The sequence below is a fragment of the Salmo salar genome, chromosome ssa21 (assembly GCF_905237065.1).
Source record: "Salmo salar chromosome ssa21, Ssal_v3.1, whole genome shotgun sequence".
Taxonomy (NCBI): Eukaryota; Metazoa; Chordata; class Actinopteri; order Salmoniformes; family Salmonidae; genus Salmo; species Salmo salar.
In genome coordinates this window covers 39,774,970-39,847,058 of record NC_059462.1, presented here as the reverse complement: position 1 = coordinate 39,847,058, position 72,089 = coordinate 39,774,970, and the positions used below count along the sequence as shown (strand labels likewise).

The following is a 72,089-nucleotide window of genomic DNA, read 5'->3' as shown; positions in this document are numbered from 1 at the left end:
TGATCATGTTTTCTTTCTGTTATAGTAAGTTATACTGTGTCTGATTGACTTAGAGCTCCCATATCTTTTCCCCATGCCACATCACAACACCAGCCCAAACTCCAATGGATAAATGCCCCATGTTGCATTACCTTCACTCAGTTCAGGTGTGTGACCAATCTCTGCCAACTCACACAACTTCAGCATTTAGCTATGCTCTGGTCAGTCAGAGTTGCTTTTTGTCCGTCCCCCCCATTACTCAGAGAGAGAAGCCTGAGGGAGTGTCTATAAATCCTTATAGGTAAAGTGCAGATTCAACGTTGTTTGCCATATCCCATCTACACTGAACCCACGGGTAGGGGGAGGGGCTTCACCCATGATCACACCAGCATCGTCCACACACCACAGCTCACCAATAGGACCAGAAGAGAGGAGAGGGTGCGTGCGTGCGTGAGAGACTAGTCCAGTCCTCGTTACAATATATTGCATCAATCTTGATGACTTAATCCCATTCATCCCTAGGAACATAGGGATAAACATAGGCTGTAAAAATTACCACTAATTGTAAATAACCTTCAATGCCTAGTTCTCACCAGATTCCCAGCTCTTAGATATTTCCAGATCTGAAAGTTCTGTGGCCAGCAAAAACAAGTGTATATACCGATATACAAACAATATAATCTATAATTATCTTCTGTTCTAAGAATTAAAGATACATGACATGTTGGTTTGTGGTGACACGTCATGACACAGTGGTCTACTTATTATTTAACTTATTTGCTTTACTCTCATGCTAGCCATGGCTCCCTGGGCTCAGTGATCTCTCCTGTCATTTGAAGCTGCAGCCGCAAACCTCAGAAAGCACAGAGCTGGAGTGGTGTTGTTTGATTAATGACCGTCACGTTGATACATTCCCTCACATGTGGTTTGGCTATTGTGTCACGTGGTTAACCAACACAGAACAGATCTGGGGTCAATTGAAATACAGCTATATTTCTTGGCCTCTGTTTTTATTCTATTCATTACTTTGTCATCTGCCAATAAAAAATAATCATACAAAGGGCCTTCTTATTTCAACCTGTCATTATTCTTCTCTTTCCCAAGGTTTTAAAAATACATATTTTTCACATTATTCACACACATATTTTGGCATTAACTCATGTCACATATCAGTTTGCAAACAATGTGAAAACAATTTTAAAAAATGGTTTATAAAGCCGCACACAAACATAGTCTCTTTCTTTCAGCTCAATCCCCCTTGTGTGCTGCCTTAGATTTACATTAGAAGTGCCCATCCAAGAAGGCATAAGGTCATTGGCCACAGATAAAATGACGTCAAATCTAGCATAGCTTTGATTGACTAGCGAGCTAGAAAAGCGGTCATCATCATGAATCACGTTGACAGTCTACTGGCAAATCCTTTTCAATCCTTGTCATACTGTATGAAGATAAATTATAGATAAAAGGTATCGTGCTCATCGTCCATTGGACATAAACATTACAAGTCACAAACACAACAAGTCGGAAATCGCAAATTCAACAATGAGTGGTTTGGAAGGAATCAGTGGCTAACTGCAAGCGTTGCAAAGCAATCACTATTTTGCTTCCACTGCCTGCTATTCGGTGGAGAAGGTGTGTGGTCCAAGTCTGGGTTTGAGGATTTTAAACATCTGTCTGAAATGGTATTTTTTCCAAGCTTAAACGGATAAACATTCACTCGCACATGGCCAGAAAAGGTTGAATACATTGGCCATGCTGTCAGTCCAGAATGTCTTCTGCCATGTTCAAAACACCTGGAAACTCTGAACTGGGAAATCTCAGACTTCAGTGAGTTCAAGACAACTGTAAACTCTGAACTGGGAAATCCCAGACTTCAGTGAGTTCAAGACAACTGTAAACTCTGTAAAAAACGAGCTCCGACTAGGAAAATACGTTTTCAATGGTCATCCATCTTGGAATTCCAAGTCAGGAACTCGGGCCTCTTTCTAGAGCTCCGACCAGAAGATCACTGACGTCATGATTCAACCTTGTTTTTTTCAGTTCCCAGTTGTCTTGAAAGCACCTTTGATGACAAAATTTGCCCACAAGAAGGACAGCCGTGCCGCTGTGCCACCTTCCTGTTCAAGTGAGCACAGCACAACTGTGAGTCCAAAAATGTATTGTATGATGCTGCATAAATTAGCTCATGTGCTTTTCTTCACAAAGAGGGGATACTATATAATGTTGTTGGTTCTGTAACCATGTTTGCGAGTGACAGTCTCTTCCCATTCAAATATTTGTTTTCAACAAACAAATTTCCTTCCTTTTAAGACCACATACTGTAGGCCTAATAAAATACTTCAAATGGTAGGCTACCCACGTCTCTCTCTCTCTCTCTCTCGCTTTCTGTGTGTGGTGACTTAAAGAAGAGTAAAGTTAAGGCCAGATCATCTTGCTGAATTTATCTGAAGTAACATCTATCTGAATTTCTGTCGGTGTCCATTTTGAAAATGCTGAAGAAATAGGCCTACCTCGTCGCAGCTCGTTTGCTTGCACTAGCTTATACCTAGTGCTAAGTGTTAATGATATAAGAACAAACATTATGAATTTACTGAACGAAAATGTAATAATGTTTGTGTATGATTCAAAAGTCAAAACTCATGTTGACTTTGGTTATTACTGAAGGACAATGTGGTTCTTATCGACTTACACAAATCCACAAGGAGTCAGTAGTAACCACATTTGTTTAAGCAAGTCAGCCATATCAGCTATGTTTTAAAAAGGTAGCAAATGAGGCTGAATGAACTGTTTCGCTGCCAGACAAGGCTCCTCTGATAGCCAGGTGTAGCGATGGCAAGGATTCACTCCATGGTGCTGAAAGGAAAGCTCTGCTGTCGGGACAGCTTTATGTAGGCCCTAACAGTTTGTGGGCACTGTTTGTAACCGTTATACTGCAATTAATGTATAGTTTAGTGCTGTGTTGTGTAGTGGCTTTGCTGGCATGCATCAACAACAAAAAAATTGAGTTTGCCCCACCAAGATTTACATGCTAAAATCGCCACTGGTGGTCTCATTGAAATAGAGTAGGCTGCCTACATGGGCGGAGAATCACGTGGCAGTTAACTTGAATACAAAATTAACTTCAATATGATTAGACTGTAGTTTACTACAGTGTCTGTAAATAAAGGGTGCTCAACCAACGGGAGTCAAAGTACAATCAAAACATTTTATCATCATTGAAAAGGAAAAGGCACAACACGCACATAGGTTAGACTACTATGGTGAGCGAGCATTGCACCTTTTAATTTTCATAAGTATTGTTTACTCATTTATTTGTCTGTGCCTGCAAATCATCCTCCTAAAAGGTAGGCTATGATTAGGCTATAGTTTACTACATTGCCTAGAAATAGGCCTAAATATTGATTGCCTGTATTTCTCTGTCTCTCCAACTCTGCTCTCTTCAAACTGCATCTAACATATTGGCTGATATAGCCCAGTAATACAATGTAAGGGCCATGTAGGAATCTCTGGTAATTTAACCTATTTGTTAAGTTATTTTTGCGAATTTGATATTGCCTATAGTGTGCAAAACTGCTGGGACCATGGCTGGCAAGTAAGCTGCGTCACATACGGCTAAAATAACATTGTGGGACTGAGGTTGGGTTTGGGACCAGTTTTTGCCGTAGCAGGTGGGAGCTGGACAGAACTCCAGCTGGTGCGGGTGGGAGCGGGATGAAGAAATCGGTCCAGCGCAGACCTCTACTGTGCACTATGACAGTGAAGCCTGTAAAGTTAGAGCTGTTTATTACAGTGTCAGTGTGAAAGTAGGGAATTAGCTTGGGAAACTGACAGATCCATAACGCTACATTGCCATACTGACTAATAAAACTCACATTGCTGTCACGACTTCTGCCGAAGTCGATGCCCCTCCTTGTTCGGGTGGTGCTCGGCGATCGATGTCACCGGTCTTCTAGCCATCACTGATCCATTTTTCATTTTCCATTGGTTTTGTCTTGTTTTCCTACACACCTGTTTCCAATCCCATTCATTACATGTTGTGTATTTAACCCTCTGTTTTCCCTCATGTCCTTGTCCGAGATTGTTTTGTTTGTTATTGATTTTTGTGTATTTTTGTATTTGGTTAGCTACAGGTATTTTTACCCATGTTATTTTTTATGTACGTTGGTCTTGGAGTTCGTGTTTGTTTATTATTTATTAAATAACTCCAGTTATACCAAGTTGGTTTCTCCTACGCCTGACTTCCTTGCCACCTACACATACGACGATGAATCTCGGACCAAAATCTCGGACCAAAATATGAAGTCAGCAGGAGAGGGTACCCCGGACATGGAGGTGGAGGAGCGCATCCAGGAGAATGAGGAGAAGCTTCACCATCTATGCGCCTCCATGGATCGCGTTGTCCAGAATATGGACCACTGGGAGAGACAGGGAGTTTTTCCAGCGCCTCCACCAGCCCAACCGGGGTCTATCCTGAGCGCCCCTTCTCAACCTGAACTCGGTGGCATCCGTCTATCCATGCCTCAGGGGTACGACGGAAGTGCTGCCACCTGCCGGGGTTTCCTACTACAATTACCCTTTTCCTGGCCACGGTCCACCCACTTCCATCTGACCGTGAGAAGAGTTTCGCCCTCGCCTCGTGCCTCACCGGGAGAGCCCTGGAGTGGGCCAGCGCTGTGTGTGGAGGAGATGATGCGGCGTTGGACCATGAGGAGTTCACCCGCCGTTTTCGGGCCGTCTTTGACCATCCACCCGAGGGCAGAGCGGTGGGTGTGCGCCTCTACCATCTGAGGCAGGAGACGAGGAGCGTCCAGGATTTTGCCCTGGAGTTTAGGACCCTGGCAGCCGGTGCGGGATGGAATCACAGGGCCCTGATCGACCATTACCATTGTAGTCTGCGTGAGGACGTCCGTCAGGTGCTGGCCTGCAGAGACACCACCCTCACCTTCGACCAGCTGGTGGATCTGTCCATCCGGCTGGACAACCTGCTAGCTGTCGCGGACGTCCAGATTGGGGTCTGGTGGTTCCAACCTCCCGCACCCCCTCTCCTATACCCAGGGAACTGGGAGAGGGGGAGCACAGGGAGACCGGAGGGGGTTCCCGCTCGCGCAACATCTATGGCCGCAGAGGTCACACTGCTGGTCGGTGCCGGGTAAGTTCCTCTGGGAATCGAGGTAACAGGCAGGGCGCTCTGGTGCCACCCCAGGTGAGTAGGCACCATTCTCATCCAGAGCCCTCTGTTGCACTTATGTTTGTGTCTGTTACTTTTCCTGATTTTTCCCCGCGTTCCCAGCATAAGGAGCTAGTAGATACAGGCACAGCTGGGAATTTCATTGATCAAGCTTTTGCTCATAGGTTAGGGATCCCCATTGTACCCGTGGATGTGCTTTTCCCCGTTCACACCTTACATAGTCGACCATTAGGGTCAGGGTTAATCAGGGAGGCCACAGCTCCTTTGACTATGGTGATGCAGGGGGGTCACAAGGAAAAAAATTGTATTTTCCTTATGGACACTCCTGCGTATCCCGTGGTGCTGGGTCTACCTTGGTTAATTTGTCATAACCCCACTTTTTCTTGGCCACAGAGGGCTCAGGTAGGTGTGTAGGGGCTTCCGTTGGTGCTACTATGGTGGAAAGTCCAGACCAGGTCTCCACCATGCGCATTCCCCCCGAATATGCCGATTTGGCTCTCGCCTTCTGTAAAAAGAAGGCGACTCAATTACCACCCCATCGACAGGGGGATTGTGCAATAAATCTCATGGTAGACGCTGCACTTCCCAGGAGCCACGTGTATCCCCTATCGTAAGCGGAGACGGTGGCTATGGAGACATATGTCTCCGAATCCCTGCGTCAGGGGTACATTCGGCCCTCCATTTCACCCTTCTTTTTTGTGAAGAATAAGGATGGAGGTCTGAGCCCGTGCATTGATTATCGAGGTCTCAATAAAATTACGGTGGGGTACAGTTACCCGCTACCTCTGATCGCCACGGTGGTTGAGTTAATGCACGGGGCTCTCTCCTATTCAGTGCGTGTTGGGATATCAGCCGGTTCTGGCCCCTTGGCATCAGAGTCAGACCGAGGCTCCTGCGGTGGACCACTGGTTCCAGCGCGCGGAGGAGACCTGGGACGCCGCTCACGTCCACCTTCAGCGTGACGTACGACGCCAGAAAGTTGGCGCAGACCATCACCGCAGTGAGGCCCCGGTGTTCGTACCAGGGGACAGGGTCTGGCTCTTGACTAGAAACCTGCCCCTGCGCCTGCCCTGCCGGAAGCTGAGTCCACGGTTTGTGGGGCCGTTTAAAGTCCTGAGGAGAGTGAACGAGGTATGTTATAGGTTAAAGCTTCCCCCACAATACCGCATTAACCCCTCGTTCCATGTGTCTCTCCTCAGGCCGGAGGTGGCTGGCCCGCTCCAGGAGGCTGAGGTGCGGGAGGTTCCTCCACCCCCTCTGGACATTGAGGGGGCCCCGGCGTACTCCGTTCGATCCATCCTGGATTCGAGACGTCGGGCGAGGTGCCTTCAGTACCTTGTGGACTGGGAGGGGTACGGTCCGGAGGAGAGATGCTGGGTTCCGGTGGAGGATGTGTTAGATCCTTCCCTGCTTAGAGAGTTCCATCGTCTCCATCCGGATCGCTCTGCACCTTGTCCTCCGGGTCGTCCTTGAGGCCGGTGTCGACGCGCAGCTGGAGCCACGCGTCAGGGGTACTGTCATGACTTCTGCTGAAGTCGATGCCCCTCCTTGTTCGGGTGGTGCTCGGCGATCAACGTCACTGGTTTTGTAGCCATCACTGATCCATTTTTATTTTCCATTGGTTTTGTCTTGTTTTCCTACACACCTGTTTCCAATCCCATTCATTACATGTTGTGTATTTAACCCTCTGTTTTCCCTCATGTCCTTGTCCGAGATTGTTTTGTTTGTTATTGATTTTCGTGTATTTTTCTATTTGGTGAGCTACGGGTATTTTTACGAATGTTATTTTTATGTACGTTGGTTTTGGAGTTCGTGTTTGTTTATTATTTATTAAATAACTCCAGTTATACCAAGTTGGTTTCTCCTACGCCTGACTTCCTTGCCACCTACACATACGACGATGATAATTGCACTGAACACACTTCAGAATATGAATATTGAATTGTTTGGCCGATGGTTTAATCATTTGATTCAGGTCTAGTGTGATTGAGGCAAAAGGAATAGCTGACGTTAGCCAACCTTTGGCCAGCTCTCTCTCGGTACATCAACTGGCTAAAGCTAGCCAAGTTCATTTACTTCTGAAATGGTACAAAACAAAGGCTACAAAACATTTACATACAAAAAACTGTTGTTAGATATTAACAATAGCCACCTCATATCGCTATCTGACACATAACTAGAGGCAGAGCTGACCTGGCTGTGGTAGCTACTAGCTAGCATAGCTTATTCATTCACCTCAGTCAAGAGGGGATGAAACATTAGCTAACGTTACATGTCAGTTACAATACTCGTTCAGCACTGCGAATAAACACTAGTTTCATTTTTTACTGTTACTTAAACAGCAGCTACCTTGACAGCTACATCAGTCAACTAAATAGTAGCCACATACACATTGATCTACGGTTTCCCATGGGGGACCTGTATGAGAAAATGTATGAACTCACTAATGTAGGTCGCTCTGGATAAGAGTGTCTGCTAAATTACTAAAATGTAAAATGTAACTATGCTCTCCCATGCTGGTCCAGCCAGCCTTCCAGAAGCTTCACCTTCACACAGCCTGTCAGCCCACTATGTGGTGTTCGTTTGGTCATAAATCTAGCCGCCTGAACACTCCAAGCAGCATACCCGACCGCTTGGAGTCGTCCGCATGGTCCTAAAGCACACCGTTTAGCCCTTTTTGTATCACATTGTAATGATAAAACTGTGGGAGACAAAAATGCAATTTCAGAATGTGGGGGGGCGGGGGAGGACATGACCCCCCCAGTGAAAGTTGTGCCCCTGATTAGTACTGATTAAGGTCATGTGGGGTTAACAAGTTTGGGATCATGTAAAGCAGTGGATTATGAGTTACAGATGATTTCTCTGTCTCCGTAGAGAATGCCAGTGTCTTTATTGTCCCTGATAACTGAGGGCATATAACAAATGTTCCTATTTCAGTTTTTTACTTTCTTTCACTGGAAAATATATCAAATTAAATATGTGTGTGTTTATGTTTTGAATGTATGAGATAAGGCCTTGTTCATGCTTGTTTAGGGGTATGATAGTGTAACAGAGTATACATCCTTTGGGGGAAATGGGAGATATTTAGTTACTAATTCTGCCGAATTATGGGTTGAATTATGTTGAATCACTATGAAGAGATGAATCATGTTTTATATTCGTGCAGTGTACAGAATAATTACAGTGCCTTCAGAAAGTATTCAGACCGCTTGACTTTTTCCACATTTTGTTAGGTTACAGCCTTATTCTAAAATGGATTCAATATCATTTTTTTTCTCAGCCATCTACACACAAAACCCGATAATGACAAAGCGAAAACAGTTTTATGAAATTTTTGCAAATGTATTAAAAATCTAAAACAGAAATACCTTATTTACATAAGTATTCAGACCCTTGGCTATAAGACTCAAAATTGAGCTCAGGTGCATAATGTTTCCATTGATCATCCTTAAGTTGTTTCTACAACTTGATTGGAGTCCACCTGTGGTAAATAAAATTAATTGGACATGATTTGGAAAGGCACACACCTGTCTATATAAGGTCCCACAGTTGACAGTGCATGTCAGAGCAAAAACCAAGCCATGAGGTCAAAGGAATTGTCCGTAGAGTGCCGAGACAGGATTGTGTCGAGGAACATGTCTAGGGAAGGGTACCAAAACATTTCTGCAGCATTGAAGGTCCCCAAGAACACAGTGGCCTCCCATCATTCTTAAATGGAAGTCGTTTGTAACCACCAAGACTAAGCAATCGAGGGAGAAGGGCCTTGGTCAGGGAGGTGACCAAGAACCAGATGGTCACTCTGACAGAGCCCTAGAGTTCCTCTGTGGAGATGGGAGAACCTTCCAGAACGACAACCATCACTGCAACCCTCCACCATTCAGGATCAATCAGGATCAATCAATCACCAATCAGGATCGCGGCAAAGACGAACGGAGCAAAGTACAAAGAGAACCTTGATGAAACCCTGCTCCAGAGCACTCAGGACCTGAGACTGGTTCACCTTCTAACTGGACACTGACCCTAAGCACACAGCCATGACAACGCAGGAGTGGCTTCGGGAGAAGTCTCTGAATGTCCTTGAGTGGCCGAGCCAGAGCCCGGACTTGAACTCGATTGAACATCTCTGGAGAGACCTGAAAATAGCTGTGCAGCAACGCTCCCCATCCAACCTGACAGAGCTTGAGAGGATCTGCAGAGAAGAATGGGAGAAACTCCCCAAATACAGGTGTGCCAAGCTTGTAGCGTCATACCCAAAAAGACTCAATGCTGTAATCGCTGCCAAAGGTGCTTCAACAAAGTACTGAGTAAAGGGTCTGAATACTTATGTAAATTTATTATTTCTATGAAAGGTTCTACCAAGAACCATTTTATCTTTGGAGGTTTCTTCCTAGAACCATCTATGAACGGTTCCTCCAGGCTTATAAGCCTTTAAAATGTATTTCTTTATGACAATAATTACATATATCACAAGGCCTTTGATGGCCTAGTTATACCTAATGATGTTACGTTTGATAGCGGCGCACCGAGGCATGTGCCAAACTTGCTAAGCAGTTTATTTTGAAGCAGTGTGTCGATGCCTGTATCGCTTTATCAGAAGCTCGTGATCAATGACGTCTGAAGCTTCGTTTCGTCAAACAATGACTTGATTTGGTATTGGTTTTGGTAGAAGACAAAAAGGCTACTCTGCGCAAGCTCTTCAGCGTGTGGGACGTCTTCTATAATAATTTGGCTACTCTAAATTATTTTGACCAGCAGGTGCCTCTACTGTACACTGTTGATCAAAGTCTCGAAGTAATGAATCTAATAGACACAATTGGATTCCTTCAGGAAGCTTCGTTTCCCTATCACTAGTTATACCGTAACACAGGGGTATTAGGAAACTCCTGGTTTACAGGCCACATCAGGCCTGCAAGTCACATTATGCTGGCTTGTAAAGTGATGTGTAATTCCTAATGGAATCCAGACAGAGTTATGATAACCAACAAGTGGAATTTTGTATCACCTGCAACCTGCATTCAAAATGACTAACATGGTAAGGAAAATTGAATACTGAGACTACCACAATCATCTCAATTGTAACAATCATCCCAATAATGCTAACTGCTAGCAGATTGGATTAGTTTAGAAAATGTATGTTATTTATTATTATGTACCATTAAAACCATCAAGCCATCAACATACATGCAAAAATACAGATTAAAACAAACAATACTGAGAATTACCCTGCAATAGAGCATGCTGGGAAATAAATATGTGCCTCTATGTAGAATCCATCTTACCTTCCAAAGAATCATCAAAGAACCCTATCTTCGTAAAACGGTTCTCAGAATGTTAAAAGTTCTAGGTAGAACCCTTTGACTTACAAAGAACCCTCGTCTTCCAAAAAGGGTTCTTCAGATCAAAACGGTTCTTAGTAGAACCCTATCCCTCCACATAGAACCCTTTTTTCTAAGAGTGCATGGATTTCCTCAACCCATAGGTGTCTATATAAAAGAGGTTTTCTGTTGTACACATGTAACTGATCTCATCTGTTCACAATGAAGATGTCAGAGAATTAATATGGTTCACGCCTGTTATGTTTGGCTATTGTACACAGCACAGGAACAGACATGTAATGGAGGAGGGAGATTATGAATCTGAACAGTGGGAAGGGCGTTTTCCAAATAGATGCTTTGTCGTATAAAAGGTAATTGCTTTTATTCTCAGTCTTTCATTCGTGTGCCATTCAGCCACGTTTATGCCATTACTATCAATTGATGAACAGTTTCCACAGAAACATATATTTACAATACATGACCAAAAATATGTGGACACTTGCTCGTCGAACATCTCATTCCAAAATCATGGGCATTAATATGGAGATGGTCATACCCTTTGCTGCTATAACAGCCTCCACTATTTTGGGAAGGCCTTACACTGGAAGCCCGAGGTAGGGGCAGCGGGGGAATCTATCAAATAGCGCACCTCTAACATTGTACAGTACATAGGCAATTAGTAAAATCAGTCACACTACAAAATGCTACCAAATAAACCACAATTCATTCATAATACTGTGAATATATAGTTTCATAGACATATTGTTAAAAAAAAATCTGGTTTGTGCGAAATTGTTAAGAATAATATAAAACCAGTCTGCACACCACCAAGGTGAATTGGTTTAGTCTTGACTCTTGGTTGACAGTGTTGGGGGATGGGTAATGGATTGACGCTCGAGTGCCAAATCAACACAAATTTGTTTCTATTTGTCTTTGTTACTTATTTTTTATATATATTTCTATAATTATATAGTTTTAAATGTCATGATTATTTATTTGTGTTGTTCCAAATGTCTGAATAAAAATTAGAGTTAGTGCAGAATGGTGCTTTTTTTTGGAGGGGGGTGCTGAATGGGGGGTTCGCCCACGGAGCCATACAAGCTAGAACCATCACTGGCCGAGGGGTATATGTAATTTAGCCAAACTACACTTCCTAGGTGTGGTTATGAGCATTAGGAAGTCAGAAGTCAGAATAAGACAACTCAGGTTCTTTACTTGGGAGGGAGAGCAGTGTCACAATTATACAGAAGGCAAAGACTGGAATAGAATACCAATACAAATTATATTCATTTACCGTAATTTCCGGACTATTGAGCGCACCTGAATATAAGCCGCACCCACTGAATTAAAAAAAAATATATATTTTGAACATAAATAAGCTGCACATGTCTATAAGCCGCAGGTGCCTACCGGTACATTGAAACAAATGATCTTTACACAGGCTTTAACGAAACACGGCTTGTAACAAAAATAAATAGGCTTTAACGAAACACGGCTTGTAACAAAAATAAATAGGCTTTAACGAAACACGGCTTGTAACAAAAAGAAATAGGCTTTAACGAAACACGGCTTGTAACAAAAATAAATAGGCTTTAACGAAACACGGCTTGTAACAAAAAATAAAAAATTAGCAGTAAACGGTAGCCTACCAAGAAAGTCATTGGTCACTATCTTCCTCCTCCTGTGCACTGAAACCACTGAAGTCATCTCCTTTCAAAAAAAATTGAAAGCGGGAAAAATCCATATATTAGCCGCGTCATTGTTTAAGCCGCGAGGTTCAAAGCGTGGGAAAAAAGTTGCGGCTTATAGTCCGGAAATTACGGTAATACAAGAAATGCAAAAGAAAAGAGCCCAGTTAGCAAAAACACTGTTCTTTCACCGCTAGTGACCTCGTACCACACAGTTCAGTTCAGATTGACTTGAATTTGATTTCCACAGCCTGCATCCTATAGTCTACAGCCCAGAAGCATTGGCAATTGTACAATGGGAGCCTCGTTAGGGAGTTCAGAGTTCACGATGGGAGCGAGTATCAGGAAGAAATAAAAACGAATCATGCAAAACAACGTAATGGATTTAATCAATGTTTCAGGCAATTGTGTAAGATAATCAGTCTGCGACAATGTGAGTTTTTCCAAATCAAATCAAATTATATTTGTCACATGCGCCGAATACAACAGGTGTAGACCTTACCATGAAATGCTTACTTACAAGCCCTTAACCAACAGTGCAGTTTTAAGAAAAATAAGAGTTAATAAAAGATTTACTAAATTTACTAAAGTAAACAAAATCAAAATAATAATAATAATAACTAACTATAACGAGGCTATATGTACAGGGGTTACTGGTACCGAGTCAGTGTGCGGGGATACAGGTTAGTCGAGGTTATTGAGGTAATATGTACATGTAGGTATGACTATGCATAGATAAAAAACAGCAAAGTAGCAGCAGTGCAAAAAAAGGGGGGGCCAATGCAAATAGTCCGGGTAGCCATTTGATTAGCTCTTCAGCAGTCTTATGGCTTGGGGGTAGAAGCTGTAGTCTAGGCCTTTTGGACCTAGACTTGGCGCTCCAGTACCGCTTGCCCTGCAGTAGCCGAGAGAACAGTCTATGACTAGGGTTGCTGGGGTATTTGGCAATTTTAGGGCCTTCCTCTGACACCACTAGTTATAGAGGTCCTGTATGGCAGGAAGCTTGGCCCCAGTGATGTACTGGGCCGTGCGCACTACAATCTGTAGCGCCTTGCGGTCGGATGCTGAGCAGTTGCCATACCAGGCAGTGATGCAACCAGTCAGGATGCTCTTGATGGTGCTGCTATAGAACTGTTTGAGGATCTGAGGACCCATGCTATATCTTGAGGTGAATAGGTGTTGTCGTGCCGTTTTCACGACACTCTTGGTGTGTTTGGACCATGACAGTTTGTTGGTGATGTGGACACCAAGGAATTTGAAGCTCTCAACCTGCTCCACTATTGCCCTGTCGATGAGAATGGGGGCGTGCTCGGCCCTCCTTTTCCTGTAGTCCACGATCATCTCCTTTGTCCTGATCACGTTGAGGGAGAGGTTGTTGTCCTGGCACCACACTGCCAGGTCTCTGACCTCCTCACTATAGACTGTCTCATCGTGGTCTGTGATCAGGTCTACCACCACTGTGTCGTCGGCAAACTTAATGATGGTGTTGGAGTCGTGCTTGGCCAAGCAGTTGTGGGGGAGTACAGGAGGGGACTAAGCATGCACCCCTGAGGTGCCCCTGTGTTGAGGATCAGTGTGGCAGATGTGTTAATGCCTACCCTTACCATCTGGAGGCGGCCCGTCATTAAGTCCAGGATCCAGTTGCAGATTACGGTGTTTAGTCCCAGGGTCCTTAGCTTAGTGATGAGCCTTGAGGGCTGCAAATAAAGAGTTTAGTGTCCACAACAGTGTGACACGTGCATTACTGTAAACAACCTTTCCTGACTGAATCTTCCTCTCACCCATTCTCCATAGAAACAAACATGTATTTTGTAAATGCATTACAAGATGACTAAATGTCTTTTAACTTATGGGAATGTCAGCCTGTAGGCAAAACCTAGCCTGGTTTGGCTTTACAAAGACCATAGGTGTTTGCAAGTCAGCACAAACAAATCTGGGACCAGGCAAATGCTGCTGTCTGTCAGTCATATCCATCTTGGTTTTGCCTTTGCCGGGTCTCCCTCCCATAAAGCAATCTTTATTAGCCATAGGTCCTCCGTACTAGGAGCACAGTCAGTGACGTCTGGCATTGTTATAGCCTCTCTGCTGTCATACTGATGGTTGAGTAAATAGTGCATTTAACATACACCTATCCTGACATTTCTGGAGGGGGAGATGGGCTTTAGGGTGTGTGGTTTATGCTTACATGGGAAAAGGGATGGGCAAAATGTACAAAATACCATTACAAAATACACATCCAAAATACAATCTATCAAAATAAACTACAAAATACTTGTAACGTATTTAATTAAACAGCAACAGCATTCTCAGTAAGGGTTACAAAAAATGTCTAACTTGCCATGACTGTGATATGTTGTTGTTTAACTACATTAGTTGAGCAAGTCACTCTGGATAAGAATGTCTGCTAAATTACCAAAATGTAAATGTACTGTATATGTGAAACTTAACATACAGGAGCGGAACTCATTAGAATAATACTCAGCGTGCTTTGCAATTGTTACTGTCAGTCATTTATATTCAACAAAAATATAAACGCAACATGTAGCAATTTAAATGATTTTACTGAGTTACAATTCAAAGAAGGAAATCAGTTAATTGAAATTAATTCATTATGCCCTAATTTATGTATTTCACATGACTGGGCAGGGGTTCAGCCATGGGGGAACTGGGAGGGCATAGGCCCACCCACTGCAGAGCCGGGCCCAGCCAATTGGAATGAGTTTTTCTGCACAAAAGGGCTTTATTACAGACAGAAATACTCCTTACCATCCCATCTCTCCCTCCTTAGATGATCCCTCAGGCGAAGAAGCCGGATGTGGAGGTCCTGGGTTGACATGGTTACACGTGGTCTGCGGTTTTGAGGCCGGTTGGATCTACTGCCAAATTCTCTAAAATGGCGTTGGTGGCGGCATATGGTGGAGAAATTAACATTACATTCTCTGGCAATAGCTCTGGTGGACATTCCTGCAGGCAGAATGCCAAATGCACGCTCCCTCAAACCTTGAGACATCTGTGGCATTGTGTTATGTGACAAAACTGTACCTGAGTGGCCTTTTATTGTCCCCAGCACAAGGTGCAACTGTGTAATGATCATGCTGTTTAATCTTCTTCTTGATATGCCACACCTGTCAGGTGGATGGATTATCTTGGATCTTTTATTTCAGCTCATAAAACAGGGGACCAACACTTTACACGTTGCATTTATATTTGCGTTCAGTATAGTTAATTTAGCAGATGTTCTTATCACACTATAGTGCTATCAGCCTTCTGTTACCAATGCAGGGTGAAAGGGGGGGGGGTCACAAAATGTGAACTGGTATAAAAATGATTTTTATAGAAAAGTATTTTGAAAATACAAATTACAGTATTTTGAAAATACGATATAATATTTATATTGGAGTGCAGTTCAAGCCAGTGTATTTCAAATGACAAAATATTCAGAAGTAATTAAAATATGTATTTCAATATTGCCCAGCTCTGTTGGGGAACAAGTGAAAGTGAAATTGCCCTAGCTAGAACATGCTTGATGATATGATATGATAAGATGATGCGTGAGAAGAAACCACTTTACTTTCCCTGAAGAGCGTGTCAAGAGATCTAATTGTTCTGGCTCGGGGCTAAATGCTTTTGGACTGTAACCTAGTCATGTTATGACTTTTAAGAATAATGCTTTTAAACACTATCAAATGACACAAGGTGCTACTTCTTAGGTGGCCCAATTGCATTTCAGAAGAAAACACATTTGATGAATGATATGGCTGTGCTGCTTCAACAATAGAAATAGATTAACTAGAATGGAAAATCCCCTCAGTCCATGATCATTTATAAGTTTATTCAATGGGAAAATTCAGTATGGCTGTTGGTCCACCCAGCGTAAAATGTTGACTTGAATGGGAATGTCCATTGTAGTCATTCTATTTCTGTGGGTTCAAAAACCTTCTCCTCCTCCTAATAAGATCAACTAAAACTCAGTGAACTGGAGGCTGGTGGTGTTTGTCATTGACCTGTGTTGACATGGGCCAGTCCCAGGCTATTACCCTGTTTATTACTGTGTCACTCAGCTCTCAGTGGTCAAGGTTGTGTCAGCCAGCCAGGGGCTGTGTGTGTGTGTGTGTGTGTGTGTGTGTGTGTGTGTGTGTGTGTGTGTGTGTGTGTGTGTGTGTGTGTGTGTGTGTGTGTGTGTGTGTGTGTGTGTGTGTGTGTGTGTGTGCGTGCGTGCGTGTGCTTGTGTGTGTGTGCATGCCACGGGCTCACCGCTGACCCCTGGAATGTGTCTCACAGTGGAAACAGCCATGACAGATAACTTCTCTCCCTCTTCCACAGCACGACACATCTCCCAGTTGGACAGAGGGAGATTAATTGTGAGGATAATTTGACCATTTCCTAGTGCCAAGTGATGAGACATGCCATGAAATAAATCCATAAACCACAACATGTAAGTTTGAGAAGTGCCCTCTGCATTTCACATGCTCTCCGTTGAAGCTGACCGAGAATCAGGGGAATTGTAATTCACTGTCCTCGACCTCTGTCTTGTTTTAACATCCCTCTCTCATTGCTCTGTCTAAACCAATGCTCTGTAGATGAGATTCCTGGGTAGGTACAGTACTACTGATATCTTGATTCATCAATATACAGGCATGTCTCTGAACGAGGTGCTGCCTGCTTTTGGCTGGGTGGGTCAGGGTGGGTCAGGGAAGGTGTAGCGGGCCTATAGATGTGTGAGTGCCTGTACGTACATGTGCTCACGCCTGTGTGTGTACCTCGCACTGTATTACTAGCACCAGCGGGCGCTGGTGTAATCCTGGCAGAACGTTAGTTCATTGTTAGCCTTGGCAGAGATGAAAGTCCCCAGGGAGGGGAGGGCGCGGCGTGACACAAAGGGAGTTCTGTTACCCACTGGAGTGCTTATTGTCCCGAAATTACCCCCACCAGGAATGAAATGAGCATAGCGAAATGTAGCATGGATAATGTTCATAGAGTAAGTGACAGCTGCTTAGCTTGAGACAATCGCTGCAGGATGGCTTTTGCTTGGCTCTTCTTCTCAGGGAAATCAACAGACAAATGAGTGAACAGACGCATGCATACTCGCTCGCACATACGCACATTTTGTTTGTTTGTACCCATATGCTTCATTCGATTTTGACTGTATGGGGACTTGACTGGGGGGTGATGATAGTTGTGAAATTGGATTGACATGTTACTGGATTGACATGTTTTCTCTTAGACTCAATGTGTTTACACTCTTAGAAAAAAAGATAATAAGTAGAACCATACAGGGTTCTTCGGTTTGTCCCCATAGGGGAACCCTTTTTGGTGCTGGATAGAACCCTTTGCAGAGATTTATATCTAGAACCCTCTGTGTATGGTTCTTCAAAGAACCCCCTGTATATGGTTCAATCTAGAACCCTCTATGAAGGGTTCTACCAATAACTATTTTATAATCTAAAGGTTCTTCCTAGAACTGTCTATGAATGGTTCTACCGAGAACCCTTTTGTCTTTGGAGGGTTCTAGAACCATCTATGAACTGTTCCACCAGCCTTATTAGACTTTAACATTTTATTATTTATAACAATACATATATCATAAGGCCTTTCTTTGAGGGCCTAGTTATGCCCTAACATAGTGGTGTTAGTAATCTCCTGAGTTACAGGACACATCAGGCCTGCAAGTCACATTATGCTGGCTTGCCACGTGATATGTTATTCCTATTTGAATCGAGCCAGAGTTAGGAGATCCAACAAATGGAATTGTTAATCACCCGCAACTTACATTCAGAATGACAGCCAGGGTAGGAAAGATTGATTACTAAGACTACCGCAACCATTCGAAATGGAACAACCATCTCAGTAACGGGCGCAAGAAATCCAACCGATTGGACTAGTTTAGAAAACTATGTTATTTATCTTTGTGTAGCATAAAATGTATTAACCAATCAATGCACATGCAAAATCACAGATATTACATTAAAACAAACAATTCTCAAAATCTCCCTGCATGATGGAAAATATTATACATGGTTCTAGTAGAACCCTTTTCCTTACAATGAACCTGTGTCTTCCAAAAACGGTTCTTCTGATCAAAATGGTTCTTGGTAGAAACCTATCCATCCGTCAAGAACCCTTTTGGAACCCTTTTTTCTGAGTGCAAATCAAATCAAATTTTACATACACGTGTTTTGCAGATGTTATTGCGGGTGCAGCAAAATGCTTGTGTTTCTAGCTCCAACTGTGCAGTAATATCTAACAAGTAATATCTAACAATACACACAATCTAAAGTAAAGGAATGGAATTAAGAATATATAAATATATGGATGAGCAATGCCAGAGCAGCATAGACTAAGATACAGTAGAATGGGACAGAATACAGTATATACGTATGAGATGAGTAAATCTACAATTTGAAAAACATCAATGGCTAAATGATTCATTGAAAAGTCCAAACATGGATATACCAATATACCATCTGAACAGGGATGAGAACTTTACATCAAATCAAATCAAATTGTATTGGTCACATACACATGGTAAGCAGATGTTAATGCGAGTGTAGCGAAATGCTTGTGCTTCTAGTTCCGACAGTGCAGTAATATCTAACAAGTAATCTAACAATTCCCCAACAAAGTCAGAAGTTTACATACACCTTAGCCAGGTACATTTAAACTCAGTTTTCCACAATTCCTGACATGTAATCCTAGTATAAATTCCCTGTCTTAGGTCAGTTAGGATCACCACTTTATTTTAAGAATGTGAAAAGTCAGAATAATAGCAGAGAGAATGATTTATTTCAGCTTTAAATTCTTTCATCACATTCCCAGTGGGTCAGAAGTTTACATACACTCAATTTGTATTTGGTAGCATTGCCTTCAAATTGTTTAACTTGGGTCAAACGTTTTCGGTAGCCTTCCACAAGCTTCCCACAATAAGTTGGGTGAATTTTGGCCCATTCCTCCTGACAGAGCTGGTGTAACTGAATCAGATTTGTAGGCCTCCTTGCTCGTATACGCTTTTTAAGTTCTGCCCACAAATTTTCTATAGGATGGAGATCAGGGCTTTGTGATGGCCACTCCAATACCTTGACTTTGTTGTCCTTAAGCCATTTTGCCCCAACTTTGGAAGTATGCTTGGGGTCAATGTCCATTTGGAAGACCCATTTGCGACCAAGTTTTAACTTCCTGACTGATGTCTTGAGATGTTGCTTCAATATATCCACATAATTTTCCATCCTAATGATGCCATCTATTTTGTGAAGTGCACCAGTCCCTCCTGCAGCAAAGCACCCCCACAACATGATGACTTGTGGAGGTCTACAGTTTTTTTTCTGAGGTCTTGGCTGATTTATTTTTATTTTTCCCATGATGTCAAGCAAAGAGGCACTGAGTTTGAAGGTTGGCCTTGAAATACATCCACAGGTACACCTCCAATTGACTCAAATGATGTCAATTAGCCTATCAGAAGCTTCTCAAGCCATGACATCGTTTTCTGGAATTTTCCAGGCTGTTTAAAGGCACAGTCAACTTAGTGTATGTAAACTTCTGACCCACTGGAATTGTGATACAGTGAATTATAAGTGAAATAATCTGTCTGTGAACAATTGTTGGAAAAATTACTTGTGTCATGCACAAAGTAGATGTCCTAACCGACTTGCCAAAACTATAGTTTGTTAACAAGAAATTTGTGGAGTGGTTGAAAAACGAGTTTTAATTACTCTGACCTAAGTGTATGTAAACTTCCCACTTCAACTGTAGGTATTCCTCTTGTCCTGATTGGATAGGGCAGTGTGCAGTGTGATGACGATTGCATCGTCTGTGAACCTGTTGGGGCGGTATGCAACCTGAAGTGGGTCTAAGGTGGCCGGTAAGGTGAAGGTGATGTGATCCTTGACTAGTCTCTCAAAGCACTTCATGATGACAGAAGTGAGTGCTACGGGGCGGTAGTCATTTAGTTCAGTTATCTTTGCCTCACAAATTCCTCTAAGGCTCAAACCACAAAGACTAATGGGGTCACGTATACAAAGAAAACAACAATCTGCTTTTACCCTCACCCTTATCCTAACCCTTGCTCTTACCCTTACCCTAACCTTAACCCTTAACCCTACCTCCTAACCCTAATTTTAACCCCTAAGGCTAAAAAAGCCTTTTTACAAGTGAGGACTTGCGAAATGTCATCACTTTTCTGAATTTTAGTTGGTTTACTATTCTTGAGAGGACTTCTGGTACTCACAAGTATAGTAAAACGTGTACACACACACACACACACACACACACACACACACACACACACACACACACACACACACACACACACACACACACACACACACACACACACACAGAGACAGAGCACAACCCACAAACACACCTTGCTGTCAATGAGCCTTATTGTCAACATCCTAGGGGCCTGCTTTTTAAAATGTGTCAAGATCAAGCGGGTTGTCTTACAATACATGTTCTTCTCTTAATGCCGAGGAAACCATAAGCTTTTAATGTTGGGAAGCAATTACAGTAATTTAAGTACAAACCGTAGAAGTGGTTGAGTCTTTGAGGAGTTAACCACAAACAAAACAACAAAACAACATTACACATAGCTGTAAATAGCTGTTTAAACAACCGGCTCTTTGAAGTGAGATTCTGATGAGTCTCTGTGACCTGGTGTAGGCCTCTGCAGAAACATCGTGTAGGCCTATGCAGATACATCGTGTAGACCTTCGTAGATACACTGTATAGGCCTTCGTAAATACACTGTGTAGGCCTTCCTAAATACACTGTGTAGGCCTTCGTAGATACACTGTGTAGACCTTCGTAAATACACTGTGTAGGCCTTCGTAGATACACTGTTTAGCCCTTCGTACATACACTGTGTAGGCCTTCGTAGATACACTGTGTAGGCCTCCGTAGATGAACTGTGTAGGTCTACATAGGTGAACTGTTAAGGCCTTAGTAGATACACTGTGTAGATCTACGTAATATGCACTGGGAAGTGAGGGCAGGTGACATTCTCATCAGCCTTCAGAACATAGGTCAGAGGCACAGAGATCCTATATGTATGCATGAGATTCAGTGTGTGTCAATTTTACTCATAGATATTTTGGTGCATGACAATATGACAGACAAACTATAGTAATCAACCGTTTATAATTGGATAAAGTGATGAACCGGGCATAGGCTACTAGAGGATGCCAAGAAAAGCTATGATTTACTGATGAAATTCCCCTGAAACAGGAAGACGACTAGAGAAGAGGAACGTTTCCATCACAACAAGATGTGTCTCTTGTCTCACCAAGTTTCTCAGTCCATTAAGTTATTTGATCTTGATAGATTGTACTGCAAGCTGTCAACAAATGCAATAGTCATAACTTTTGCCATTACCATTATAACAACAACCTCAATAAAAAAATGTTTGACTGAAAAATAATTGGTTCTATTCTACGTCAAGGCAAGGTCCTCCCTGCTTAAAAGCTGAGATATTTATTTAGTCTCAAATTAATTTATTTTTCAATAGTTAACATTTCCTTTTCCATCAAATAATTATCTTCAGGCTTTCCTCAATTGACATGACTGAGGAATTCAGGATTTGGCCTTTAAAACGGACCATGACAATATGACAGAGAGCCAACAGAGCAACTATCCCCTGCCTGTTGGTTGCCTTGTAGTGTGGAGGTTTTGGGCTTCTCTGCAAAGTGAACTCATGCCTACCGGTTGCCCTGACTTTGGGGTTGCTGTGCTGTGCTGTACAGACTCAGCTTTCCATGCCTGTTGGTTGCCTTTCAGTGTGGGGTGGGCTTCAGAGTGAACTCTCACTGTCGGTTGCCCTGGGCCTTAGAGTGGGGCTGCTGTGCTGTGCTTTGCTTCTGTGAAAGCCTGGCGGCCGTGCCATGCCGTGGCCGGGGTGACTCTGCCCTCTCCTCATTGTCCTCCGAGCTTGGTATTCCCCTCGCACCGCCACCCTGCTTTGGGCTCTGGAGGATGTGCTTTTAGGATTCCAGCTCGCCGCCTGTCTCTCTCAATCTCTCAATCGCACTCTCTGTATCTCTCTCTCTCGCTTACCGCCTATCCTATACATTCCACCCGCGTCCTCTCCCAGTCCACCCCTTCTTCAACCCCCGACCCCTCCCTCCAACTTCATCTGTCCATCGGTCAGCTCTGAATGGAAGAAGCACTTATTCAGATAAATAATATAGGAGGGGAGTAGAGAACATTTCTAAAAACGAAACTGGCATTGGAATGAAATGAACCTACTTTTTTTCTTTGTTTGCTCTTCCTTGAGATTTAATCCACATTTGTCTCTCTTTTGCTTGCTTGTTCTCTTTCTCTCTCTCTCTCCCGCTCTCGCTCTCTCTCTCTATTGCTCACACTGTCTTGTTCTCTCTCTCTTATACTCTTGCTAATGTGCTCTTTCGCTCTTTACTTTGCTCTCTTGCTCTTTCTATCTCTCTCTTTCCTCTCTCCCTCTGTTCCTCTTGCTCTCCCTCTCTGTGCCTTGCTCTGCTGGCCAGCACCTTTTCACTCTGAGCCTGTGGAATTGTACCATGCATGTCAAGTGTATCCATTTGAATGAGCGTTTAGATGAGAGGTGCTTTTCAGGTTTCTGTCCCCCCCAAGGGTACAATTGAGCTGTTCTTAATTTCCAGATGCCAAAACTTACTTTAAGAAACCTTAGCCTGCCCATAAGCATCAACTCAGATCTCACTGGATGACTATACATTGGCATAGTAATTATACATTGAATAATAGGTTAACAATCTTCAGTCAATTCTCTTTAGTGTGGATACATTTACATTACATTACATTAGTTTTAGTTACCTAGTTTTCTAGATTCTAGGGCTAGAAGTTTGACTGTTTCACCTAAGAGAACCGACACCGTAACATAATTCATTCCTTACCTCTTTGACCTTTCTGAACAAATGACACAACTGGTTAAGGAGGGATCATGTTATATTGTGCATGAATGGTGTTGGGGGGTGGGTTCTGGAAGTGAGACAATTAAATGTGTCTCCTCTAATCCGTCCTAGCTGGCGTTCTCGTTAGTGTGTGTGTGTGTTCTTGTTAGCGTGTGTAAATGTTTGTCTGTGTGTGTCTTAGTTCTTGTTAGGGGCATCGGAGGCAGCCTGGGCCGGATCAGACCCGGGGACAGCAGACATACAGCAGCTTGTGTTGACACACACCAGGCCCAACCTCAGCCCTCAGATCAGCCACAAATAAACAAACATTGGTCCGGGTTAGAGAGAGCTGAGAGATGCCTGATGGTGGACAAGATTCTTCCGCTACATTGCAGAATAGACCCTTTTCAATACAAAAGGATCTCTGTAAAGACAGGAGAATCCATGGAGCCTAGACAGACGATGTTTAGAAATCGTAAGCTTGTAAACTAGGACGAGTTCTGGAAGACCAGCTTATAGCGATTACACGTCAAGATAGAGGAGATATGGATAAGAGAAATAAACATGTGAATAAACATCCAGCACACCGTTACAACATGTTGTGTGTCACAGTCAAGTTCAATGTCTAATAAAGTGGAAGTACATTACACCTGATTTGTTAAACTCTCTGCACTGTAATTTCATGGACATCAGTGTCATCATGACCTATTGTGGTCATACTCACAGTCTGACATTCTTATCTGAAAGGTCTAAGCAGTCAGCTTTCGAGACTTACACCTTTAAACAAGCTGGGGGATCTGTGGTAAGCCTGCAAAGGCATTCACATTCCCACCATGGGTTAGGGTTTGTTGTAAGCCCTTTAATGATAACGCTGCTCAGTGTGTGTCCCAAATGGCACCCTCTTCCCTATATAGTGCACTACTTTTGGCTAGAGCCCTTAGGGCACTTTGGTAGGGTATGCCTTTGGGACGTAGTCATAGTCCCTCATACCAGCAGATTAGGGATCTGCACAGGGGCCTTGACCTGGGAATGGCAGGGGTGTTCTGTAATGTGCCCGTTATAAACATGCAGTGGTATGTAGCCTAGTACACCTCCTCTCCTCCCCCCATCCCACCCCATGGCCTGCACTCCACCCCTGTCTGTTTGTGTGTGCTCCTCCGTCATACGCCTGCCACAGCCAGTCACCCAACAGGACAGGAATGCTGAATCTAATCTTCAGGTGCTCTTGGAGCATACCTCCCCACCGCCCCTCCCAGGCAGCAAGGCAGGCTGACTCCCCACCGCCCCTCTCCCAGGCAGCAAGGCAGGCTGACTCCCCACCGCCCCTCTCCCAGGCAGCAAGGCAGGCTGACTCCCCACCGCCCCTCTCCCAGACAGCAAGGCAGGCTGACTCCCCACCGCCCCTCACCCAGGCAGCAAGGCAGGCTGACTCCCCACCGCCCCTCTCCCAGGCAGCAAGGCAGGCTGACTCCCCACTGCCCCTCTCCCAGGCAGCAAGGCAGGCTGACTCCCCACCGCCCCTCTCCCAGGCAGCAAGGCAGGCTGACTCCCCACCGCCTCTCCCAGACAGCAAGGCAGGCTGACTCCCCACCGCCCCTCACCCAGGCAGCAAGGCAGGCTGACTCCCCACCGCCCCTCTCCCAGGCAGCAAGGCAGGCTGACTCCCTGACCTCAGCTCACTAATACACCCTGGGCTACACAAACACCAGACAGGCTGACTCCCTGACCTCAGCTCACTAATATACAAACACCAGGCAGGCTGACTCCCTGACCTCAGCTCACTAATATACAAACACCAGGCAGGCTGACTCCCTGACCTCACTAATACACCCTGGGCTACACAAACACCAGGCAGGCTGACTCCCTGACCTCACTAATACACCCTGGGCTACACAAACCCTCCACTACAGAAACAGCTATGATTTATGCCACACACAAATTACTGCTTTGAAAAGACAGGCTGAGTGGGCAGAGAGCTTATATTCATGAGCTCACCTTGACTGACAGCTTATTGAAACACCTATTTTTTATACATCTCCTGCTTAGCATGTCTCTTGTGATGTGGGTCACAGCTGCACTGATGGATGTGTTGACTTGACAACTGCGTCAGAGTTTTGGACAACCCTTTTGTTCCATGCTGGCTGAAGACATATCCGGTAACTAGTTAACACCAGACACAGATAAAAGGGGAAACATATAAGTATCTTTGCCATAGTTGAATGTGATAAACTTTTTATTATATTTGCTGACACCCTAGTCAAATTTTGGCACCAATAGAGTTGCTGTCTAGCTATGTAAACGACGCCTCTCTGCAAACACGCCTTCTCCAAAGTTGGTTACAATGCGGTACTTATTTAAATGATGTAAAAGAATATCATGTGACCATCGGTGTGTTAAAATTAGAGTTAAGGTGTTGTCACCTTGTCCCATTAATAATGAATCCAAGTGTTTGACATGGGGGCGGGGACCAGTAACTTTATGATCAAACTTTATCAAAATGTGGAAGCAACAATCATTTTTCATACTTTGGTCATCATACTTTAATTTGGTTTTCCTTTAAATATCACATTTAAATTAACACTCTGCTTAGTGTAAAGCCTTGTTTCCCAGAATTTTATTTTCGAGTGAATTTTAGTTACCACCCATGATTGTATTTGTTGGTGACAGAAACATGGTTGTTGCATTTATCTGTTTTCATTCCTGTGGACTTCCATAAGTGAGATCCTGAACAACTACATAATCATTATCATCATAAAACAATACACATTTAATTTCATTAGTCCACACTGTTAGTGGTTTTTACAATTTTATCAGTAGCTTACTGTATTAATCATCAGTATGATACTGTATATACTGAATACAGTAGATTACTGTAGAATATACAGTAAACTACCGTACATTTGTTTTACAGCACACTGTAAAACCTTTCTGTAATTTCAACAGTAAAATACTTTAGAATGCGCAGTAAAATATCGTAAATGTGTTTTACATTATTAATTATGGTGCATTGTGTGAAAATGTTGTGGGTGAGAAAGAGTCTCTGGCTCATTAACATATTTTAAGGCTTGCCTTGTAAGAGGCTATATTTGTTGCACCCGTGAGTGAGAGTGCTGTACCCCCACATAATATGGTAATATACTGTTAGTATATTACAAACCATGTACTGAAATGCTACAGTAGCTTACTGGCCAAATGTTACCATTAATTTACCATAATGCATTTTAGGAATGCCAATGACTTTTAGATTGCAAGTTTGAGGTATGAGGTATGTCTTGTAAGAGGCTATATTTATTCCACTTGTTAGTGAGAGTGTTGTACCAATTTTAAGTGATATGTGGTAGTGGTTCTTTAACAATTACATTTATTTGAAAGACAGATCAGATTGGCAGCAAGTCACAGACCTTTGACGCTTGAGTGGCTACCCATGTCCTTATGATCTGTTTTGACCTGTAGTCACCATCAGTTTAGAAGCCTTTGTTAAAAAAAAGAAGAAGAAAGAAAAGTGCCTGCAACCTAGCAGTTAGGTCATCCAAACAACCCAGTATGTACTGTATGTAATCAAAATAAGGCCTTATGAAATACAAATTGTATTGGGTTAATAACCTCTCTGGGACATGTGGGATGCTAGCTGGACACACTATTCAACAGCCAGTGAAATAGCAGGGCGGCAAATTCAAAACAACAAAAATCTCATGATTCAAATTTCTCAAACATACAACTATTATATCCAATTTTAAAGATACACTTCTCATTAATCCAACCACATTGTCCGATTTCAAAAAGGCTTTACAGCGAAAGCATAACATTAGATTATGTTAGGAGAGCGCCGAGACAAGAAAAAGCACACAGCCATTTTCCAAGCAAGGAGAGGCGTCACAAAAACCAGAAATACAGCTAAAATTAATCACTAACCTTTGATTATCTTCATCAGATGACATTCCCAGGACTCAATGTTACACAATACATGTATGTTTTGTTCAATAAAGTTCATATTTATATCCAAAAACCCAATTTTACATTGGCGCATGATGTTCAGAAAATGTTTTGCCTCCCAAAACCTCCGGTGAATGAGCACATAAATTTACAAAAATACTCATCATAAACGTTGATAAAATTTACAACACTTATTGAAAGAATTATTGATACACTTCTCCTTAATGCAACTGCTGTGTCAGATTTCAAAATAGCTTTACGGCGAATGCACATTGTTCAATATTCCGAGTACAGAGCTCAGCCAATAAAAGCAAGCTATACAGTTACCCGCCAAGTCCTGGAGTCAACAAAATAGTCAACAGAAATAGTATTATAAATCTTCACTTACCTTTCCTGATTTTCGTCGGAATGCACTCCCAGGACTCACACTTCCACAAGAAATGTTTGTTTTGTTCGATAAACTCCATATTTATGTCCAAATACCTCCATTTTGTTCGCACGTTCAGATCACTATTCCAATGGCATAATGCGTGAGCGCAAAACCCGAGATGAAAAGTCAAAAAGTTCCATTACCGTTCGTAGAAACATGTCAAACGATGTTTACAATCAATCCTTAGGGTCTTTTTTATCATAAATATTCGATAATATTCCAACCGGACAATAGCGTATTCATTACAGGTGGTAAAGAAGGAACGGCGCAGTAAACAACTCATTGGCATCAGGCAGTCCACTTGTTGAGTGAGCTCTTATTCTCTCCCCAGTGACAGTAGAAGCATGAAACAAGGTTCTAAAGACTGTTGACATCTAGTGGAAGCCTTAGGAAGTGCAAAATGACCCCACAGACACTGTAGTTTGGATAGGCAATCACTTGAAAAACTACAAACCACTTCCTGGTTGATTTTTCTCAGGTTTTTGCCTGCCATATGAGTTCTGTTATACTCACAGACATCATTCAAACAGTTTTAGAAAGTTCAGAGTGTTTTCTATCCAAATCTACTAATAATATGCATATCCTACCTTCTGGGCCTGAGTAGCACGCAGTTTAATTTGGGCAAATTATTCATCTGAATTTCAGAATACTGCCCCCTGTCACCAAGAAGTTTTAAATAATGATATTTAAATTATAACATATTCACCTAAACTCAGCAAAAAAAGAAACGTCCTTTTTAAGGACCCTGCCTTTCAAAGATAATTCGTAAAAATTCAAATAACTTCACAGATCTTCATTGTAAAGTGTTTAAATACTGTCTCTCATGCTTGTTCAATGAACCATAAACAATTAACAACAGTTCACAGCCGGTAGGCAATTAAGGTCACAGTTATGAAAACTTAGGACACTAAAGAGGCCTTTCTACTGACTCTGAAAAACACCAAAAGAAAGATGTCCAGGGTCCCTGCTCATCTGCGTGAATGTGCCTTAGGCATGCTGCAAGGAGGTATGAGGACTGCAGATGTGGCCAGGGCAATAAATTGTCGCAGTGGCAGACCACGTGTAACAACACCTGCACAGGATCGGTACATCCGAACATCACACCTGCGGGACAGGTACAGGATGGCAACAACAACTGCCCGAGTTACACCAGGAACACACAATCCCTCCATCAGTGCTCAAACTGCCCGCAATAGGCTGAAAGAGGCTGGACTGAGGGCTTGTAGGCCTGTTGTAAGGTAGGTCCTCACCAGACATCACCGGCAACAACGTCGCCTATGGGCACAAACTGACCATCGCTGGACCAGACAGGACTGGCAAAAAGTGCTCTTCTCTGACGAGTCGCGGTTTTGTCTCACCAGGGGTGATGGTCGGATTCGCGTTTATCGTCGAAGGAATGAGCGTTACACCGAGGCCTGTACTCTGGAGCGGGATCGATTTGGAGGAGGTGGGTCCGTCATGGTCTGGTGCTGGTGTGTCACAGCATCATCGGACTGAGCTTGTTGTCATTGCAGGCAATCTCAATGCTGTGCGTTACAGGGAAGACATCCTCCTCACTCATGTGGTACCCTTCCTGCAAGCTCATCCTGACATGACCCTCCAGCATGACAATGCCACCAGCCATACTGCTCGTTCTGTGCGTGATTTCCTGCAAGACAGGAATGTCAGTGTTCTGCCATGGCCAGCGAAGAGCCTGTATCTCAATCCCATTGAGCACGTCTGGGACCTGTTGGAGGGTGAGGGCTAGGGCCATTCCCTCCAGGAATGTCCGGGAACTTGCAGGTGCCTTGGTGGAAGAGTGGGGTAACATCTCATGACAAGAACTGGCAAATCTGGTGCAGTCCATGAGGAGGAGATGCACTGCAGTACTTAATGCAGCTGGTGGTCACACCAGATACTGACTGTTACTTTTAAATTTGACCCCCTTTGTTCAGGGACACATTCCATTTCTGTTAGTCACATGTCTGTGGAACTTGTTCAGTTTATGTCTCAGTTGTTGAATCTTGTTATGTTCATACAAATATTTACACATGTTAAGTTTGCTGAAAATAAACACAGTTGACAGTGAGAGGACATTTCTTTTTTTGCTGAGTTTAGGATATCACTTGGTGAAGTCAATAGGACTGAACATGTATGAATGCAACAAGCATGTCTCTGCCACTAACAAATTTAGTCATGAGTGGTAACTCAAAAAAGGCAAGGCACTCAAGGAAATATGCAAATAAAGCTTTACACTAATCAGTGTGCTAATTCAACACTGTTCAGTGTCTAAACGGGTCCACACTTTCAGTGTTAAAGGTGAACTGCACTCACCTATTTCTCATAATGTTTCTTTGGGTGCTCATTACAAAATGCGGCCAGCCTCTCGAGTGGTGCAGAGGTCTAAGGCACTGCATCGCAGTGCTAGAGGCGCTACTACAGACCCGGGTTAATTTCCGGACTGTGCCACAATCGGCTGCGAGTCCAATAAAGTGCACAATAGGCCCAGCGTCGTCCGGATTAGGGGAGGGTTTGGCTGGTGGGGCTTTACTTGGGTCATCGCGCTCTAGTAACTCCTTTTTGCGGGCTGAGTGCCTGCAGGCTGACCCCAGTCACCAGTTCAACGGTGTTTCCTCCAACACATTGGTGCAGCTGGCTTCCGGGTTAAGCGGATCATGTTTCAGAGGACGCTTGACTCCACTGTTGCCTTTCCAGAGCCCGTTGCAGCGGCCATTACTGAAGCCCAAACGAGAGTTGTCTTTCGGGTGTGGTTTTATGTGGGTGTTTCTTGGGTGTGTCTTTGCCATTCAATCTTAACAAACAAATAAGGGCAGTAGTGAGTAACTTAGTGACAGCGAGGTAAGCTAAGCTATCTTTGCTACAGAGAGAAGTTTTTGAAGTTGAGGACTTCTCCCCTCCTGACTGATTTGCCATCTCAAGATGATCTGCTATTTCAGTTCTATGTGTTTAGCCAATCTGACAGCAGGTAACTAGCTAGCATAGTTTGGGGATAGCTACAGCTGACTAGCCTATCTAGCTAGCTGATATTTCTCTGTCAAATCACAGTTATGCCAAGATAGCAAAAAGTACCAGTGTCTGAACTGAGACATGAGACACTCGTTCTACAACACCTTGATATGAAAGTAGCTTGCAAATGTATGTTTTATCACATCATGTAGCTAGATCAACAACTGCAAGTTAAATGCCCGATCTTAAGTCAGCTCATGAGGTCAACACAATATTATATTATGTCTCACCAAATCTCTCCTTATATCCTCTGTTAGAACTTTCCTGGGGGACAAATCCCACAATTAATATCCCTACAGATGTAGGCTACATGTGGCCATTGCTCAAACATAGCTTAGCTAGCTTGAGTGCAGATACATTCATCAACAACAACAACAACAAAAAATCGATGGGTGTGTTTGTGTAACAAAGACAAAACATTTTCTGCTGTAAATAGGCATGATCATATTGATTCACTTATAAAGACAGTATGCCTACACTTTACCTATCAAATTAAAATAAGTTGTGTGTAGAGTATAACCACAGATAGAACAAGGAGCAGAACTAGCATGGCATTCAGTTGTATTTCTATGATCTATTCTAAGGATTTGGTTGTCTAACCACACACTGACATGCACAGCTCTCTGGGTGAGGTTCTGTCTATCTAACCACACACGGACATGCACAGCTCTCTGGGTGAGGTTCTGTCTGTCTAACCACACACTGACATACACAGCTCTCTGGGTGAGGTTCTGTCTGTCTAACCACACACGGACATGCACAGCTCTCTGGGTGAGGTTCTGTCTGTCTAACCACACACTGACATGCACAGCTCTCTGGGTGAGGTTCTGTCTGTCTAACCACACACTGACAGGCACAGCTCTCTGGGTGAGGTTATGTCTGTCTAACCACACACTGACATGCACAGCTCTCTGGGTGAGGTTCTGTTTGTCTAACCACACACTGACATACACAGCTCTCTGGGTGAGGTTCTGTCTGTCTAACCACACACTGACATGCACAGCTCTCTGGGTGAGGTTCTGTCTGTCTAACCACACACTGACATACACAGCTCTCTGGGTGAGGTTCTGTCTTCAAGTCTACAGTGGGTGATGAAGTCCCTTCTATCTATATAATGTATTACAGGTTATGGACAGGTGCAGGCAGGTGGCAGGAGGGGTGGAGTGCATTACACTCCATCCTGGATATGACAGAGTTTGCCTCAACCCAAGGATACAGCAGGCAAAGTTCAATAAATACAGGCAGATGTGAGGTGCAGGAAGATGGCACTCTGTATCTACTGACCAAGCTTTCTCCAGCAGGAAGCTTTGAATCGGTCAGTAGCCTACAGAGTAATATGGGAAGACTGCAATTGCTTATGTACACATTCTAAACAAAGTGTTTTGATAACTTAAGTGTAACAATTCCATGGAGAACAAACCATCCTTCACACAATACTCTAGATGCAGTGTTCTGCTTACCTTATACTGTCATTCTCAGCGGATACAGATACTGTAGCATTCAGCATTTTGTCTGGGGGTACATGTTATTTGTCTTCCCTTCATCATCCCCATATAAGACAGTTCCCTGACATGTTTGAAGAATACACAGCCCCCCCTAACATTAATGCTATAATAACAAAAGATGATAAGAAGTAATAGATGTGTCTTGAATAATTTTAATGCCAAGTCAAATGTTTCTCCCAGTTCAGACATCGGAATCAACCTGTCTTTTAGTCAAGGGACTCCATGACACACCATCTCTCCTGTCCTCCATCTGTAGAAAAACAAGGTAGAGTTAATACGCACATCACTGATTATATTATCAATAGTTGTTAGGCGAATTCCAGGACAGACAAGTGATATTATTTTGACCTATGACCAAATCAAATGTGACCAACCCGATGTGGAATTGGTGCCTGGCCACATACTGCCTCAGCCTTCTGCTGATAAGGTAGGAGGGTCCCAAGACACTGCTGAACAACAAGTCCACCAGATTTTGTAAGTAGCCTGTGAATGAAATTAAATATCACTCAATAAACATATATAGAGAAAAATAACTTTTCTCTAATATGGAAGTAATTATATTAATAGAGTGATTATGTACAGAATAGATTCAGGCCAGTGACGCTGACGCCATTACTATGCAACCAGTTGTGTAACGTTGTGTTGCTGAATGCTTGCTGACACGTATTTGTAGCATGTTAGCTAAAAAGACTGGTACTCAGGCTAGACAAGTTCCATCCTTCATTTATATTTTCCCAACAAAAATGCACAATAGACTTTTAGGAGAACAGGCATTTTGTCTTAGCACTAGTAGTAGATGAAGCCCCCGAATGCTAACTAGTTCTAACCCATCCCTTGATCATGACTCCCAGTTCCATTACAGTAAAGGCAGAATACTGCCAGAGCTTGAGTTGAGTTATCGAGAGCAAGCGCTAACCCAAACTACAGACCTGTTCTCATAAAAGTAGCTAGCTACCTTCTGGGTTAGTTATCAATATCTCTGTCCGAGTTGAAATAAATTGGCTAGCTAGCTAACGTTAGCTAGCAGGGATCTTCTTAGCTAGCCAGTTCAAGTTGAAATATACATCCGTTCGTTGGTGCAAGTAGAAGCAACATGTTGACTCACCCTACTTGTAGAGAAATGCCAATACCATCCTTCTCTCTTTCATGTTGACGAAACGGTATATCACTCTGTCATAAAGTACACACTTTTATTTTTGTTTGTCCTAGGCTACCTAGCTAAAATGCTTGCTCATTAGCTTAACTTGCTTTAAATGGGCAACGATGAGCCAGCTAGTTACCATTAGTCTTCTACATTTAGCTACATATTGAACTACATATTTAACTTCTCAGGCCAGGGGCACAATGTATGAATTTAGAGTTGCATCAGAATCGCCATTATAATCATTAGCCAGTATGGAGAATTAAGTAAAACCACAAGTCCAAATCCCTATCTCCATCTATGGCTAATTTAGGAAAGCGCCAATGTTAGGTAGCTAGCTAGCCACCGGAGGACAACAACACAACGAGATGTAACAATTAAACTTGTTAATTCAAGTTATTTCTGTCAACAACGTTTGGCTCTCGATGTGATTTGAATGGAGCGAAGCCAAATCCAATCTGGCTTCCCTTGACACTTTTTTTTGGTGCGCCAGGACCATTCACATCTGAGCTCACTCATTTTAGTTCAAAGCTGATTGGCTATTATTTCATGCATTTTTTAATCAAGGGAGGCCAAATTCTCACTGGCTTCCTTTGCATTGACCAGACAGCATCAGATAGATGCTTTCTCCATGGGATACATTCAGCCTCTTGCGAATTGAAAGGAAAATTAGGAAACACAGAGAGACGAAAGATTAATTACTATTATTTATTTATTTTTGTCAATTTTTGGGCGAAGCCTCCGTTGGCATCCATATATACATGCCACTTCTTCATCTTCTTCTCTACTCCTTCTCCTCCCTCCTTTTTCAAGAGAATGAAGCTGATCACCCGGACCTAGACAGCTCATGTCCATACAGCCAATGCCAAAGGGGGCACACCTGGCTGTGCCCTGTCCTCTGCATGCTCTCAGTTCTGGGCTAGCCAGTGGTCACGTGGTTAGATGTTAAACGTACATCTGTCTGTGGTCCAGCCAGCCAAGCCCTGCATGCAAGCATGAGATGTGACTGATACCTGTCTGTGTATATCTGAGTCATGGGCTTTCAAATCCCTCTCTGCTTCAGTCTCCTTATCTGCCAGTGGTTTGAGTTCAGTAGTGGTTTTTGTGTGTGTGTGTGTGTTAGTGTGTGTGTGTGTGTGTGTGTGTGTGTGTGTGTGTGTGTGTGTGTGTGTGTGTGTGTGTGTGTGTGTGTGTGTGTGTGTGTGTGTGTGTGTGTGTGTAAAACCCTCAGTGCAGCTGACAGACAGCAGAACATCTGACATGGCTTCAAATCCTTCTGCGCAGCACATCCTGCAGTCTGACTCACACACACACACAGACTCACACACAGACTCACACACAGACCGACCTGCAGTCTGCTCCTGGGATTACTAGACAGAGCTGTCTGTCGAGCGATACTTTACAAGTCAGAATCAAGCAACAATGTGCTATGTCTACTAACTCTCAATTATCAACCCTTGTGATTGGTATCTAATAATATTGTCATTTGTAGGTCTACACAGACATTCAGTTATATTGTCTGTCAGATAGTGTAGCCTGAGGTGTTGAGGTTGGATGACGACTGTCGAATAACAACATAATAACAATAGGTTACAAGACAATATGGCAACCCCATTGTGGGAATCAACTAATGTGAACAATTTAACACAATATGGCAACCCCATAATGGGAATCAACTAATGTGAACAATTTAACACAATATGGCAACCCCATAATGGGAATCAACTAATGTGAACAATTCAACACAATATGGCAACACCATAGTGGGAATCAACTAATGTGAACAATTCAACACAATATGGCAACCCCATAGTGGGAATCAACTAATGTGAACAATTCAACACAATATGGAAACACTAGTGTGTCAATAAATTCATCACTACTGGAAATGAAATAGGTAAAAACTGCTAATTAAACATGTTGATGAAACATGTTCCTTCCTGTTCCACTCCAAGATGAACTCAAATCACCCTGCTGTGACTGTCTGGAACTCCCCACTTACTCACCCCAACCACTATATGAACAAACGCATAATGATGTTGATTAATTATGCATTGATTAATTACTGAAAGATTAACAATGGGCTACATTACAAAATGGAAACAATAAATCAATAAATCACTACTGCAATTTACGGTAAACATTTTGATGGAACCCGTAATTCTTCCAGAATAACCTAACCTACTTCTCTATTCATCCCAAACACCACCCTGTTGTTATGTCTGGGACTCCCCAGTTACTCATCCATCCCAACCACTGAATTGCAGCAGGAACGATCCGCTGACTGATCCCTGCGGTGTTGAGAAAGCATCTGAAGCATCTCAATCTTTCCCTTTGAGAGCCTTTATGACTCATCATGGATGATAATCCAGATCTAGCAGGTCCTAAAACACACACACAATACACATTAGGGAGCCGCCGCCGTGGGTCTAGTAAACAGGGGCTGAACCTGATGAGGCACGTACTGTATCATCACTCCTGAGTGTTTATGCACTGACTTCTGGGCTAAACTGGTGAACCCTCCATGGCCCTCAGAAAGACCAGAGCTCGAATCTAATCTGGGCACTAGCCCGATACCAATAGATACCTTCGGCCAAGCCAGGGTCTGGCCACTCAGCCTGATACAGATGGATACTCCAGGGCCTTACAGGCAGCCTTACCTCAGCTGATACGCATGCGGTCAAGGGCAGGCAGGAAGTGAGTGAGTGTCTGAGATAATTGAGGCATTACTTTGTGCAGCAGCAGCAAGCTTGATGAGGTAAGAGAAGAGAAATCTATAGTCCATTAAACCCCCCACAGACTGTACAATTTTAGTCGTCTTATGCCATGATTTTGCCATCTCAGACAAAATGTCCACATTGTGGGCAAATTCTTAGGTCAGACATTTTATGTACCACTATGTGCAGTCGTAGTTCTGTCAGTGTCAGAAATATTTAGCCTTTATCGTGTAGTGTGGCTGGTTTAAAAGATTTATGGTCAATCCTGCAAGTGGCCGTAGAGCATTTACGGTGATGATCGGCTGACACAAGCCAAGAGTATTCATACTTCTTGCGCTTTGGGTCACGGAGCAGAGCTGAGTGTGTCATACACATCCACTACATTGGTCTTCACCATTTAAAACGTACTACTCGTAGTGATTCAGAGCTAATCTCTGGAGCCAGACAGCAAATTACAAGCAACTGAACTCAGTCAAGATAGCATGCATTAAAAAGAAGGCACCATTGTCCCACCTACATCCCCACTTTAACAGTTCTTTTTTTTTTGCTTTACAAGCTTGTCCCGCAACAGCTCGATTTGGCCTCCACAAGCCTCCTCGATTTGGCCTCCACAAGCCTCCGGAGGCTCTGCAATTGCGCCACACATTCCATATGGAGCCTCCGCACCGCATTGCCGGATCAAGCATAAATCACTATTTTACCAGTGACTGACCAATAGGAACATGGCTGAGTATACACACAATAACATGATTATTGTAAATAGTCTAATTAATATAATACACTGAACAAAAATATAAACAACATGTATAGTGTTAGTCCCATGTTTCATGAGCTGAAATAAAATATCCCAGAAAATGTCAATACGCATAAAAAGGCCACTCTAAAATGTGCAGTTTTGTCACACAACACCACAGATGTCTTAAGTTTTGAGGGAACGTGCAAAAGGAAGCACAGCCGAGAGCAGCCCAGTGACACGAGCCTACCATACAAGCTAAATAACTTCTATGCTTGCTTTGAGGCAAGTAACACTGAAACATGCATGAGAACGTAAGCTGTTCCGGACGACTGTGTGATCACGCTCTCCGTAACCGATGTGAGTAAGACCTTTAAACAGGTCAACATTAACAAGGCCGCAGGGCCAGACGGATTACCAGGACGTGTACTCTGAGCATGCGCTGACCAACTGGCAAGTATCTTTACTGACATTTTCAACCTATCCTTGTCTGAGTGTGTAATACCAACATGTTTCAAGCAGACCACCATAGTCCCTTGTCCAAGAACACTAAGGTAACCTGCCAAAATGACCACTGACTCGTAGCACTCACGTCTGTAGCCATGAAATGCTTTGAAAGGCTGGTCATGGCTCCCATGAACACCATTATCCAAGAAACCCTATACCCACTCCAATTTGCATACCGCACCAACAGATCACAGATGATGCAACCTCTATTGCACTCCACACTGCCCTTTCACACCTGGACAAAAGGAACACCTATGTGAGAATGCTATTCATTGACTACAGCTCAGCGTTCAACACCATAGCGCCCTCAAAGCACATTACTAAGCTAAGGACTCTGGGACTAAACACCTCCCTCTGCAACTGGATCCTGGACTTCCTGACTGCCCGCCCCCAGGTGGTGAGGGTAGGTAACAACACAACCGCCATGCTGATCCTTAACACAGGGGCCCCTCAGGGGTGCATGCTCAGTCCCCTCCTGTACTCCCTGTTCACTCATGAATGCACGGCCAGGCATGACTCCAACAACATCATTAAGTTTGCTGATGACACAACAGTGGTAGATCACCAACAACGATGAGGCAACCTCCCCCTCAATGTGATCAAGACAAAGGAGATGATTGTGGACTACAGGAAAAGGAGGACCGAGCACGCCCCCATTCTCATGGACGGGGCTGTAGTGGAGCAGGTTGAGAGCTTCAAGTTCTTTGGCATCAACATCACCAACAAACTAATATGGTCCAAGCACACCAAGACAGTCGTGAAGAGGACACGACAAAACCTATTCCCACTCAGGAGACTGAAATGTTTTGGCATGGGTCCTCAGATCCTCAAAAGGTTTTACAGCTGCACCATCAAGAGCATCCTGACTTGTTGCTGCCTGGTATGGCAACTGCTTGGCCTCCGACCGCAAGGCACTACAGTGGGTAATGTGTACGGCCCAGTGCATCACAGGGGCCAAGCTTCCTGCCATATAGGACCTTTATAACAAGTGGTGTCAGAGGAAGGCCCTAAAAATTGCCAAATACCCTAGCCACCCTAGTCATAGACTGTTCTCTCAGCTACCGCAGGGCAAGCGGTAACGGAGCACCAAAGCTTGGTCCAAGAGGCTTCTAAACAGCTTCTACCCCCAAGCCTTAAGACTCCTGAACAGCTAATCAAATGGCTACCCAGACTATGTGCATTGCCCCCCCCACCCCCCCCTTCTACGTTGCTGCTACTCTCTGTTATTATCTATGCGTGGTCACTTTAGTAACTCTACCTTCATGTACATATTACCTTAATTACCTCTACATCGATGCCCCCGCACATTGATTTAGTACTGATACCCCCTGTATATAGCCCCGCTATTGTTATTTACTGCTGCTCTTTAATTATTTGCTATCTTATCGCTTACTTTTTGGGGGGTATTTTCTTATAACTGCATTGTTGGTTAAGGGCTTGTAAGTAAACATTTCACTGTAAGGTCTACACCTGTTGTAGTCGGCGCATGTGACAAATACAATTTGATTTGATTTTGATTTGAGATCCTGAGGCCCATTGATACACCATTCACCTGCCGCCAACAACTCATGTTTCAGATCTGTAGTCCAAGATGACGTAGCAGTCGGACGTGTGTTTGTCTTGTCCCATGTAAAGTAGTCGGTCTCATATTTTTTTTTCGTATATATTTTTTATATTTTAATCTCACCTTCCACCTACAATCTAAATATACATTCCTGCAACCCTCCCCACCCAATGAGGTACAGATCTGCTATTTTTATACATTATAACTGGAACCTCCATCAGAAGCTAGCCAGCTAACTAGTTACTATCTAGTAGTCACTATTAACCACGACTAGCAATCTTCATCTTTAGCTCGGTCACCAGCCAGCTTTAGCTCGGTCAATACCTGCCAGTCTGCACAGTGCGATATCGGACTGCTTTTCTCCACCACATCACCGGATTCCTGCCGCAAGCTCTAGGCCATTACACCGGATCATCGCAGCTAGCTAGCTGCAATCAAGTGGCTACCGCTGGCTAACGCCGCTGTCCCGAAGCAAGCACCAGTTAGCCTTGAGCTAGCCTCGAGCTAGGCCCATCTCCCGGCTAGCCGAAGAGGTAAACCAGCTAATTCGTGGGCTACAATACCTCTTTTGCCAATTGGCCTGGATCCTTTATTGCCGATACGGAGCCCCGCCAATCAATCACGACTGGTCTGCCGACGTAATCATCCGATGTGGTTTAAACAGGCTTTTCCGTTGCGTTGTCACCGAAGACCCGTCTGCTAGCCCCGGCCCGCTAGCTTTCTGAACACCGTGCCTCACGCTCGCCAACATATTAGCGACTACCGAACGGCTCCCAGACTCACCTATTGCTGCTCATTGGACCCCACACACGGGGAGACCTCACCTGGCTTAGCTGGTGTCTCCAGAGATGCATGCTTTCTCATCGTCACTCAATGCCTAGGTTTACCCCCACTGTACTCACATCCTACCATACCCTTGTCAGTACATTATGCCCGGAATCTATTCTACCACGCCCAAAAATCTGCCCCTTTTATTCTCTGTTCCCAATTCACTAGACGACTAGTTCTTATAGCCTTTAGCCGTACCCTTATCCTGCTCCTCCTCTGTTTCTCTGGTAATGTAGTGGTTAACCCTGGCCCTGTAGCCTCCAGCATCACACCTATACACAGGCGCTCTCATTTGTTGACTTCTGTAACCTCCCTAAATTTGTTTTATTCACTGCTTTAGTACACTCTGCCAAACCTGATGTCCTAGTCGTGTGTGAATCCTCGCTTAGGAAGGCCACCAAAAATTCGGAGTTTTCCATCCCCAACTACAACATTTTCTGTCAAGATAGAACTGCCAAAGGGGGCGGAGTTGCAATCTACTGTAGAGATAGCCTGCAGAGTTCTGTCATACTATCCAGGTCTGTACCCAAACAGTTCGAGCTTCTACTTTTAAAAATCCACCTTTCCAGAAACAAGTCTCTCACTGTTGCCGCTTGATATAAAAAACCCTCAGCCCCCAGCTGTGCCCTGGACACCATACAGTGGGGCAAAAAAGTATTTAGTCAGCCACCAATTGTGCAAGTTCTCCCACTTAAAAATATGAGAGAGGCCTGTAATTTTCATCATAGGTACACATCAACTATGACAGACAAAATGAGAAAAAAAATCCAGAAAATCACATTGTAGGATTTTTAATGAATTTATTTGCAAATTATGGTGGAAAATAAGTATTTGGTCACCTACAACCAAGCAAGATTTCTGGCTCTCACAGACCTGTAACTTCTTCTTTAAGAGGCTCCTCTGTCCTCCACTCGTTACCTGTATTAATGGCACTTGTTTGAACTTGTTATCAGTATAAAAGACACCTGTCCACAACCTCAAACAGTCACACTCCAAACTCCACAATGGCCAAGACCAAAGAGCTGTCAAAGGACATCAGAAACAAAAGTGTAGACCTGCACCAGGCTGAGAAGACTGAATCTGCAATAGGTAAACAGCTTGGTTTGAAGAAATCAACTGTGGGAGCAATTATTAGGAAATGGAAGACATACAAGACCACTGATAATCTCCCTCGATCTGGGGCTCCACGCAAGATCTCACCCCGTGGGCTCAAAATGATCACAAGAACGGTGAGCAAAAATCCCAGAAGCACACGATGGGACCTAGTGAATGACCTGCAGAGAGCTGGGACCAAAGTAACAAAGCCTACCATCAGTAACACACTACGCCGCCAGGGACTCAAATCCTGCAGTGCCAGACGTTTCCCCCTACTTAAGCCAGTACATGTCCAGGCCCGTCTGAAGTTTGCTAGAGAGCATTTGGATGATCCAGAAGAGGATTAGGAGAATGTCATATGGTCAGATGAAACCAAAATATAACCTTTTGGTAAAAACTCAACTCGTCGTGTTTGGAGGACAAAGAATGCTGAGTTGCATCCAAAGAACACCATACCTACTGTGAAGCATGGGGGTGGAAACATCATGCTTTGGGGCTGTTTTTCTGCAAAGGGACCAGGACGACTGATCCGTGTAAAGGAAAGAATGAATGGGGCCATGTATCGTGAGATTTTGAGTGAAAACCTCCTTCCATCAGCAAGGGCATTGAAGATGAAACGTGGCTGGGTCTTTCAGCATGACAATGATCCCAAACACACCGCCCGGGCAACGAAGGAGTGGCTTCGTAAGAAGCATTTCAAGGTACTGGAGTGGCCTAGCCAGTCTCCAGATCTCAACGCCATAGAAAATCTTTGGAGGGAGTTGAAAGTCCGTGTTTCCCAGCAACAGCCCCAAAACATCACTGCTCTAGAGGAGATCTGCATGGAGGAATGGGCCAAAATACCAGCAACAGTGTGTGAAAACCTTGTGAAGACTTACAGAAAACGTTTGACCTGTGCCATTGCCAACAAAGGGCATATAACAAAGTATTGAGATAAACTTTTGTTATTGACCAAATACTTATTTTCCACCATAATTTGCTAATAAATTCATAAAAAATCCTACAATGTGATTTTCTGGATCTTTTTTTCTCATTTTGACTGTCATAGTTGAAGTGTACCTATAATGAAAATTACAGGCCTCTCTCATCTTTTTAAGTGGGAGAACTTGCACAATTGGTGGCTGACTAAATACTATTTTGCCCCACTGTATGTGAATTGATTGCCCCCCGTCTATCTTCAGAGTTCGTATTGTTAGGTGACCTAAACTGGGATATGTTTAGTTTACCACCCCGGCCATCCTACAATCTAAGATAGATGACCTCAATCTCACACAAATTATCAGGGAACCTACCAGGTACAACCCTAAATCAGTAAACATGATCACCCTCATAGATATCATCCTGACCAACTTGCCCTCTAAATACACCTCTGCTGTCTTCAACCAGGATCTCAGCGATCACTACCTCATTGCCTGCGTCCGTAAGGGGCCCGCGGGAAAACGACCACCCCTCATCACTGTCAAACGCTCCCTAAAACACTTCAGCGAGCAGGCCTTTCTAATCGACCTGGCCCGGGTCTCCAGGAAGGATATTGACCTCATCCTGTCAGTAGAGGATGCCTGGTTGTTATTTAAAAGTGCTTTCCTCACCATCTTATATAAGCCTGCCCCATTCCAAAAATCTAAACTAAGAACAGATATAGCCCTTGGTTCACTCCAGACTTGACTGCCCTTGACCAGCACAAAAACTTCCTGTGGTGTCCTGGATTAGCATCGAATAACCCCTGCGATATGTAACTTTTCAGGGAAGTCAGGAACCAATATACACAGTCAGGTAGGAAAGCTAAGACTAGCTTTTCCAAACAGAAATTTGCATCCTGTAGCACTAATTCCAACAAGTTTTGGGACACCGTAAAGTCCATGGAGAGTAAGAGCACCTCCTCCCAGCTGCCCACTGCACTGAGGCTAGGAAATACTGTCACCACCGATGAATCTACGATAAATCGAGAATTTCAATATGCCATTTTCTACGGCTGGCCATGCTTTCCACCTGGCTACCCCTACCCCGGCCAACAGCTCTTCACCCCCCGCAGCCCAAAACCCCCCCGCTTCTCCTTCACCCAAATCCAGATAGCTGATGTTCTGAAAGAGCTGCAAAATCTGGATCCCTACAAATCAGCTGGGCTAGACAATCTGGACCCTCTCTTTCTGAAATTATCCGCCACAATTGTTGCAACCCCTATTACTAGCCTGTTCAACCTCTCTTTCATATCGTCTGAGATCCCCAAAGATTGGAAAGCTGCCGTGGTCATCCCTTTCTTCAAAGGGGGAGACACTCTAGACCCAAACTGTTACAGACCTATATCCATCCTGCCCTGCCTTTCTAAGGTCTTCGAAAGCCAAGATAACAAACAGATCACCGACCATTTTGAATCCCACCGCACCTTCTCCACTATGCAATCTGGTTTCCGAGCTGGTCATGGGTGCACCTCAGCCACGCTCAAGGTCCTAAATGATATCATAACCGCCGTAGATAAAAGACATTACCGTGCAGCCGTTTTCGTCGAACTGGCCAAGGCTTTCGACTCTGTCAATCACTGCATTCTTATTGGCAGACTCAATAGCCTTTTGTTTCTCAAATGACTGCCTCGCCTGGTTCACCAAGTACTTCTCAGATAGAGTTCAGTGTGTGAAATTGGAGGGCCTGTTGTCTGGACCTCTGGCAGTCTCTATGGGGGTGCCACAGGGTTAAATTTTCGGGCCTACTCTTTTCTCTGTATACATCAATGATATCGCTCTTGCTGCTGCTGATTCTCTGATCCACCTCTGCGCAGACTACACCATTATGTATATATCTGGCCCTTTCTTGGACACTGTGTTAACTAACCTTCAGACGAGCTTCAATGCCATAAAACACTCCTTCCGTGGCCTCCAACTGCTCTTAAATGCAAGTAAAACTAAATGCATGCACTTCAAGGGCCTTCCCTGTAGCTCAGTTGGTAGAGCATGGTGTTTGCAACACCAGGGTTGTGGGTTCGATTCCCACGGGGGGCCAGCACAGGAAAAAAAAAAAAATGTATGAAATGTATGCATTCACTACTGTAAGTCGCTCTGGATAAGAGCGTCTGCTAAATGACTAAAATGTAAATGTAAGAGGAGTGGGACAACATTCCACAGGCCACAATCAACTGCCTGATCAACTCTATGCGAAGGAGATTGTGCTGCTTGAGGCAAATGGTGGTCACACCAGATACTGACTGGTTTTCTGATCCATGCCCCTTACCTTTTTTTTAAGGTATCTGTAACCAACAGATGCATATCTGTATTCCCAGTCATGTAAAATCCATTGATTAGGGCCTAATGAATTAATTTAAATGTACTAATTTCCTTATATGAACTGTAACTCAGTAAAATCTTTGAAGTTGTTCCAGGTTTGCTTTTATATTTTCTTCCAGTATAGTTCGATTTAAACGTGTACATGCTTTGCAAGAACGATTTCCCTAATAATCTTGTTTACATGACACATCTGAAATCAGGCTACCTGATGGGATTTTGAGAAATGCACAAAATAGCCAATCAAAATAAATGTTATACTACAGCAACCATGTTATTTTGGGGAAGCTTACTTGATTCTGAATTCAGACGTAAATTTTGTATTTGAAAACAATTTCTGAAATGCATACTTTCAGAACTCACTTCACTCGCACATAAGCATAGAGGGAGTTTTGCGCTGCTGGTGCTGGCACACACTCAGATGAAATACACCGCTGCAGTTGACATAGCCTACGTCGGTTGACGTAGCCTCGCAAGCCAATCGCAGAATGTGACGACGGAAATGAAGCATATCGTGCAATCTGGCTAGATTTTTATTTGGTAACATCGCATAGTGCTAGGTGATAATCGTAAAAGACTGAATCCAACATACAGTCTGCAAAGGACTTTACTTCAGTCTGGCTTATCTGGGTCTTGTCTAGGACCAACACACACACACACACACAGAAAACATCTCTTTGAAATGGTGTCCTTTGTTCCTACTTGATTATTCTTTAAATAGCCAGTGATAACCCCTTCTTTTGGAAAACAATGTCACCTTTACATGTTACAGTTTCACTGATACAGTCATACTGTGGTGGCTAATCTATCTTGAATCTCTCTCACACCCTCTTGGAGCCTATGCTTCTTTCTTCTTCCTTCTTTAACAGTTACCTGTGCTGTGGTTGCTGGCATGGAATCAAGGAATGTTCAGAATGCACCTGAGAATGTCAACAATCAAAGTATTTAGAAGACATAAAATCCCACACAATGGCTGCTTTTTACAAGAGATGCTTTTGTTGTGTGCTCTGCTCTTGCCTTGTGGTAGAGTGTGGGCATGTCTTCTCAGTTTCCGAGATAAGATAAAACATTTGCAGAGGATTGATAAACTCAAGATGGTATCGCAGCCTTTACATCGTCTAAGAAATCATCAGAGAATCAGAGACAGTGTGTGGCATGGCACTCACTCTCTTCCCCTGGCACGATCAAATGATAACCACAACAAACTCTGGACTCCTGTCCACACCCAAAGGGAAACCAGTCCAGTCAGCCTGCCAGACAGCCCCCCTCCCTGTATGCTTTGATTCCATGTCCTTTTCGGTAATGTCTCCCAATGCCTAGTAAATCAATATGGAAAATCAAGCTGTATGTATACTCTCCCTGTGGAGCTATCTACCATCAGATACAGATCACAAGTAAATGTTCCTCTGTCATTATTCATCTTTCAGATACAGAGGATTTGTTTTTTCTCTCTCTCTTTCCTCCTAGCAGAGGGCAGTCATGTGTTTGAAGAGCACTGTTGGCTTTTACCTACTGTCGCCGGAAAGAGAGAGAGAGAGAGAGAAAGAGAGAGAGAGAGAGAAAGAGAGAGAGAGAGAGAGAGAGAGAGAGAGAGAGAGAGAGAGAGAGCGAGAAGGAGAGAAAGAGAGAGAAAGAGAGAGAGAGAGAGAGAGAGAGAGACTTCTGTTCAAGCCAGAAAAACTCAAACCAACTCAAGGAGCTGCGGTTTGTACAGTATAATATTGGTATTTGAGAAATCATGGCACCCAGGATCAAATCTCCTGCTATTAACATCTGTTATGAGAGTCTAGCATATGAGGGCATAAGATTTATTTTATTATTTTATATCAGCCAATACCTCATTCATAACTGACTGCATGCCATAGGCCGTGCTGAAGGACCAATAGGACTTCACCATAAGGTCATCCATACACCAGGTATCAGCAGAACAACACTACAGCTCTCCTCTCCACATCAGATCAGTGCTGTGTTGTTGATACTGTCTGTTGGCTGGAATTATCTTGGGACATAGACATGTTTTGATAATCATGGTTGTATATTCCAATCGTTCCCTGCCATAAAAAAGGACAAGTAGACAAGTAAACGACAAGTGAAATGCAAAGGAATGGTGACTCCCCTGTCTCTCTGTCTGGCTCACTGAACTTATTTTGCTCTCAAAGGGCTAATGATGAACCCTGACACCCTGTTTAATACTATTATGCTCTCGCTTCTCTCACCCTTTCGCTAATATTATAATAATAATAACAACATATATGCTATTTAGCAGATGCTTTTATCCAAAGCGACTTACAGTCATGTGTGCATACTTTTTACGTATCTCTCTGTCTGTCTCTTTCTCTCTCTTTCTCATTCTCCACCCAATGTGAGAAAATTGTCCGGCTCAGAATGTCCCTGCCTTTGTAGGTGTATGACTACAGAACCACATACAACGTCCCAACTCTCTCTACCGTTTACATTTTTATCTCACCAGACATTCCTACTTACTGGTAGGCCTAGGGTCCTTTTTTCCCTTCTTTTGATGGGAGTTTTGGTGTATCTTGGCTGGCCTGACTCAGTCCCCCCTTTCAAAGTTACATTGTGTTTTGGAGAGGGGTGAGGATGAAAGTTGTGTTGTGTTTTGGAGATCAGGCAGGATGAAAGTAAGGTTGTGTTGTGTTTTGGAGAGGGGTGAGGATGAAAGGTTGTGTTGTGTTTTGGAGAGGAGTGAGGATGAAAGTAAGGTTGTGTTTTGGAGAGAAGTGATGATGAAAGTTAGATGTGTAATTGTTTGGAAGTGATGATGAAAGTACATTGTGTTGTGTTTTGGAGAGAAGTGATGATGAAAGTTAGATTGTGTTGTGTTTTGGAGAGAAGTGATGATGAAAGTTAGATTGTGTTTTGGAGAGAAGTGATGATGAAAGTTAGATTGTGTTGTGTTTTGGAGAGAAGTGATGATGAAAGTTAGATTGTGTTTTGGAGAGAAGTGATGATGAAAGTTAGATTGTGTTGTGTTTTGGAGAGAAGTGATAATGAAAGTTAGATTGTGTTTTGGAGGTCGTCAAGATTAAAGTTAGGTTGTGTTATGTTTTGGCGAGGGGCAATGATGAAAGTTAGATTGTGTTGTGTTTTGGAGAGCGGTGAGGATGAAAGTTAGGTTGCGTTGTGTTTTGAAGAGGGGTGAGGGTGAAAGTAAGGTTGTGTTGTGTTTTGGAGATGGGTGCGGATGAAAGTTAGGTTGTGTTGTGTTTTGGAGAGGGGTGAGGGTGAAAGTAAGGTTGTGTTGTGTTTGGAGAGGGGTGAGGATGCAAGTTAGGTTGTGTTTTGGAGAGGGTGAGGATGAAAGTTAGGTTGTGTTTTGGAGAGGGGTGAGGATGAAAGTAAGGTTGTGTTGTGTTTGGAAAGGGGTGAGGATGAAAGTTAGGTTGTGTTGTGTTTTGGAGAGGGGTGAGGATGAAAGTTAGGTTGTGTTGTGTTTTGGAGAGGGGTGAGGATGAAAAGCGCCACAAGGACAGAACAATGGAGCACCTGCACAATAATGAGCACTCAGACTGTACACACATGCAGATGGCTTGGCTAAGGAATCTCTCACCACACACACACACACACACACACACACACACACACACACACACACACACACACACACACACACACACACACACACACACACACACACACACACACACACACACACACACTCTGACAGCTGGCTCTCTTTAAAGTGGTCAGAGATTATCCTCCACCACAACTTACCTTACATCTGCCTGGATGGAATTCCCCCTCTCACACCCACCTACACCAACGCTTCATTCTTCCCCTTTGTCGTATACTGGTATCTTCACAAAGGGAGAAACTGTATTTGTCTTTAGGCACCCGGGCCATTCATTGGCGCTAGAGAGAGAGACAGAGCCTGAGCATGTTCATTCACACGTGTTGACCGTGTGACAATCACTACCCAGGCAAGTCACCCGTGATGCAAATCAACATTCGACGTCCATCCACGTCTGAGGACGTCGGGAGAGGATGTGGAAACCGGCCACGAGGGGGAACACTGAGTGCTGTTAACTTCATGTAGGTTTCGGTTTTGCTAGGGTGTTGTTTAATGGGGATGGCTGGTTTCTAAAGGTTGCATGATTGAATACAGCAAAGTAGTTTTTATATTATTTTTTGAGCCTATTCAAAACCTTAACCCTTACATTAACCATTCGGAGTTAATGCCTAAACTTAACCTTAAACACTTAGAAATTTGATGTTTAGAACAACTTAGAAATGTGACGTTTGAGAAAATGAATGAACGTCTAATTCTGACGTTGAGGCTGTGAGAGCTAGTTGCACTACCAGCTATCAGTTTTCTATCACATGCACCACCTCACTTGAATGTCTTACAGAAACTATGTTCAGTTCAAGAGTGAACAAAAGACAGACTGTTTACTTCCTGCTTCTACTTTTAACTGCCAGCGAATGAGCGAGTCACCAAGAAGGATTTTCACTTTTAAAGGTTAAAAAAAAATCCCATCATCCAGAATACTGGGCTTTGAGCAGTTAAATTTACCCTGTCTGGTAAACAGGTCTCGGCTAACAACAGCAAGATATCCAGACACATGGATAACATGGATCATATTGAAGGAGTAGGGCCGAGGGGTGAGGGGGAGTGGAGCGGCTCCCGGGCTCCATGGGGGCTCAGAGTCACAGTGAGGGAATCAGTCCTCCCTGTCTAACCCTAACCCCCTGTCTAACCCTAATTCCCTGTCTAACCCTAATTCCCTGTCTAACCCTAACCCCCTGTCTAACCCTAACCCCCTGTCTAACCCTAATTCCCTGTCTAACCCTAACCCCCTGTCTAACCCTAATTCCTGTCTAACCCTAATTCCCTGTCTAACCCTAACCCCCTGTCTAACCCTAATTCCCTGTCTAACCCTAATTCCCTGTCTAACCCTAATTCCCTGTCTAACCCTAACCCCCTGTCTAACCCTAATTCCCTGTCTAACCCTAATTCCCTGTCTAACCCTAATTCCCTGTCTAACCCTAACCCCCTGTCTAACCCTAATTCCCTGTCTAACCCTAACCCCCTGTCTAACCCTAACCCCCTGTCTAACCCTAATTCCCTGTCTAACCCTAACCCCCTGTCTAACCCTAATTCCCTGTCTAACCCTAACTCCCTGTCTAACCCTAACCCCCTGTCTAACCCTAATTCCCTGTCTAACCCTAATTCCCTGTCTAACCCTAATTCCCTGTCTAACCCTAACCCCCTGTCTAACCCTAATTCCCTGTCTAACCCTAACCCCCTGTCTAACCCTAATTCCCTGTCTAACCCTAATTCCCTGTCTAACCCTAACCCTAACCCCCTGTCTAACCCTAACCCCCTGTCTAACCCTAATTCCCTGTCTAACCCTAATTCCCTGTCTAACCCTAACCCTCTGTCTAACCCTAACCCCCTGTCTAACCCTAATTCCCTGTCTAACCCTAATTCCCTGTCTAACCCTAATTCCCTGTCTAACCCTAACCCTCTGTCTAACCCTAATTCCCTGTCTAACCCTAATTCCCTGTCTAACCCTAACCCCCTGTCTAACCCTAATTCCCTGTCTAACCCTAATTCCCTGTCTAACCCTAACCCCCTGTCTAACCCTAATTCCCTGTCTAACCCTAATTCCCTGTCTAACCCTAACCCCCTGTCTAACCCTAATTCCCGGTCTAACCCTAATTCCCTGTCTAACCCTAATTCCCTGTCTAACCATAATTCCCTGTCCAACCCTAACCTCCTGTCTATGTGGCATATTGGACTATCAGCTCTTTCACAGCCATGGCCAATGCTGTGGTCGGGGGGCTCCTGTGGAGGGTGGAGGTGATCCCTGAGCTGGCTGGCGCTGAGCTAGGCTAGGCACTGAACGACACACAAACGAAGGCTTTGTGGCCCTGAGTGTACCTCAGTGGTCTGGGAGTCAGTAGGTCAAGATGGAGGAAGGAGGGGGTGAGACTTTTTGAGCTAGGGGGGGATGAGGGGGAGTGGGGGATGGTTAGTGACAAGGCTCTAGTTGTTTTCCTACAGAGGGAAGAACCTTGACGTTATTGATTCACTGTGTCAACCCCCCCTTCAAGAAAATAACATTCCTGATGATACACTACATGACCAAAAGTATGTGGACACCTGCTCGTCGAACATCTCATTTCAAAATCATGGGCATTATTATGGAGTTGGTCCCTCCTTTGCTGCTATAACAGCCTCCACTCTTCTGGGAAGGCTTTCCACTAGATGTTGGAACATTGCTGCGGGGACTTGCTTCCATTCAGCCACAAGAGCATTAGTGAGGTCGGGCACTGATGTTGGGCGATTAGGCCTGGCTTGCAGTCGGCATTCCAATTCATCCCAAAGGTGTTCAATGGGGTTGAGGTCAGGGCTCTGTGCAGGCCAGTCAAGTTCTTCCACACCAATCTCAAAAAACCATTTCTGTATGGACCTTGCTTTGTGCAAGGGGGCATTGTCATGCTGAAACAGGAAAGGGCCTTCCCAAACTGATGCCACAAAGTTGGAAGCACAGAATCGTCTAGAATCCCATTGTCTGCTGTACCGTTAACATTTCCCTTCACTGGAACTAAGGGGCCTAGCCCAAACCATGAAAAACAGCCCCAGACAATTATTCCTCCTCCAACAAACTTTTTTTTCTCTTCCTCTCTCTCTCCCTCTCTCACTCTCTCGCTCTTTCTTACTGACTCATTCAGTTCAAGCAAAGTGTTAAATTGAACCGTCCCTCTCTCCCAGTCCCAAACATGTTATTCACCCTACAGGCCGGCGTCAGGTGTAGATATCTATCTCATCCACTTGGCACATCCACATGGACACATTTCAACCAATTATCTCAAGCAATGTTTTTGCGAACGCGTGGTTTGTGCTTGTGTATGTTTTGCTTGTGTTGCAAGAAGATCGTTGCATTGCAGAAACACTCGATGGGTTAGTAGGTGTGCAGGCCCATTCTGTTTGCACATGGTATTTAGAGATAAAGGATCTTAATTTGATCACCCTGTTGCACGATCCTGCAATGCAAGACATTTAAAACTTGTAGTGTGTCTAAAGTTTAAAAAGGCTTCTAAAGTTTGTAATTTCCACTTTGAAATTTCAGACTTGATTTTCCCTGACAAATGTTTTTTCAACCTCTCCAAAAATGTCCATTAATTATAATCCACATAATAATTCACATTTACTGTTGCTGCAGGATTATTTTCCTGCTCTAGAAAACTGGCTCGAATTAAGATCCTACATCTGTACACATAGCTACAACTGGCATTCTGGCAACCTTAGCCTGTGGCTCTGATAAACAGCAACAGTCAAATAAGACTCTTTCAGGGGAACCCGTTGGCTGTGATGTAATAAGGCCATGTGGCTACACGCTGCTGCCCCTAGGATCTCTCAAATCTGTACTGTTTCCCAAATTAAACCTACCCAACCCACCAGCACAACACTGATAGGGGAGCATCAGAAATTAAGATGATATGTGACCGTCTGTCTCTCAGCTGTATTACATTCAGCAAATGACGGACAGCTAGGTACAACTAGTACTGTTCTGACAGACAGTTACATGCTTACCAGTTAGCTTTTTCACCACTTCAGCAAATGATGCGGAATAGTACAGCTAGTAAGCAAGGGGCAAAGTCCTGACACTGACAGTGAGATGTTTTACATGTGGAGCAGTATAGATGCAGATTGCTATTGAAGTTCCTTTGTTTACTTTCCAAATCTAGAAGCTGCTGAATTGAGTGCCTGAAAGGACTCACTAAAAGGATTTCGACCACAACACTGGAGAATACAATAATAATGCAGAGTAAGAATTTATTTTAAAGTTACAAAATATTTTAAGAAAACACATTTTATTTTACATAAACTGTACAGATGACATTTACACGACTAAATTATTCTGAAACAGGAACTAAAAATATATTTTTATTAAATAGAAAAACTGAAAAAATAGAATTAAAGATGAAAAATTAAGTGTTCCACATGTTTATTGTACAAAATAGATAGAGAAAGGAAATAATAGAACTAAGAAATGAAATCATCATAGTGTACCCTGATACGTAGATTAGGCCTCTTATGATCAAGCTAAAATAATCTTGGCCTCTTTGGTTCCATTATTACACAGCAAATTCCCCAGAGTTAAATTAACACTGAAAGTGTGGACCCGTATAGACACTGAACAGTGTTGAATTAACACACTGCTTAGTGTAAAGCTTGATTTCCATATTTCCCAGAGTGCTTTGCATTTCGAGTAAGTTGTGGAGTTATCACCCATGACTGAATTTGTTAGTGACAGAGACAAGCTTTGTTGCATTCATCCACTTACAGTCCTGTGGTCTTAACCAGGTGAAATCCTAAATTAAAATACCAAAATTAAAATGTAATTATTAAAAAAATACAATATGTATTTCATGAGGCCTTATTTTGAGGACATAAACAAAATAATACTGGGTTGTTTGCATGAACCAACTGCTGGGTTGCAGGCATTGGGTCATTTAGTTATTATTTTTTAAGACCAAGTTTGGTTTGTTGACGCTTGTTTATTGAGATATGACCCAGCAGGTCAGATCACAAGACATGGAGGCTTGGCTTTTTAGGGGCGTGACTTTCAGCAAGTTATTTTGGGCCACCCATGAGAGTAAATGTAATTCCAGTTAATCTGTTCTGTTGAATTGTTATTGCATGTTATGGTTGAACACTAACACTTTGGTAATGTTAATAAAGTGTACAGAAATGTGTGAGTACCTTAAAAGCCGATGCAAATGTGATCTCTCCAATAGGATAGTTAACACTTTCTTGCTATATGTAAATCATAATGTTAATATTTTTGTATTAGAATATGTAATGTACAATAATATTCATAGAAATGTTACATTGCAGTGTACAAACTTACATTATCAACAGGAATTACATTTAATCTCACATGGCCAAAAATAACTTTATAAAAACCATGCCCTTAATAAGTCCTGCCTCCTGAAATTAACCGATAGATGACATTAGAAAAGACAGAGCTATTTGGTCAACCCAGCATGAAGGTGAATAAAAACTAAATTCATGGTTAAATTAACCCATGTTGGGTAATCCAAACAACCCAACATTTTTGCCTTATTCATGCAACCTGTCACATTATGCTGGCTTGTATAATGCTGTGTAATTCCGATTGAACTCTAGCCAGAGTGGGGATATCCAACATTCTGAATTTTTTATCATATGCAACTACCAGGGTTGGGAAGACTGAAATATGAGACTAGCGAAAGCATCTAAACTGGAACAACCATTTCAGTAACAGGTGCAACAAATCCAAGTAACATATTGGATTAGTTTAGAAAATGTATCTAATTTATATTTGAGAATAATAGGATTAATCAATCAATTAATGTACATGCAAAAACATAGATATTGAAACAAACAATTATTAATATGAACCTCAAAAGGCAAGGGATGCTGGGAAATGAGGCTTTACACATATCAGTGTGTTAATTTAACACTGTTCCAGTGCCGATACGGGCCAACACATTCAGTGTTAATTTAACACTCTCAGTGTGGATTTAACACTGGAGAATTTGCTGTGTAGGTAAATTACTTTATTAAACAAAGAATGTCAATTTACTTCTATAAAAATAACTTCTCAATGGCAGTTTGTTTATTAACTAATCCCGCAACTTTTCAGTGCAAATGTCATAACAATCATTCGCTTTGAAAAAAAGGAAGCGAAAGATCACATTTCAAGTATTTGATAGGAGTTACATTAGCATAGGAGGAGGAGAAAGTTCAGTTCAGTTCAGTCTGGTATGTTCAGTTGTATGGGTGGGCATGGGTGGGTTACTATACATTGCATAGATCATGTGGCACTTATTTATGACAGGACACTCAGTACCACTTTGAAGGCATTTCAATATGCAAGTGCTATTAGGAGTGGGAGTGTGCATTTAAAGAGTTTAGTCTGCAAGTGCTGCACTGCACCATCATGCCCTGTTGGGGCCTAACAAACAACTCATCGCCACTTCGAGGTCCACTTTATTGGAACAAGTAGGGGCAGTGGGGACTCTCCGTTCTCAGGATTAAGTGTATGTAGTGCAGTTTGCACAAAGGTCCATCTTCACCTTTGAACTTAGTGAGCGATTGCTTGCAGCATGGACAGACAGACAGACAGACAGACAGACAGACAGACAGACAGACAGACAGACAGACAGACAGACAGACAGACAGACAGACAGACAGACAGACAGACAGACAGACAGACAGACAGACAGACAGACAGACAGACAGACACTTACACAAGCAGGAGGAAAGAACGTGGTCCAATGTCAACAACAATATGTCAATGTTGTGTCGTTACCTCACTTGGACAGGAGTGTAGTCCTGGAAAAGCTTTATTCAATAATAAGCGCTTGCTGATACAGTTTATGTTATAATTCCACAGGATCAGACAGTCACAGTGTCTTTATGACATTCTTTATGGAAGTGCTGGTGTTTCTGAATTATATAAGCTGATGAATTATCATTGTCAGTGCTTTTGTTTAGTCAATGTCCTGGTGTGTTGCTTCACTAAGCGCTTTTCTTTCCATCTTCATCAGAGAAGAGATGAAGGACCATTATTTTTCCTCTAGAAATGGCAAACTAGAAAAATGTTATCATTTGGTGATCAACCATTTCCTTCTCTTCCCAAAACTCTGGAACCGTTCTGAAGTTCTTAACATGGAATGGACAGAACCTGGCCTCGCTCAGCCAGATAAATACAACAAAGCATAAATACATCTTGTTTGTGTGTACCTGTTGGTGTGCTTCCATATAACTATATATTTATATGTGTGTCATACAAAAAGGTATTTTTGTACAAGACATTTTGACTATCGTCGTTTGATTTAACTTTCAAAGTTTAAAAAGTCACAGAAACTCAGGCACAGCCACACTCTTCCACTATCATATTGGGCACGTCTCGTTTTACTATGTTGTACTCATCGTCGAAGTACAGCATAGACATGGTACTGAGCTTGGTGGGGATACAACAGGAGTTGACCGAGCCGGGGCTCATGCCCCTCATCCGGTACTGGTTGACCACTGCCGTGTGGAACGATGACGCCGACCCCGGTACCCCCGCCATGTACGCCGGGCAGCTTCCCTCGCAGTAGTTACCGTAGTAACCCGCGGGTGCGATGATCCAGTCGTTCCAGCCAATGAGGCGAAAGTCTATGTAGAACTGTCGTCTGCAGCACAGGCCTCCACTGCTCCCGTCACACTCCAGCCCCCTCTTCCTGATGCGGTGGTTCCCTTCCACCTGCCGTGCCCGAACCACCAGAAAGGGCCTGTGTGAGGGTTCTGCTGGGTCAACTAAGATAGGAACCACGTTGAATGCCTCACAGCCCTCACAACGCACCTCCAGGTCCTGCCGCCGGCCACCCTTACCAAACAGGGCCCTCACTGCCTCTGACAGAGGGAAGGTGTGCCAGCCGCTGCGCTTTAGGTCCACACGCTTCTCCACTAGGGTCCACCGACCTCCTCCCCCTGCCCCTGGCCCTGTCCCTCCCCTGGCTCCACCTGCAGCTCCAGTCCCTGCCTCATGGTAGTGGATTTTAACTGTGACTTTGCGTCGAGGCCCTTTCTCGGAGCCGGTGGGCAGCAGCCTGAAGTAGAGCCACAGGTTGGCCTGAGACACATGCAGGTTCTGGTTCCCTTCACTGGAGATGAGGAAGTGGAGGCTGGACTTAGAGGCTTGAGATGAAGCCAGCTCATCTGATCGAGAAGAGAGAGAAACGTGGGTTTAGTGATATATACCGTACAGTCAAGGGTCAAGAGAATAAACTGACCATTTTAAAGGGCAAGTTAGAAAATCTGACAAGATTCACAAAGTAAAACAGGACAGGAGGATGAAATCCACACAGTATTCCAACTTGTGTCTCTGTGAATTAAAGTTATGTCACACTACATATGAGTGTCATTCGTAAGAGGGAAAGAAAGTGGACAAACATTCACAGGGAGCCCCAAGCAGGGAGCCAGAAAGAGCACTTCAGTCACTTCTGTCTCTCCTCTCCTCCATCACCACTCTCTTTCTCATACATCACATGCCGTTAGCCTAGTTCCTTACAGTCTGTTCCTCCTGACAGCCCAGTTCTGGGAGCAGGCCCAGTTGGCCTCAGGTCTGATTGTGAACACTATGAGAGTGGAGGAGGGGGGTGGACAAGGCCCGGGCCCCAGGGGGTTAATTGAGTTTGCTGTTTGTGTGTGTGTGCGTGTGTGCGTGCATGCATGCGTGTGTGTGAGGCACTGCTGTGAAACCCCCTGAGCTCCCCGGAGCCTCTGAGACTGACAGCATAAAGACTCCATTGAGGTATTAGGAGACAGCCTCGCTACTGCCTGGCATTGAGCGCGTGGCCCAACTAACCAATAGCATGATGAGGCAAAAATAAAATACATTTGCATGACATTGGCCACTTTCTAAAATGACACAATGAAGAGATTCCAAATGTCTAAGGCATAATGGAGTTTGGAGTCGGCCGTATCTTTTTTGAAGCCTAATTATGTCTTCCAAATTACTGTGAAAACCGAGAGGGTTCTGTCTGGGGGTTAGCCAGGATCGGCTACAGCTGAGCACATGTTGAAGCGGCCAAATGTCTTTGTTTACACACTGATTAGCGTGAGTTGGTGTCAACAGCTGACCACCAAAGATGGTCCTTTTAAAGCAATCCTACGTTTACAACGTACTCCAGTAACAGTGATTTTACATTCATTTCACACAGACCTGTTCAGACTAGTTCTGCCTCCCGCTACAGTACGTCAGCTGGGAGCCAAAGTAAACACACACACACACACACACACACACACACACACACACACACACAAACAAACACATCCCTGTGGCAACAACAAAAGCACAAGGTGCATGCATTTCAGCAACATCGACATCGAACCCTCAGGGTGCAGTATCAAGTACGTAAGAAGAACTGTATGTGTGGAAATGCATCAGAAGTGTAGATCTAAAGGCATTGACTCAATAACAGTTTTCCCCTGTTTTAACTGCTGTCATGGCCCGAGGTAAGGAGTATCTAACCTCGCCTCATTTACTACCATGCCTTGCTGCTTGCCTCAACAGCTCCCAGTGATCAACAGGGGAGCTTCTAGGCCAGGGCGTTTCTCTATCTGTACCCTGAGTGACAGTGTATGTGAGGCAATGAAGTGCTGGGTGGGGAGAGATGGCAGTCTGAATCTCTGACTACAAAGATACTCCAGTCTGAAGCATGGTCATATGATCTTGTAAAAAAAAAAATGTGGTGAAGCTTTATATTCCATCTGGGAAAAAAATAACATACATGTTTAATGACCCACAAGTTAGGGTATCTGAGACTGCCCACTGAGACTGCCCACTGGCCACAGACGTAAATTCAACATCTTTTCCACGTTGGTTCAATTTCATTGAAAAGACATGGAAACAACATTGATTCAACCAGTGTGTGCCCAGTGGGTGGCCACATTAAAATGGATGCTGAAGTGGATTGAGAATCATCCTTCTAGAAAACACTTAAACTATTTAGCTTTTCTTTCATTTTCTAAAATACCACAAAAACACATAGCCAGGTGCTTTAACCCTGGTGTGCACTGACTACAGGCTGTGGGAAGGTGAGGGGGGAAGCGAGGTGAGGAAGGAGGTTAGGGAGGAGACCAGTTAAACCAGGAGGTGTGCTTCCTGATTCGGAGTGTGCCTGGGGTCAATGTGCTCCTGGGCCAGGCATGGTTAGGGCAGGGCAGGTGAAGGGAGGGTGACATCTGGGTGGGCCTCTCTTTCTCTGCTGGAGCTACAGCTGCCTCAGCGTGTCCCCACCTGCGCTATCAACACAACAACAAGGCAGGCCGACAGGCAGACAGGTCGGTAAGCAGGCGGGAAATCAGGCATACAGGTAGGTAAACAGGCGGGAAATCAGGCAGACAGGTAGGTAAACAGGCGGGAAATCAGGCAGACAGGTAGGTAAGCAGGTAATCAGGGAGGCAGGAAGGCAGATGCGCCGGCAGTCAGTGTGTGTATGTGTGTTTGTGTGTGCATGTGCGCAACATAGGCAGGGTGTATGTAGCAGGGTGCTATGCTCATTACTCAAAGTCTGTGTCAACAGAGACCACACATCGCGGAGCACCGCTGCTTTGACAGGAGCCTCGCCTCGCAGTGACACACACACACGGCTCTGACAGGCATCCCTTAGGCTGCTGGAGCACAACGCTCAGCTCTGCACTCCAGGAATTCCACACAGGGAAATAGGAGAGGGGGAAAGAGCACAGCAGGTCAGGGTGAGCTCCATTTGGCCAGCAGTTAGTGAGCTGCTTTGGTGGTAGTGGTGGAGAAATGACACACAGGGAGGGGGTTGAGGGGGGGGGTGCATGGATTGAGTGTGATGTGGAAAATGCCTGGAGCAGCTCCAGACAGGGCATGATTGATGTTTCTTCATGAAAGACTGTGTCCCAGAGTAAACCCAGAAGCCAGCCCTATAGCCCTGCAAGGTTGCATCCCAAATGGCACCCTATTCCCTCTATAGTGCACACATTTTTACCATGGCCCATATGGCTCTGGTTAAAAGTAGTGCACTATATAGGGAATAGGGTGCCATTTGGGATACAACCCGGAGACTGGGCCAGAGTTAATGACATCCAATAATGAAGTCTTAATTCCGTTACTTGGACTGGAGTCACAGGGAGTTCAACCGGTCCAAACGGCTATACCAACGACAATCGAGATGCTCACATCTCCCCCTGCCCTCCGCTTCGCTCCCGTGGTTACGGGACACCGAATCCCGCCGCCAAAGCGAGGGCCCGCGGGACCGTGTCATAAGAGACGGGGGGTTGGCACTGTTCCTTACCTGGAACGTTGGCAGTGAGCTCAGTCTCAGCCTCTGCTCCGCTATGCAGTCTAAGACTGATTGGTGACTGAGAGCAATAGCTGCCTCCTAGCTCCTAGCAGGCTGAAAACCATACAGTTAAAACTATGTGAATAAAATAGGACAGCGTCCCACACACCTCACAGAATACTTTGGCCTGATACTTCGCAGTCATCCAGTAATGCCCAGCACAAACTCCTCTCAGCCCCTATCAGTCATCCAGTAATGCCCAGCACAAACTCCTCTCAGCCCCGATCAGTCATCCAGTAATGCCCAGCACAAACTCCTCTCAGCCCCTATCAGTCATCCAGTAATGCCCAGCACAAACTCCTCTCAGCCCCTATCAGTCATCCAGTAATGCTCAGCACAAACTCCTCTCAGCCCCTATCAGTCATCCAGTAATGCCCTGCACAAACTCCTCTCAGCCCCTATCAGTCATCCAGTAATGCCCTGCACAAACTCCTCTCAGCCCCTATCAGTCATCCAGTAATGCCCTGCACAAACTCCCCTCAGCCCCTACCAGCCAACCAGTAATGCCCAGCACAAACTCCTCTCAGCCCTACCAGCCAACCAGTAATGCCCACCACAAACTTCCCTCGGCCCCTAGCAGCACACCTTGATCTTTGACTGTGACATCACCCGGCCTGTGCCTGGGCCTGGTCTAGCTGCCTCTCTCCAGGTCGCTCTAGGGGCCTTGTCCCTCTCTCCATGCCCTGGCAGGCAGTCTGGACTCTGGGCTCTGGGGGTGAGTGCCAGCTGGCCTGAAGGCAGAGGGGGGTCTACAGAACAGGGAGCAAAGCCAGTTCCATGGCACAATGCTGCACAAAGGCTCAAAGGTGTCGTGAATAATGGCAAAAGCAAAGAGGCCTGGTTGGTGAACCATTATATGACAAAAACATTCTTTAGAAAACTGTGATATGGGCACACCATGCACCCTCCTCCTCCATCTCTCCATCACCCGAACCCACAACCGGGGGTGCTCACCTAATAATTGCCTTGCGTTTAACATGGACTCAGAGGTAGATGTAACATAGTAAAATGTAGTTCTGGCACACTCCAATTAGTATGTTACGTTTCATATGGTATGTATTAATTTGCAATTCGTACAATTTGTTACAAATTGCAATTCCTACAATATGTTATGAATTTGCGAAATGTATGATATGTTACAAATTCCAATTTGTTGTGGCTAACGTTAGCTAGGTCGCTAGGTAGTTAACACTAATGTTAGTTAGGTGGCTAATATTAGCTAAAGGGGTTATGGGTAAGGGGTTAGGATTAAGGTTGGGGTTAAGGTTAGTGTTGGGGGTTAAGTTAAAGGGTTAAGATTAGGGTTAAGGGAAGGGTTAGCTAACATGCTAAGTAGTTGCAAAGAAGTTAAAAAGTAGCAAGTAATTGCAAAGTTGCTAATTAGATGCTAAAGTTGACCGTGATGTGATTCAAACACGTAACCTTTGGGTTGCTATACGTTCGCGTAACCTGTCTTATGTAACATACCAAATGTATGAGAGTCCCATAGGGCGGCACACAATTGGCCCAGCGTCGTTAGGGTTTGGCCGGGGCACGTCGTCATTGTAAATAAGAATTTGTTCTCAACTGACTTGCCTAGTTAATTAAAGGTTAAATAAAATTTAAAAAATCCCATTCGAAGGCAACAGCTAGGAATCCATCCAAGCTGATTGTACTGTTTGTGCTGCAGCGTCGTACTGTGCGACCGGCATCTATGCTTCCTCTGCTAAAAAACCTTTAAAAAAAAAACAGTTAAATAGGACGTTCTCACCTCACTAACCTGTCAATTATTGATTTCAGTTATCTAACTGATGATAGATTAGAGCTCATAGAGTGTGTGTGTGTACAGGGCCGGATTAATGCAGGGGCTTACAGGGGCTGAGGCCGAGGCCCAAGAGGGAAACAAAATAAAGAATTAAAAACTAAATATACTGTATATTATATATGTAGTATATATATTTTATATATATATATTTTATATATATATATATATATATATATTTTAAATGCAAACGCAACCACAGGAGGACTCAGGAGCCTGCTCTCAATAAGTGTAGACAGCCTGCTGCTGCCGCACTGATAACCATCAGATGGGGGAGGAGAGGAAATGGAGGGCCCACATGATAACTGGGGGGCCCTGCCTTGGTTGGGTAACGTAGAGAAAATATTCCAGTTTTAAAGCAAGTTTTCTGCAATTATAAATATTTTCCATGGGGCAGGGAGTAATTTTTGCAGTTTTAACACTAATTACCTGCGATTACCTGCGATTCTACACATTCTGCCATGACTTATGGCATGTTAATGATATCTGAGTGAAAGTGACAAACAAAATAAATTGGGGCCCCCTGGGGGTCAGGGCCCCTGGGAACGTGCCCTGCGTGCCTGGTCGGTATTCGGCCATGATTACTACAAGTTTAGATAGCTGGCTAGACTAACTTACCAATCAAAAAATTGGTAACTGACATGGCTAATTGAGTTACTGTCAGTGACTGACATAACAAGAGAAAAACTTCTGATGCACAACCATCTATGATTTGCTAATCTGGCCCTGTGTGTGAGTCCACTGTAAACCCCAATGTGCTGTTATTATTCAAAAGTTTTGAGGAAACCCATTTTTCTGTGCTCAATATATTTGAGCACAGAAAAACGTGCTGATTGTCTACACTGTAACGGAAAACTGTAATTTATCCTGTAATTTGGGGTATTATCAACAGAAAAATACTCTGAAACATTTTACCGCAGTATACTGCAAATTATGGTGCATTTTGGGAAAATGTTATGGGCAGGGAAAGAATTGTTGTATTTCTAATGGTACTGTAATTCCACCCCAAAGAAGGTCACCCATGATACAAGTCAGTATTAGAAGTTCATCCATGTCTGAGCACATCAACTGGCCACTAGGGGTAACAGTGCGTGCTGTTACCTTCAAGTAGGTTTCAGTTTTGTTTGGGTATTATGGACAGGGATGGAGGATGGGCGTAAGCCTCTAATGCAGAAGTTTGCATGTTCAGTGACAGAAAGTTGTTTTTTAGATTTTTGTTTTATATCCCAAACCTTAACCCTTACCTTAACCATTCGGAGTTAATGATTAAACTTCATCTTACATTTTATTTTGAGAAACGTGGATGAACGTCTAATTCTGACGTGAGAATGTGAAAGCTAGTTGCGGAATACAGTACCAAAGCATATCTTTGGAGAGCCAAAAACGTTTTGACCTCTAGTGGATGCATGGTATTGTTGTTTCTGGCTTATTAAGATATTTTGAGGTATGCATTGTAACAGGCTATATTTGTTGCACCTGTGAGTCATAATGCTGTTCCAATTTAACTCCTATGTGATTATAGTGCCCAATGAATTTAAAATGTATAGAAAACAGAATCGATTGGCATCAAGTCTTAAACCTTAAATGGTTGAGCATTTTGCCATGTACTTTTGGTCTGTTTTGCCCTGTAGTTGCTGCCAGTTTGGAAGCCTTTGTTAAGACCTCTAGAAGCGCAAGTGATATAAAATACCAACTATTAATTAATATGTTGTAATGTTGAAACAATTTACGTAGCAAAAAAACCCTTGTAATTATAGTAAAATCATGTCAAATACAAACCCCTCCACTCAACTAATTTCATTCATTCCGATAATGGTATCATTTACCTTTTTCAGTTAAATATAGAGAATTTTACAGTAAGGTACTGTGTGTCACTGAATGAATCATAACTCAGAAATAAAGGGAGATAAAAGGGGTGATCAAATTAGTGATATGAATCATACGATTATCGATAATTACCTGATTCTGCAAAACTGATTATCTCCGACGTCTCCCCTTGCACCTCGTTACTGTAGGAAGCTTGTCCATCAAGGTTGGGGATCTCAACCCTCCCGTCTTCCCGTACCTTACCGGCGTGAAGCCTCCTCAGCGCTGTTACCATTGCAGCCTTGGGAATAGGATGAGTGATGTTGGGTCTTTCTCTCATTTGTAACCTGTTCAAGATGTGCCTCTTAACTGCTTCCAAAAGGTCTATGTCCACCCGTTCTGACGCCTCCGGCAACCCACACGATGCGCACGACTCCTGGGTGACGGTTTGAGTCTCTGCCCCCGTTATGCGCGCCCGCGTTGTCCCCAAGGTACAGCGGATTGAAAGTATGCAAGCCATTAAACAAGCCAGTGTGAGATTATATCTTTTCATTTTCTATTTTTGAGACTGGAATTCCAAAGCACGCTGGAAAGGAATAGTGGTTCCTGAATACAGAGAGCAAAGTTAGAGGGTTAGGCTACTTCACAAGTATCACGATAATGATCCTACTATGCGCCACCGGGAATACACATGGAACGATGATTGATGCACAAGTTACGGTAATCCAAAACAGTCCATGTAGTTTTTGCATTCCAAAAGATCTTGCTGCCAAGAGCTAATGATTATTACAGATATTATGTTATTTGCTTAATCTCCAGCCCTGTTAGGCTTGGGTCCTTTTTGTCCAAAGCTCACTATCAGTCCAGTTCTCATCTAAAGCACAATTCCAGAGGTTTTGGTCTTGACCAGCGAACTTGAAATGATCACTAAATGAATGGCTCTACCGCGTTTTCAAACGTATCAAAACGAATTATTACAGTCCATATCCTTTGCAAACCACGCATAGTTATCAAACGTATCTCACCGGTACGCTGGCTTTGTATTCGAAACGTCTGATGTGAAGTTCCAAATATGAGGTTACCACTGCTCTTTACATTCAATTCACTCATATAAGCGCAACTTTAGGAATCCAACTAAATTGCAATCCATTCCATAACCAACTGATCCCTTGATCACTGTCTTCGCTGTCTATTGGTGAGTTGGCTATGGGACGTCTCTGCGCCCAGTAAGAGATGCTGTTATCTTTACAGTTTTCTCCTTTGCAATCACGACACGGAGCCACCTAACACCGAAAGTTTTTATACAGGAGTTGAAACCACGTGGGGAGTTCCACCAACAGCGCGCCAGGAATAGTGCTGCTGGGAGAAAAGCGCAGCGCAGGATGGATAGAATACCAGTGACACCTTTTAACCCCGAATATCAATTTCTCTATTATAATTTTACACTACATTACCTCATAAATAATAGATTTTATTATAGGCCTAAAACAGATTGTCATTTTGATAAATATGGAGCTATATCTGCAAGATTCCTCATACCCTAAAATTTGAAGAATTGTATCGATATTTTGAGATTATTACACACACACACACACACACACACACACACACACACACACACACACACACACACACACACACACACACACACACACACACACACACACTTCACTGTAGTTTTCGGGGTTGATTGACCATAGTAATTTTGTATTCTATTCCAATGTGTTTAACCATCACATTTTTGTAAGGTATTGACAAGTTCCGACAGTCAGTGAACGACTCGGTTTTGTCGATAACTTGGAATTGAAAGACACATTTCTGGAAACTCGTGCCATCGGTGCGCTTTTACGCACAAGAAAAAAGAAAACAAACAGCGCCATCCTTTGTTGAAACACCTTCACTACACTATTGGCCCATTAATCTGAAACTCTGTTAATTATTTCTGAGTAAAGTACCAATGAATGCAACAGTTTGTCAAAAAACATCAACACCTTCCGATACCTTGATGTAGGTTAGTAGGACAAGTGAAATGGCGCATTAGCCAACGGTCAAGCGTGGTCGTGGATTAGGCAACAGTACTTAGTTTCCCTGGCACAAGCTTTGTTAGTCACTTAAGGACACCAGAGAGAGAGAAAGAAAGAGAGAGAGAGTTAATAATAATTTATGTATCCTGAACAAAAATATACAGTGCATTCAGAAAGTATTCAGACCCCTTGACTTTTTTCACATTTTGTTATGTTACATCCTTATTCTAAAATTGATTCGATTGTTTATTTCCCTCATCAATCTACACACAATACCCCATATTGACAAAGCAAAAACAGGTTTTTAGACATTTTTGCAAATTTATAAAACATAAAAAACGGAAATATCACATTTACATAAGTATTCAGACCCTTTGCTCAGTACTTTGTTAATCTAATTTACAGTGTATTCCCGGAATTACCCATGCAAGTTTTCATTTTTATATTTAGATTATGGTCATTTAGCGGTGCTCTTGTCCTTAGCAACTTACAATCAGTGCATTCAACCAAGGTTGATAAAAAAAAATACTAAAAACATATCACAGTCATAGCAAGTAAAACGTTTCTGTAAACGTTACTGAAAATGTTGCTGTAGCATAATTACAGCCTTGCATTTATGGACATGGTTATAATAAAGATACGTTTGGCCCAGTGGGAGTGCGATTTTTGAAGAGGGTGGAACCAGGCCTTTTTGGCTGATCAATGGGTGGTTTCAGGTTGGGTGGAAAAGATGGTGGGTGCTGTTGTGTCGGTGAAGATAACCTGAAGTTGACTTGTGATGTTTGTTTGTGTTTCTTCAGATCAGAGGGAGCAGGCGCTCGGTGCGACACAACTTGGGGGAAAGACCTGTATCGTGCTTTGCGCTTAGGAACAGGGCATCATTGAAGGGAGTGATTTCTGGGGTAGCGTTAAGTGTGGAGGTGGAGCAATTGAAGTTGAAGATTCCTGGTGTTTGTGATGCCCGCCGTTTGGTGCAACGCAGGCAGACCCAGTGGAGAGCGTGGTGAAACAGAGTTGGCGCAGTCTGTTCTTTTGAGATTTTATTTAGAATTTTCCTGCCAAATTAATGTTATGATATATGAGTTATGCTTTTAGAGCTTTTGGGTCCGAATCCATTGCGGTGTTCTAGGTGTCACAATTATGGGCATGTTGCAGCAGTGTGTAGGAGGGAGATTCCAAAATGTGGGAAGTGTGCAGAAGGACATGGGACAGAGGAATAGTTCAGTGGAAAAAATGGTGTATGTCAACTGTAGGGTGCTCTTGTATCTTTGGATCAGAGGTGTCCAGTGCGAGAGAGGCAGGTTGAGATGGCCAGGGTCAGAGTAGTGCAGAAGGTGTCGTATGTTGAGGCAGTGAAGAAGGTAAAGGAGGGTGGATGAAGGGTGAGGGATTCTGAGAGGATCCCTGTGAATAGTAGATCTGTGCCAGAATAGAGGAATAGGCCAATGAGTGATATACAGAGTGGACAAAACATTAAGAACAACTTCTCTTTCCATGCTATAGACTGACCGGATTGTGAGACATCGATTGTGTATGTGTACCATTCAGAGTGAGAATGGGCAAGACAAAATATGTAAGTGCCTTTGAAAGGGGTATGGTAGAAGGTACCAGGCACACTGGTTTGTGTCAACAACTGCAACAGTGCTGAATTTTTCACACTCAACAGTTTCCTGTGTGTATCAAGAATGGTCCACCACCCAAAGGACATCCAGCCAACTTGACACAGCTGTGGGAAGCATTAGAGTCAATATGGGCCAGCATCAGTGTGGAATGCGTTCGGCATCATGTAGAGTCCATGCCCCAACGAATTGAGGCTGTTCTGAGGTCAAAGGAGGGTGCAACTTAATATTAGGAAGGTGTCCTTAATGTTTTGTACACTCAGTGTATGTTTCAGTAAGGTTGGCTCCATAGCATTCATAGCAATGGTTATCAACTATTCCTCAGAGATGGAACGTGAGTCACAGGAAATAAATGTTGTGGTGGCAGCTGCAGAGAAGTACTTGGGGTCAATGTTCCCTTTAAGCTGTGCAGCTCCCCTGGGACTGCAGCAACAGAAGAAATATCAGCCCACGCAGAGAAGCATGAGATTGAACTTCATTCAACATTCTAGTTTTCCCCTTTATTTAACACTATCAATGTTTCCTTCTACTGTGGGAATTGCCAATATTGGCCACTTTCAATGTAACATACCGAAACAAAACCAACTATGCAAGACTTAGTATGCAAAACTAACTATGCAAGAGATTTTCTTGTAGGCAGAATGCACAGTTGTCACGACTGCTCCCGCTCTCCCTCCCTGGCACCAGGCTGCCCAGCACTACACACTCCTGCCACCATCATTACGCACACCTGTTTCCCTCGTCCCGCGCATCAGCGATTCATTGGACTCACCTGGACTCAATCACCTGCTTTCATTACCTCCCCTATATCTGTCTGTTCCCGAGGTTGGTCCCCGCTTCAACATTATTGCCGCTTTGTCCCCCCCTGTACGGATGCTGGTCTTGTTCTGTCACTTGTCTGTTCAATAAATGTTCAACTCCTTGAACCTGCTTCTCATCTCCAGCGTCCGTTCTTACAACAGGAGAAGGATTCTATTGCATTGACAGGCATGACTCAGCCCGTACTCTATAGACCCCGGTGCAGCTTAACCAATCAGAGCTGCAGTATCCCTACAACGTATATACAAATAGACCATTGCCATAGTATATATACACTGCTCAAAAAAATAAAGGGAACACTTAAACAACACAATGTAACTCCAAGTCAATCACACTTCTGTGAAATCAAACTGTCCACTTAGGAAGCAACACTGATTGACAATACATTTCACATGCTGTTGTGCAAATGGAATAGACAACAGGTGGAAATTATAGGCAATTAGCAAGACACCCCCAATAAAGGAGTGGTTCTGCAGGTGGGGACCACAGACCACTTCTCAGTTCCTATGCTTCCTGGCTGATGTTTTAGTCACTGTCGAATGCTGGCGGTGCTTTCACTCTAGTGGTAGCATGGAGTCTACAACCCACACAAGTGGCTCAGGTAGTGCAGCTCATCCAGGATGGCACATCAATGCGAGCTGTGGCAAGAAGGTTTGCTGTGTCTGTCAGCGTAGTGTCCAGAGCATGGAGGCGCTACCAGGAGACAGGCCAGTACATCAGGAGGCCGTAGGAGGGCAACAACCCAGCAGCAGGACCGCTACCTCCGCCTTTGTGCAAGGAGGAGCAGGAGGAGCACTGCCAGAGCCCTGCAAAATGACCTCCAGCAGGCCACAAATGTGCATGTGTCTGCTCAAACGGTCAGAAACAGACTCCATGAGGGTGGTATGAGGGCCCGACGTCCACAGGTGGGGGTTGTGCTTACAGCCCAACACCGTGCAGGACGTTTGGCATTTGCCAGAGAACACCAAGATTGGCAAATTCGCCACTGGCGCCCTGTGCTCTTCACAGATGAAAGAAGGTTCACACTGAGCACATGTGACAGACGTGACAGAGTCTGGAGACGCCGTGGAGAACGTTCTGCTGCCTGCAACATCCTCCAGCATGACCGGTTTGGCGGTGGGTCAGTCATGGTGTGGGGTGGCATTTCTTTGGGGGGCCGCACAGCCCTCCATGTGCTCGCCAGAGGTAGCCTGACTGCCATTAGGTACCGAGATGAGATCCTCAGACCCCTTGTGAGACCATATACTGGTGCGGTTGGCCCTGGTTTCCTCCTAATGCAAGACAATGCTAGACCTCATTTGGCTGGAGTGTGTCAGCAGTTCCTGCAAGAGGAAGGCATTGATGCTATGGACTGGCCCGCCCGTTCCCCAGACCTGAATCCAATTGAGCACATCTGGGACATCATGTCTCGCTTCATCCACCAACGCCACGTTGCACCACAGACTGTCCAGGAGTTGGCAGATGCTTTAGTCCAGGTCTGGGAGGAGATCCCTCAGGAGACCATCCGCCACCTCATCAGGAGCATACCCAGGCATTGTAGGGAGGTCATACAGGCACGTGGAGGCCACACACAGTACTGAGCCTCATTTTGACTTGTTTTAAGGACATTACATCAAAGTTGGATCAGCCTGTAGTGTGGTTTTCCACTTTAATTTTGAGTGTTACTCCAAATCCAGACCTCCATGGGTTGATAAATTGGATTTCCGTTGATTATTTTTGTGTGATTTTGTTGTCAGCACATTCAACTATGTAAAGAAAAAAGTATTTAATAAGATTATTTCATTCATTCTGATCTAGGATGTGTTATTTTAGTGTTCCCTTTATTTTTTTGATCAGTGTGTATATATATATGGATCTATGCCATTCACTTTGAACTGGACTGTGTTTACAGCATGAGTTGTCATGAGTAGATGCTCTTGTTTTGAGATCAAAGCGAGAGCTACATGTAGCCACGTGTGCACATTTGTTCATATTTTATTTTATTTTACATTTATTTAACTAGGCAAGTCAGTTAAGAACACATTATTATTTTCAATGACGGCCTAGGAATAGTGGGTTAATACCTTGTTCAGTGGCAGAACAACAGATTTTTACCTTGTCAGTTTGGGGATTGCGATCTTGCAACCTTTCGGTTACAAGTCCAATGCTCTAAACACTAGGCTACCTGTCGCCCCATTATTTCAGAGTAAGTGAGCTATTAGCCCAGTTATAGGTAATTTCTAGTCAAAGAGCATTTTTTATGTCTTAAATTGTTGTATTTTGAGACAGGTTTGAATAAGCTAAGTAGCCAATAGGCAGAGGGTAGCAAAATTAGTCTGATTCTCAGTAATAATGGTATGGGAATAATAATGAAGTGGTTTCTTGGATCAAACAACACATTTTCAATCACCTTGTCTGAAGGACAAGTGGATAAACATCTTATTGTCAAGCCCTGCATATTTTTTCCGCAGAGTGAAGGAAAAGCAGCCAACAAGTGCTCAACCTATGTGGGAACTCCTTCAAGACTATTGGAAAAGCATTCCAGGTGAAGCTAGTTGAGAGAATGCTAAGAGTGCGCAAAGCTGTCAGCAAGGCAAAGGGTGGCTACTTTGAAGAACCTCAAATACAAAATATATTTTGATTTGTTTAACACTTTCTTGGTTACTACGTGATTCCATATGTGTTATTTCATAGTTTTGATGTCTTCACTATTATTCTACAATGTAGAAAATAGTAAAAATAAAGAAAAACCCTGGAATGAGTAGGTGTCCAAATAATTTGACTGGTACTGTATATATACAGTTCAAGTCGGAAGTTTACATACACTTAGGTTGGAGTCATTAAAACTAGTTTTTCAACAACTCCACAAATTTCTTGTTAACAAACTATAGTTTTGGCAAGTCAATTAGGACCTCTACTTTGTGCATGACACAAGTCATTTTTCCAAAAATCGTTTACAGACAGATTATTTCACTTATAATTCACTGTATCACAATTCCAGTGGGTCAGAAGTTTACATACACTAAGTTGACTGTGCTTTTAAACAGCTTGGAAAATTCCAGAAAATGACGTCATGGCTTTAGATAGGCTAATTAACATCATTTATGTCAATTGGAGGTGTACCTGTGGACGTATTTCAAGGCCTTCCTTCAAACTCAGTGCCTCTTTGCTTGACATCATGGGAAAAATCAAAATCAAAAGAAATCAACCAAGACCTCAGAAAAAAAACTGTAGACCTCCACAAGTCTGGTTCATCCTTGGGAGCAATTTCCAAACGCTTGAAGGTACCACGTTCATCTGTACAAACAATAGTACGCAAGAATAAACAAAATGGGACCACGCAGCCATCATACCGCTCAGGAAGGAGACGCGTTCTGTCTCCTAGAGATGAACGTACTTTGGTGCGAAAAGTGCAAATCAATTCCAGAACAACAAAGGACCTTGTGAAGATGCTGGAGGAAACAGTTACAAAAGTATCTATATCCACAGTAAAACGAGTCCTATATCGACATAACCTGAAAGGCCACTCAGCAAGGAAGAAGCCACTGCTCCAAAACCGCCATAAAAAAGCCAAACTACAGTTTGCAACTGCACTTGGGGACAAAGATCGTACTTTTTGGAGAAATGTTCTCTGGTCTGATGAAACAAAAATAGAACTGTTTGGCCATAATGACCATCATTATGTATGGAGGAAAAAGGGGGAGGTTTGCATGCCAAAGAACACCATCCCAACCGTGAAGCACGGGGGTGACAGTATCATGTTGTGGGGGTGCTTTGCTGCAGGAGGGACTGGTGCACTTCACAAAATAGATGGCATCATGAGGTAGGAATGTTTTGTGGATATATTGAAGCAACATCTCAAGACATCAGTCAGGAAGTTAAAGTTGTGGCAAAATGGCTTAATAAGGACAACAAAGTCAAGGTATTGGAGTGGCCATCACAAAGCCCTGACATCAATCCTATAGAAAATGTGTGGGCAGAACTGATAACGTGTGTGTGAGCTAGGAGGCCTACAAACCTGACTCAGTTACACCATCTCTGTCATGGAGGAATGGGGCAAAATTCACCCAATGTATTGTGGGAAGCTTGATGAAGGCTACCTGAAACGTTTGACCCAAGTTAACCTCTAGGGGACACCTTCAAGATATCAATCCCATTAGCGGGATTCTTTGACAACATCCGGCGAAATGTAACATTAAACATTCTTGAAAATACAAGTGTCTTACACCATTCAAAAGATTAGAATCTTGGTAATCAAACTCCGTTGTCCGATTTAAAATGGCTAATACAGAGAAAAAATGGCATGCTTTTCTTTGAGAAGAGCGATTAACAACAACAAACTTTTCCCGCCATGACAGGTATGACACATTCACATCCGACGGTGAAAATATGACTTACATTCTGAAATCTTGCTCTTATTTCTCATCCTGGGGGTCCCAGTGATCAAATGAAGTGCCGTTTTCTTTGATAAAATCCATTTTGATAGCCTAACACGAAACAGTTTGTAAACCGCTTGTGTCGTGAATTCCGTGTCTATCAACTTTGACGAAGCATTCGATGTAATTACTCACACTAAACATACGTTTATCTAGTCACGGTTGGTTTCATTGCAATCCTCTGGATGTTTGTAACACAGCCAAACTTGATGGTTCTGTTTGTGGGGCATATTGACCGAAAGGAACTGATTTGAAGACAACGAGCAATGACATCATTGCACACCAATAATATTAGTGATGTTTCGTTGATTGACTGTATTTCTGTCCAATGGCCACTGATCTTCTTGAAATCTAGCTTGGTAGATAGCCAATGAGCTGAGGTAAACGCCAGTATGTGATGGTTATGGGTTGGAACACCAGCCCTTGTCAGTAAATGCACGCGTAACGAACTTCATTCGCCATTGAAGATCAGACTTGTTGAAGGCACACGCCATTACGCACAGTTGTATTTTGTGAAGAGTAGTTTCAGGGATTGTATAGAAAACATTATGGCGAATAAATCTGCAAAAGTCGAAGGCTAAGTATACAAATTTGCAAAACATTTTAGAAGAAATAGATAGTGAGACAGAATATTTACTTGACGATGAATCTTTGAGTGACCATAGCTTTGATTCGGAGGCTGAGGAAATGTTTCTGCAAGGAGAGGACATTCTTCTGGACTGGTAAGTGCTAATGCCGTTGTTTGAAATATAAATAATTTGATATTTTTTGGCAAAATATATTTTTTTGTGGAATTTATAAAAATATAATCAGTAATGAAATGTGATGAAATGTGTAACACACTATGTATTGCCAAAGTACACATTGGCAATACATAGTGTGTGTATGACCCATAACCTGTGTGTTTGTTTGGGTGGATGTGTGTATGTATGTATTACATTTTTTCTAAAAAT

General features: G+C 43.5%; 1 protein-coding gene across 1 annotated transcript; it reads right to left on the bottom strand.

The window, feature by feature from the left end:
- Nucleotides 1–51,554: 51,554 nt before the first annotated feature.
- Nucleotides 51,555–63,536, bottom strand: LOC106582303 (inhibin beta B chain). Its single transcript, XM_014165253.2, has 2 exons — nucleotides 62,413–63,536; nucleotides 51,555–55,497 (listed from the first exon to the last, which is right to left on the bottom strand). Exons 1-2 carry the CDS (start codon nucleotides 62,810–62,812, stop codon nucleotides 54,662–54,664), a joined length of 1,236 nt encoding a protein of 411 aa, XP_014020728.1. The 5' UTR covers nucleotides 62,813–63,536; the 3' UTR covers nucleotides 51,555–54,661.
- Between the last annotated feature and the right edge of the window lie 8,553 nt (nucleotides 63,537–72,089).

What these genes read in the sequence shown, in the direction of transcription:
- LOC106582303 (XM_014165253.2), bottom strand. Translation starts at nt 62,812, where the DNA reads ATGAAAAGATATAATCTCACACTGGCTTGTTTAATGGCTTGCATACTT. An exon ending in AATCAGTTTTGCAGAATCAG is followed by an intron (nt 55,498 to 62,412) that starts GTAATTATCGAT and finishes CTTCTCGATCAG; the next exon opens with ATGAGCTGGCTTCATCTCAA.